At 56.2% G+C, this 62,328-nt stretch overlaps 6 protein-coding genes and 3 long non-coding RNA genes across 17 annotated transcripts; 4 read left to right on the top strand and 5 right to left on the bottom strand.

Annotated features, from left to right (window-relative positions):
- Window positions 1-1,622: 1,622 nt before the first annotated feature.
- Window positions 1,623-7,429, bottom strand: ZNHIT1 (zinc finger HIT-type containing 1). 2 transcript variants are annotated; one of them, XM_045461456.1, is made up of 5 exons: window positions 7,325-7,429; window positions 3,428-3,598; window positions 2,280-2,359; window positions 1,975-2,144; window positions 1,623-1,879 (listed from the first exon to the last, which is right to left on the bottom strand). In XM_045461456.1, exons 1-5 carry the CDS (start codon window positions 7,380-7,382, stop codon window positions 1,858-1,860), a joined length of 501 nt encoding a protein of 166 aa, XP_045317412.1. In that variant the 5' UTR covers window positions 7,383-7,429; the 3' UTR covers window positions 1,623-1,857. The 2 variants fall into 2 exon arrangements, with proteins under 2 accessions (XP_045317412.1, XP_045317413.1); XM_045461457.1 differs by lacking the exon at window positions 7,325-7,429 and adding an exon at window positions 7,032-7,151.
- Window positions 7,430-8,063: 634 nt separating this feature from the next.
- PLOD3 (procollagen-lysine,2-oxoglutarate 5-dioxygenase 3) lies at window positions 8,064-14,955 on the top strand. Of its 3 annotated transcripts, XM_045461449.1 has the most exons (19): window positions 8,064-8,180; window positions 8,608-8,699; window positions 8,868-9,004; window positions 9,108-9,271; window positions 9,415-9,527; window positions 9,675-9,738; window positions 10,145-10,242; window positions 10,475-10,576; window positions 10,741-10,866; window positions 11,032-11,153; window positions 11,382-11,486; window positions 11,583-11,708; window positions 11,928-12,069; window positions 12,156-12,269; window positions 12,485-12,553; window positions 13,031-13,135; window positions 13,661-13,807; window positions 14,081-14,206; window positions 14,506-14,955. In XM_045461449.1, the coding sequence occupies exons 1-19, from the start codon at window positions 8,066-8,068 to the stop codon at window positions 14,659-14,661; spliced, it is 2,223 nt and encodes a 740-aa protein (XP_045317405.1). In that variant the 5' UTR covers window positions 8,064-8,065; the 3' UTR covers window positions 14,662-14,955. The 3 variants fall into 3 exon arrangements, with proteins under 3 accessions (XP_045317405.1, XP_045317404.1, XP_045317403.1); XM_045461448.1 differs by having other exon boundaries at window positions 9,415-9,738; XM_045461447.1 differs by having other exon boundaries at window positions 9,415-9,738; window positions 10,741-11,153.
- On the bottom strand, window positions 8,442-9,172 carry LOC123589402. Its single transcript, XR_006708307.1, has 2 exons — window positions 9,061-9,172; window positions 8,442-8,663 (listed from the first exon to the last, which is right to left on the bottom strand). It is a non-coding gene; the product is annotated as an uncharacterized LOC123589402 (long non-coding RNA).
- On the bottom strand, window positions 9,229-11,683 carry LOC123589400. Its single transcript, XR_006708302.1, has 4 exons — window positions 11,567-11,683; window positions 11,376-11,469; window positions 9,796-9,854; window positions 9,229-9,342 (listed from the first exon to the last, which is right to left on the bottom strand). It is a non-coding gene; the product is annotated as an uncharacterized LOC123589400 (long non-coding RNA).
- Window positions 14,956-18,564: 3,609 nt separating the features above from the next.
- Window positions 18,565-22,251, top strand: MOGAT3 (monoacylglycerol O-acyltransferase 3). Its single transcript, XM_045461450.1, has 7 exons — window positions 18,565-18,893; window positions 19,097-19,204; window positions 19,290-19,360; window positions 19,645-19,849; window positions 20,234-20,408; window positions 21,717-21,919; window positions 22,007-22,251. Exons 1-7 carry the CDS (start codon window positions 18,821-18,823, stop codon window positions 22,159-22,161), a joined length of 990 nt encoding a protein of 329 aa, XP_045317406.1. The 5' UTR covers window positions 18,565-18,820; the 3' UTR covers window positions 22,162-22,251.
- A 3,826-nt stretch (window positions 22,252-26,077) lies between these two features.
- On the bottom strand, window positions 26,078-34,773 carry LOC123589401. Of its 4 annotated transcripts, none has more exons than XR_006708305.1 (5): window positions 34,661-34,773; window positions 29,877-30,005; window positions 29,652-29,761; window positions 27,139-27,250; window positions 26,078-26,352 (listed from the first exon to the last, which is right to left on the bottom strand). It is a non-coding gene; the product is annotated as an uncharacterized LOC123589401 (long non-coding RNA). The 4 variants fall into 4 exon arrangements; XR_006708306.1 differs by having other exon boundaries at window positions 34,653-34,766; XR_006708304.1 differs by lacking the exon at window positions 34,661-34,773 and adding an exon at window positions 34,467-34,577 and having other exon boundaries at window positions 26,078-26,363.
- Window positions 34,697-42,635, top strand: NAT16 (N-acetyltransferase 16 (putative)). Of its 2 annotated transcripts, XM_045461451.1 has the most exons (4): window positions 34,697-34,810; window positions 35,687-35,726; window positions 38,637-39,921; window positions 40,561-42,635. In XM_045461451.1, the coding sequence occupies exons 3-4, from the start codon at window positions 39,511-39,513 to the stop codon at window positions 41,104-41,106; spliced, it is 957 nt and encodes a 318-aa protein (XP_045317407.1). In that variant the 5' UTR covers window positions 34,697-34,810; window positions 35,687-35,726; window positions 38,637-39,510; the 3' UTR covers window positions 41,107-42,635. The 2 variants fall into 2 exon arrangements, with proteins under 2 accessions (XP_045317407.1, XP_045317408.1); XM_045461452.1 differs by lacking the exon at window positions 35,687-35,726 and having other exon boundaries at window positions 34,700-34,810.
- Window positions 42,636-47,727: 5,092 nt separating this feature from the next.
- Window positions 47,728-50,839, top strand: VGF (VGF nerve growth factor inducible). Of its 2 annotated transcripts, none has more exons than XM_045462252.1 (2): window positions 47,728-47,947; window positions 48,455-50,839. In XM_045462252.1, the coding sequence occupies exon 2, from the start codon at window positions 48,475-48,477 to the stop codon at window positions 50,332-50,334; it is 1,860 nt and encodes a 619-aa protein (XP_045318208.1). In that variant the 5' UTR covers window positions 47,728-47,947; window positions 48,455-48,474; the 3' UTR covers window positions 50,335-50,839. The 2 variants fall into 2 exon arrangements, with proteins under 2 accessions (XP_045318208.1, XP_045318209.1); XM_045462253.1 differs by lacking the exon at window positions 47,728-47,947 and adding an exon at window positions 48,191-48,326.
- A 1,100-nt stretch (window positions 50,840-51,939) lies between these two features.
- Window positions 51,940-58,159, bottom strand: AP1S1 (adaptor related protein complex 1 subunit sigma 1). The gene is made up of 5 exons (XM_045462282.1): window positions 58,022-58,159; window positions 56,015-56,193; window positions 55,273-55,381; window positions 53,983-54,120; window positions 51,940-52,712 (listed from the first exon to the last, which is right to left on the bottom strand). Exons 1-5 carry the CDS (start codon window positions 58,022-58,024, stop codon window positions 52,665-52,667), a joined length of 477 nt encoding a protein of 158 aa, XP_045318238.1. The 5' UTR covers window positions 58,025-58,159; the 3' UTR covers window positions 51,940-52,664.
- Window positions 58,160-62,328: the final 4,169 nt, after the last annotated feature.

Raw genomic sequence — 62,328 nt, 5'->3', positions numbered from 1 at the left:
GCGGCTTTAGGATAGTTGGATTTCTTGATTTTTCTTTCTTTCTCTGCCTCTCCCTTTCTCCTTTCCCTTCCTTTTCTTTCCTTTCCTCCTTTGTCTTTAGTAGACTTCACACCCAGCGTGGAGCCCCACACGGGGCTCAAACTCATAACTCTGAGATCAAGACCCGAGCTGAGATCAAGAGTTGGACTCCTGGGGCACCTGGGTGGCTCAGTCAGTTGAGCATCTGACTTCGGATTAGGTCATGATCTCACAGCTTATGAGTTCGAGCCCTGCATCGGGCTCTGTGCTGACAGCTCAGAGCCTGGAGCCTGCTTCAGATTCTATGTCTCCCTCTCTCTCTGCCCCTCCCCTGCTCACGCTCTGTCTCTTTCTCCTTCAAAAATAAGTAAACATTAAAAAAAAAAATTTTTTTTTTTTTTTAAAGAGTTGTACTCCTAACCTACTGAGCCACCCAGGCGCCTGGAGGATGGCTGGATTTCTTACATGGTGGCTGAGGGATCTAAAACTCAAGTGTCCTAGTTGACAAGGCAGAAGCTTCCCTGCCTTTTATCACCTATCCTTGAATGTCACATGGTCTCACCTCTGCCACCCTGTACTCGTTGAAGCAGTCAGAATTCTGCCTGGATCCCAGGGAAAGGGGACAAAGACCCTACCTTTCAATCAAAGGGTTGTCAAAAAAATGTACAGCCATCTTTTAAAACCACTTGGGATTGTCCTCAAACCTCATCCTCACCACCATTTAACTTGGGGCGGCCACCGACACCACTGACCCCACCTCAAGTCTCCAGAGAAAGGGCAGGCAGTTTCTCAGGCAGGCCCTGGGACACCTGAGCCAGCTGTAGGAAAGTCCCAAAAGGGGGGAGGAGAGCCTATAAAGATGCCTAACACCGAATTTACTGGATCTCATTAATATCTCATTGAGGTTACTTGTTCAACAAATGCTTCCTAAGCATGTGCTTTGCTAAGTTCCAACAGGATACAGAGCCTTAAGACAACAACTCCAAGGAGCTTATAAGCTCATAGCACACAATCCACTTAGAGGAGGCCTGAGTGTATGAAGCTTTAACAGCAAACAAGAATTACAGCACCCAGGGCCACCAAGAACAGAGGCCTCTATATCGTGAATTCCCCCATGCCTCCAGAAATGTCTGGGTTTTCTCGGATACTAATAATTTTGCACACTGCGGCCCCTGGTAACAGCAGCCTCCTCTGGAGGCAGCACCAAGGGTGAGGGCTGATCTCTCTACCTGGTTAAGTATCAGAGGATGAAGACAGGGTGCTGGCTCCTCCCTCAGTCTCCTCCTGTGCCCCACCCCCAGCCCTCACTCCACTTCCCTGTCACCCAGTCCTAACTGTGCTCAAATGATACTCGGGAGAACTACAGACACAAAAAGCAAAAGCAAATGCACCGAATCCATCATCAAAAAATGACATAAAGCGACAGCCAAGGAAGGCTGAGATGTGGGCGTGGCAGCAGAATGGGACAAAATCTTCCTCGGTCAGGGAACCCAGGGAGACAGACAGTGAGAGGGGTGACTGACGCATAGAAGGAAAACCCACAGAGCAGTGAACAGCACAGAGACCCGTGACCCTCATGCCCAAACCACCACGTGACCAAAGAGGCAGGTTCCTCCTCGGATGACACCTTTTATTACAACAGCACGCTGAGGGCCCAGCCCACTTCCCCCCAAACAGCCCCCGGGACTAGGCCTGTCTTCCCTGGCAGGTAGGACACAGCTTTGCTGGGCAACTGAACGGCTCCTCTCTCGGTCCAGAAGAGCACCTCTCTCCTTGGCCAAGCCTTCTCCGAGGCTGAGGTGGGGTGCAGAGGGCCTTCCCCTCTGGGGACGCCCAGACTCACACAGTCCACTTCAGGCACCTGCAGGCAGTGGAGGCCCAGGAGGAGGAGAGGTCCCGGGAGGCTGGGGGATAGGAAGGAGAGGATGTGGGCGCAGGGGGAGGTTCTGAGCTCACCTGGTCTCCTGGTGGGTGCCCAGACAGCGCACCGTGCAGTACCGGGCGCCACAGCTGACGCAGGTGTACGGGGAGGGGAAGCCGCAGACGGCACAGAAGGGCCGCTGAGGCCGGGAGGGGGGACCCGCACAGGCTGTCAGATAGTTGGGGCCCTCGGCCACGCTCAGGTTCTGTAGAGACAAGGGGAAGGCTCCACACCTCCTCCGCCTACCCACGTGGCAAACACCGACCTGGGACAAGGACCTCTGCAGGCTCCTTCCTTCCCCGTGGGGCCCCCCCCAGTCCCCGGGGCCATGCCCTCTCACCTGCTCCTCTAGCAAGGCCTGAAAGTTCTTTCGGAAGCGAAGTTTAAAATGATCGCCTCGAGTTTTCTTCTTTTTCTTTCCTACAGAGGAAAAACAATTAATTACAGTTGACTCTTGAACAACACAGGGGTTGGGGTGCTGGCCTCCTCCACGTAGTCCAAGACCTGTGTATAACTCTGGACTCCCCAGAAAACAACATCAAATAGCCTACTGGTGACCAGAAGCCTTTCTGACAATATAAACAGTCGGTTAACGTATGTTTTGTATGTTATATGTATTATATACTGTATTCTTAAAACAACACTAGGGAAAACAAAATATTAAGTAAATCATACGGGGGGGCGCTTAGTCAGTTAAACGTCCAACTTTTGCTTTTGGCTCAGGTCATGATCTCACAGTTTCATGGGGTTCCAGCCCTGCATCAGGCTCTGTGCTGGCAGCACGGAACCTGCTTGGGATTCTCTCTCTCCCTTTCTCTGCCCCTCCTCCGCTCATGCTGTCTCCACCTCTCTCAAAAATAAACAAACACTAAAAAAAAAAAAAAAAACAACTTAAGAAAAAAGAAAGAAAATCATGAGAGCAAATATATTTACAGCACCGACTGAACAAATCCCACATACAAGTGGACCCCTGCAGCTCAAACCCCTGTTGCTCAAAGGTCAACTACAGTTACTTGGCACGTGCCAAGAAAGACACCATCTTTCTCTGTGCCATCGTTCCCGACACTCATGTGTCCACTCCCTGCGCACACGCTCACCTGGGTTCTGAGTCGGCCTCTCACTACCGTGTATCCCTCCCCTCACTTCTCTAACCTGCTCCTACATTCATCTCCACGCTCCCCTAAGTCCAAGGCTCCATGTCAGAGCTGGAAGTGCTCCCGGAGCTCAGCTCTCCATGTTCTTTACTCTACATGTGCTAGAGGAAGGTGCCGCAGAGGGGGAGAGCAGCTGGCTCACAGTCACAAGTCACAGAAGCCAGTCCCTGACAAAGCCAGAGGGGCTCCTGTGTCATCTGCTCCCCCACCCCCTGCCCCAACCCGAGGTCCCTCTACAATCTGTCTCCAGGCAGACCCCTTCCCCTTCCTTTGGCCTTGCCTCCCCAGCCCGGTCCTCCCTCCCTCCACCCGCCCCCTTCTATCCCTGCCTCACCGGTGTCTGCATCATCATCAAACTGAGGCAGCCTTTTGCCGAGCTGGGGGAGTCCTGCATGGGGGTCGTCCTGGAAGTTGTCATTCTCCAAGGCCTCGAGCTGCCTGTTGATGCGGCGCTGTCTGGCAGCCCGGTCGAGCACCCGCCGCTGTCCAGGGTCCTGGGAGCGAACTGGGTGGGGCAGAGCCAGGGAGTCATGAGGGCACAGGAAGAGAGAAGCTGGGCTGGCCTTGGTTCCGGGAAGCGTGCGGACGGAACCACAGCTCTCTGATGTCATCTGAGTCACCAAGCCCTTGGCGCCTGTACCTTCTCCCAATATATTAGCCCCTCTGGCTTGCCTCCCTCCTGGCTAACAAGGCTGTCATTTCAGTCACTCATGCCTTTGGCCCTGGCCTTTCCTCCCAATCCCCAGACCCAGCCAACGAGATGCCTCCTGGAGACCTCTCACTGCTGGCAGAAATCATACAACCGTGCAGATGGGGACCACTGTACACGCAGGGCTTGCAGCCTCCACTGGGACCTTCATGCACTCAGCTGTCATGCTTAGCAATCTCATTTCCTACTTCAAAGGACACACGTAGAGATGCTCATCCTCCAGCCCGCTCTCAAATATAACTGCCTGGCACCCGCCTTCCCTCCATTCCAAGAGGATGCACCCCCTACCCCTCCACTGAGTCCCATTGCTAAACCCAACCCTCCATCTCCAGCTCGGGTCCTTCTGTCCCTCCTGCATCTTCAAACCCTCTTCCCCAACAGGGACCTTCCCTTCACTGGAAAAACCTGCCAAACCCTCACGTGTTGACCCAAATTCACAAAGACTCATCTTTGAGAGAATCGCCCATGGGAAGCTTCATTTCCTCACCTCCCATCCACCCTTCAACCCCCAGCAAAATGACTCCCATTCAGTGGGAACTACTCACACTCAGGACCCTGGCGATGCCCTAGGGCCAAATCCAGTGTGTATTTCTAAAATCTTCCTTTTACTACACCCTGAGACTTTACTGACTATTTCCCTCTGGTGGAAAGAATCCCTTCATTTGCATCCCTGATGTGACTTCAGGTTTTCCTGATGGTGAAAAGCACTCAGCAAATGTGTTTAATGAAGGAGACATTTTGTGTAGAATTATCTGATCCCAGTGAACAGCCGGTAGGTAAGAAGAGAGAGGTTTAAAATGGTGAGGTCAATGGGGAGCCTGGGTGGTTCAGTCAGTTAAGCATCCAACTCTTGATCTCAGCTCAGGTCATGATCTCACGGTTTGTGGGTTCAAGCCCCACATTGGGCTCTGTAATGACAGTGCAGAGCCTGCTTGGAATTCTCTCTCTCCCTCTCTCTCTGCCCCCACTCCTCTCTCTCTCTCTGTCTCTCTCTCAAAATAAATAAACTTAAAAATTAAATGGTGAGGTCAGCAGCTGACTTCCTGCAACCAGTTGAACAGCCAGTTGTGGAGCTCAGGAGAAGGTTCAGGATTGAGAGAACCACTTTTTGGAGTCATTTGCTTTTGGGAGAGACAGCCCTATGTTTGGGTTTGCAATCCCAGGAAGAGAGATCAGACTCAGAAAGAGATGGGGACAGCCCTCTCCTTAGAGGCGAGAGGGCAGGCCACATGACAGGCTTCGAGCAGTAATCAGAGATGACCCCTTTGGCACTGCAGCCCAAAATTTTAAATCTTCCCCTCCAAGTCTGCTTCTCTTCCGGAACTCTCTAAGTAAACAGAACCATCTGCACAGGCATCCTAAACAAGAAACCTAGGAGTTATTTTAAACTTCTCTCTTTATCAGGGTCTCACAACTCTACACAAAATTATCTCTTTATTCATTGAACAGATATTTATCGAGTGCCTGTAACCAAAATAAATAGCATCGGCACCAGGGGCTAACACTGGGCACGCACTATGAGCCAGACGCTATGCTAAGCTCTTTGTGTAAGAGCTTTAACTCTTTATCAACCCAACTCGAGAGATATCATTATCATCCCAAGTTTACTAAAGTTCAGAGGTTAAGAAACATGTCCAAAGCTCATGTAGCTGGTATGTGGCTTGGGAAGAACGCAGAGCTTCCCAGCTCTGGATCACTGTATACTGCCTCCCTCCCAAGTACCAGGCGGTGCCCTTGGTTCTGGGAATACATGAGCTTACAGTCTAGTGGGGAATACAAATGATCAAACAAATGAGCACAGCTCAGGATATGTTAGCACAAGGAAGTACATGGTGCTACGGGGGCACATGCCAGAAACACCCAACTGGCTCTGGGGTAGTCAAAAGATTTTCCAGAGGAAAATAAGAAGTCTAGGTTGAGATCTGACTAATGAATAGAAGTTACCTTGGTTGGGGGAGAGAAAAGGGTGTTTCAGGCTTTCATACCAGCATGGGAGAAGGCCTGGATGGCAGACTGTGGTGCCTTCGATAAATTATAAAAAGTTCAGTATGGCTGGTAATATAAAGCACGTAGGGAGGGGGTGCTGTGTGGTTATAAAGTCAGGCCCGCTGTTAACAGTCTTACCTGTAAGTGTCTAAAAAACTTTGGATTTGGGGATTTATACTGAGAATAATGGAGATCCAGCAAAGAGTTTAAGAAATGCTGACACGATTGGATTCATTAAAAAGTCAATCTGGCGGACTGCTCCACCCACATCTCTTGTGGGGACTACTCAGTGGCTCCTTAATTGCCTTCCAGTCTCTAGACCTGCGCTGTACAAGGGGGTAGCCACTACTCACCTGTGGTTGTTTAAATGATGTAGATTAAGTAAGTTTAAAATTTAAAACTCAGTTCCTCCGTGGCACTAGCCACATTTCACATGCTCAACCGCCACATGTGGCTAAAGGCTGCCATCCTATACGGTGCTGAGTAAGACCATTCCCATCATTCCAGAAAGTTCCGCTGTACAGCGCTGCTCCGCACTGAAGCCAGAACTGCCTCTCTAAAAGATAAATCTCTTTCGGTCACTCCCCTGCCTTAAGAGAGCCTGTAATGATTCCCCATTGCCCTCTCCAGAGAATTCAAACTCTCTGGCACTATATGGGATGCCTTTCAGGTGTACCCTTCCCCAACCCTCCAGACTATTCTTGCTATTCCTCCGCAAGCCCCGAACTGTGAACTTGGCTCCCCAAGCGACTTGCTTTCTCTTGCTTTCCTGCCTTTGCACGCGCGGTTCACGCTGCCGGGAATGAGCCTCGGCGCAACTGCACCGAGTGAAACCTTAACCCGACTTTCAAGCCTCCATCCAAGCGTTTTCCCCCGCCCCCTTCCCGGTGCCCTCCATCCCAGAAGCTAGATTAGGTGCCACTCCTCCCCGCGCCCAGGAGCTGTGCTCCCCTCTGCCATCGCACCTATCACTCTGAAGTGCAGTGGCAGGCCTGCGTGTCTGTTCCCCTCCCAGAAAGCCAGTTTGGGGATGATAGGGATCTTTTTCCTCTCTCCAACCCCGGCGCCCGACGTGGAGCAGGCAGGCATCAATTAAACATGAATGGATGGTCTGAGGGGCGACCCCGACGCCAGGGCCCGAGCGCCGGGGAAGGGATTTGAGACTAATAACTGGTTGAGAACATCCTAGGCCAGGTTCGGATTTGGGAGGCGGTAAGGGGCCAACCGCCCGGGGCTCACATACCCGAAGTTTTCTTCTCCACCATTTCCACAACACAGCTGACGGAAGAGCCTCCTGCGCACGCGTGCTAAAGCACCCGCTGTGGAAGGCGTGTCATCACTTCCGGCAGCGCGTGCTTTTGCGCGTGCGCAGAATTATCCCACTAGAATTCCCAAAGCTTCCACCCATTACGTGATGTTCCCTAGGAGACCAGAAAGCTTTCCGCCATATTTTATAGGGGCAAAACCACTTCCGGCCTCAGGGTGGCTGTGTATTTTGTGGGGTCCCCTACGTGGATCATTTTAAAGAGGTGCTACCAGTGGTCTTTTGAGAAATGTTATTTCCCTTTCGTCGTCCTTCTGAAGATGCCACCATCACAAAGGCAGTCCCTGGAGATTCTTCCCGGGGCGGCAGAGATGATGGGCTGGACTACCAAAGAGAGTGCGTAGGCTTGAGTGGGCAATCCGAGAGGCCCTTGGTGACCCTCTGCCGAAACCTCAACCCCCTGCGCCCCTGGCGCCGCAGACTCCTCGGCCTTCTCCCTCCTTGCCGCCCGCTGCTCCGCTCGTCCCCGCTCCGAGCGCCCCCACGCCGTGCTCTCCCGGCCTTCCGCCCAGCCGCTCCCGGCAGAGCTGTGGCAAAGACCCGCCTCCGCATCCCGCCGGACCTGCTGGGGGTCACTTCCCCTCTCCGGGTTTCAGTTTCTTCGTGTGTCAGGCGGCGCTGGGCCGGGCTGGCTCAGACCGAAGTCTTCGGCTCGCGACCGCCGGCCCGAGCCCCCGCCTCCCGGCCGGGCGCCCCCTCTGCTGGCTCCGTGCAGCCCGCGCGCTCAAGCCCGGGGACAATCCTCGCCTTGTCTACGGCGCCGGCTTCTCGAGTTTTCAGTAGCCTCGGGCTACGCCTTTTTTCCAGGGCGGAGCCCGAGCCCTGTACCTCCTCACAGCGGGCCGCAAGGCAGCCCCGGTCCCTCTGCCCACAGCCCCTCCCCGGAGTTGGGATCCAGGCGCACAGCCCAGGCGCCCAGCGGGCCTCTGTGCCTTCTCTGCCGGCTCCTCGCCATGGCCTCCTGGGGCCCGGGACTCCGGCTCCTGCTGGGAATCCTGCTGCTGCTGCTCCCGCCTCCTGCGACCCCTGCTTCCGACCGTCCCCGGGGCAGAGACCCGGTCAACCCAGGTGAGAGCCCCGGGAGCGGCGAGTGGATGCGGGTTTTGCGTGTCTGCCCGCAGGGTCCGGGAGGGGGGGGTGGAGGCCTGGAGGGGGTGGCCGGCCTCTCCCAAGCCCTTGGGCCCTCCGTGGGACGAATCGCGCGGCCCCTCGCCCACCTACCCCACCCCCCCGCACCTCCACCCCGAGCTGGGATTTCCAGCCTCTCCATGTGAACTCATCCCGGATTCCTGGGTGTCTCTCCCACCCAGCTCTCAATTGGGGCCGAAGTTTTGGTTGAGAAGAGTTTAAGAGGGAATCGGAAAAATAAAAATAAAAATAATAGAAGGACAGGGGCAGAGTCGGAGGGAGGGCAAGGGGGCCTGCGGTGAGCGGAACTCGTGGGGCAGTGAGCTGGGTGAGCGGGTCCCGAGCGCCAATTCCCGGCTGGTGACAGAGAAGCTGCTGGTGATCACGGTGGCCACAGCCAAGACGGAAGGATACCGGCGTTTCCTGCGGTCAGCGGAGTTCTTCAACTACACAGTGCGGGTGAGGAGAGGAATGCCCTCGTGGCCCCTAGGAGGGGATTTGCTGCCCCTGGAGCGGGCTGAGGGCTGGATGCCTGGGGCCCCACGGTGAGCCTGGTCAGGAGGGCCCACCGGGCCGGCTGAGCCCTGCCCTGGCACCGCGGGTCTCCCCCCCCCCCCCCCCCCACAGACCCTGGGCCTGGGACAGGAGTGGCGAGGGGGTGATGTGGCCCGAACGGTTGGTGGAGGACAGAAGGTCAGGTGGCTAAAGAAGGAAATGGAGAAATATGCTGACCGGGAGGATATGGTCATCATGTTCGTGGACAGGTAAAGGGGCTGGGGGACAGGGGGGAGGGGCAAGCTGGAGGGGCGGGTAAGGATACCGAGGTTCCTAGTGGCTGTCCTGCTCAGGCCCCTCTTCCTCCCCCAGCTACGACGTGATTCTGGCCGGCAGCCCCTCCGAGCTGCTGAAGAAGTTCGTCCAGAGTGGGAGCCGCCTGCTCTTCTCTGCTGAGGGCTTCTGCTGGCCCGAGTGGGGGCTGGCGGAGCAGTACCCTGAGGTGGGCACGGGGAAGCGCTTCCTCAACTCTGGTGGTGAGTGGCAGAGTGCCCAAGGCTGAGGGGCCAAGAGTGGTGGGGCTTGGGATGTTCCAGGCGCCTTCGGGCTAGAGAGGGGGTGGGGACGGGTGTCTGGGACGCTAAGGGTCTTGGAGTCAGCACCTCCCCACCCCTTGCAGGGTTCATCGGCTTTGCCCCCACCATCCACCGAGTCGTCCGCCAGTGGAAGTACGAGGATGATGATGACGACCAGCTGTTCTACACACGGCTCTACCTGGACCCAGGGCTGAGGGTGGGGATGGCGGGGAGGGCGGCCCCTCGCAGCTCCGCAGGGCTGCAGGCGCCATGCGGGCTATGGGGCTTCAGGGAGGAAGTAGAAAGAGTGGGGAATGATGGCCCGCCCGCTCCTCGGTTAACTGCCCCATCTCATCCCATGCAGGAGAAACTCAGCCTCAATCTGGATCATAAATCCCGGATCTTTCAGAACCTCAATGGGGCTTTGGGTGAGGAGAAAGGCAGCCGGAGGGGGTCGCTGTGCCTAACATCTGTTGGACACGTACTTTGTGCCAAGGCTCTGGGTCGGGGCTCTACTTCTGTAATTTCGTTTAATCCAGCAATCCTACAAAGGGAGGGTCTGTGGTTACCACCTGTCACAGGTGAGGACGCTGCCTTTCCGAGGGACTGGGGACTCGCCCCGGTCACCCAGGTAGTGTGGTGGAGCGCCCCAGGGTGGCAGTAGCCTGGTCAGTACCCTCGGAGAGAGAAGGAAGCCTATCCTCGCCCCCCCCTGGAGCCACAGTCCTTCACCCTCTAGAGAAGCCGGGGTCCCCCGCCCACCATATTTAGAAGCATCTGTTGCTTGGCAGCCTTGAGAGGAAGGGAGTGTAAAGCTGGCCCTTTCTTCCCCAGATGAGATAGTTTTAAAGTTTGATCGGAATCGCGTGCGTATCCGGAATGTGGCCTATGACACGCTTCCCGTCGTGGTCCATGGGAACGGTCCGACTAAGGTTTATACCCACAGACCCTGCCCCTGCCCCAGTCAGACCTGCCCCCTGCCCCTGGGTACCTCCATCCCTTCTGGACAGCCATTCCTCCCCAGCCCCTGAGGCAGAGGTGATGGGAGAGGGTCTAAGTGTCCGTCCCTTCCCCTCCTGCCCTGTCCCCTGCCCGTCCTCCTGACTTTCTGCCCCTCTCCTGCTGGACTCCTTTGCTTCAGCCTCTCACTGCCTCTTCCAACAGCTCCAGCTGAATTACCTGGGAAACTACGTCCCTAATGGCTGGACTCCTCAGGGAGGCTGTGGGTTCTGCGGCCGGGACCGGAGGATACTCCCGGGGGGGCAGGTGAGGAGGGGTGCCAGGGTCGGGCAGGACAAGGCACTGAGGTAGGGGGTGCGGGGAGAGCATGCGGGACAGCAGTGCACGGGGCAAAGCTCCTGGGGACCCCCAGGACACACCAGGGGGAGGCCTGGGCTCTCCTCTGAGCCCCAAGGCGTCGTATCTTGCAGCCTCCCCCCCGGGTGCTTCTGGCCGTGTTCGTGGAACAGCCGACCCCGTTCCTGCCCCGCTTCCTGCAGCGGCTCCTGCTCCTGGACTACCCCCCTGACAGGGTCACCCTGTTCCTGCATAACAACGTGAGACGCCCCCCTGCGCAGCCTCCCAAACGGCCCTGCCCCCACCGGATCGGCCCAGACTCCTTCCTACACCCCTTCCGCTCACCACCTTCTCCCTCCTGTTCCTCAGGCGCCATCTTTTCTGCCCTCTCTCTCCCCTCCTCCCATCTCTCCCCCCATCTCCAGGAGGTGTACCATGAGCCCCACATTGCAGACTCGTGGCCCCAGCTCCAGGGCCACTTCTCAGCTGTGAAGCTCGTGGGGCCGGAGGAGGCCCTGACCCCGGGCGAGGCCAGGGACATGGCCATGTGAGTGAGCACTGGGAGGGGCGGGCGGGGGAGGGGGAAGGGACGTTGCCTCGGTCGTTCCTCTCCGTTCACCACGTGGTCTCTGCTCGGCCTCCCGGGGGCGCCCTCCCAGCCAGGAGACCCTCGGGGTCCTGGGGAGGCAAGCGCCCCGCCCCCGCCCCCACGGCCCCCTCCTCCCCCCGCCTGCTCCCGTCTTAGCTCATCTGTTTGTTGATCTGTCACCTCCAGGGACAGCTGTCGGCAGGACCCCGAGTGCGAATTCTACTTCAGCCTGGATGCTGACGCCGTCATCACCAACCAGCAGACCCTGCGCATCCTCATTGAAGAGAACAGGTCGCTTGCCCGGTTCGGCCGGAGGGAGCCCAGGTAGTCTCCGGGGAGCCCCCGACTTGTTCCCCGGGGACAGGGCTCACCTCTGCCCATCCACAGGAAGGTGATAGCGCCCATGCTGTCCCGCCACGGGAAGCTGTGGTCCAACTTCTGGGGAGCCCTGAGCCCCGACGAGTACTACGCTCGGTCCGAGGACTACGTGGAACTCGTGCAGCGGAAGCGAGTGTGAGTCCCGCCCCTGCCCTCCGGCCTGCGGCCGCCCGCGTGCCCTCCCGAGGCCCCGCTCCCAGGGCTCCGGCGCGGCCTCCAGTCGCAATGCCACAGCTGTGGGGTGGGGGGACCGGCGGCGCTTCACCGGGGACGCGGCTTGGCGAGCGGGCGCCCTGGGGGAAGGGGCTCCCGGGTTGAATCGTGCCCACCTGACCCCGGTGCGGGTGCCTCCAGGGGCGTGTGGAATGTGCCCTATATATCCCAGGCGTACGTGATCCGCGGCGAGACCCTGAGGACAGAGCTGCCCCAGAGGGAGGTGTTCTCGGGCAGCGACACCGACCCAGACATGGCCTTCTGTAAGAGCCTGCGCGACAAGGTGAGTGGGGCCTGGGGGGCCCCATGCTGGGGTGCTGGGAAGCAGCCACCCGTGTCTTCTCACTCTGACCCCCGACCCGGCCCCAGGGCATCTTCCTCCACCTCAGCAATCAGCAGGAATTTGGTCGCCTCCTGGCCACCTCTCGGTATGACACAGACCATCTGCACCCTGACCTCTGGCAAATCTTCGACAACCCCCTGGTGAGTGATGGGCCTCTCGCTCAGAGAACCGGCGCGCCCTTCTCTAAAGGAGGACGCAGGCACACGTCCACGCGCACACACGCACAGTGCTCACCTCTGAGGTCTGCTACTGCCTGAGGACGGGCGGTCGTGGTAGTGGGGCCGGGGCTTCCTTGGGGGGACCGGATGGCGCGAAGAGGGCACGGGTCAAAGCGCGCACCCCTCCCCTGCCGCAGGACTGGCGGGAGCAGTACATTCACGAGAACTACAGCCGGGCCCTGGAAGGGCAGGGACTCGTGGAGCAGGTGAACCCCCCCGCCCCACGGGACCCCTGACTGTCCTGGTGGCCGTTGCGCCCTGAGTCTGCCGCCTGGATTAGCGGTCTCCAAACAGACCCCCCTCCTGGGCGGAATGCTCTGCCCGGGCAGATAAAGGCGCAGGCTGAGCAGACGGGCCTTCACCTTCCCACCCTGCCACCAATCAGAGCGGTCCTCTCTTCTCTCCTGGGACCGTTAGCATAAAGAAGCTCCAAACCCGGGGCTCCAGGACCCCCCCTGCCACCTGTGCCGTGTTCTCTGAGCCGCTGCCACCTTCTCTGGCCCAGCCTTTCCTGGCCCAGCGCTGGCCATGGCCTGTCCCCACGCTCGGGTCCCCAGGTCCCCGGCTTCTCTCGTCCCCCGGCTTCCCTTTCTGCTCCTGGCCTTTTCTCCCCTCTGTTGGCTTCTCCCCGAGAGGTCACCAAGCATCCCCCTGGCCCTGTTGCTCCTCTCCTGTCTTCTCAGCCGTGTCCAGACGTGTACTGGTTCCCGCTGCTGTCAGACCAGATGTGCGACGAGCTGGTGGAGGAAATGGAGCATTACGGCCAGTGGTCAGGAGGCCGGCATGAGGTGAGGGGGGCTGGGTAGTGAGGAGGGAGGGCTCCCGAGGAGGGAGGTGTGGCCGGGAGCCAGGGACGTGGAATCGAGAGAGTGGCACCAAAGAGGGGTCCCCAAGGGGAAAGGACCCACAGAGGGCACAACCGTGTTCATTCATTCATTCAAGAAACACTAACCGGGCAGGCGAGTCCCAGGTGCCGCCACCGACCTAGGCGGTGTGGTGCACTGGGCAGTGCTGGCCGAGCCCCCCTGCACCTCACCCGCTACAGTCGGTGGCAGGAGCTCCTTCTGAAGGCTGCGCCCGGCAGCCCAGATGCTGTGGGAGTCGCGGGGGGGCCCTCGGCCCAGACACGGGGGATCCGCGGGGCTTCGCAGAAGAGACGACGTCTTCACTGAGACACAGAGGGCCTGCGGGAGCGAGTCAGGCTGAGTGGGCGAGGCTTCCAGACCCAGGTCCCACGAGCTTTAAGGTCCGAGAGCAAGAGGAAGGGGGAGGCTGGCACCGCCCCGTCGGGGCTCAGTGCCGGCCGCCCACAGGACTCAAGGCTGGCCGGAGGCTACGAGAACGTGCCCACCGTAGACATCCACATGAAGCAGGTGGGCTATGAGGACCAGTGGCTGCAGCTGCTGAGGACGTACGTGGGGCCCATGACAGAGAGCCTGTTCCCAGGCTACCACACCAAGGTGGGCCACTGCCCCCCGCCCCGCCTCCACCTTCCCACACCCAGGTCCTGGCTGGAAGTCTCCACGCAGCGCCCTTTGGGCCTTGGTAGCGTCTGGAGGCCCACGGAAAGGGATACCGCAGGAGGGCAGCCGGGGGCGGGGGGGTAGTTAGCAGCGACACCCCTGCAGCCCCGCCCCCTCCCCCCGGACAGGGCCTTCACCCCCTCAGAAGCGCCCCCCCCCCCACCTCACAGCCGCGCTTCCAGCCTGTTCTCTCGCGCCCCCCCCCCGCAGACCCGGGCGGTGATGAACTTTGTGGTCCGCTACCGGCCAGATGAGCAGCCGTCTCTGCGGCCCCATCACGACTCCTCCACCTTCACTCTCAACGTCGCCCTCAACCACAAGGGCCTGGATTATGAAGTGAGCCCGCACCGCCGGGCGCCCTCTGCACACGCGTGCGCGCACACACACTCTGCCCCTGGACCTTCCCGTCCCGCCCCTGACACCGTTCAGTCAGCCACCCTGACCCCCCCCCCCCCGCCCCCCCACCATGTCCTCTCCCGGCTCTGCCGGGCTGCCCGCCCTGCCCTCCTGGGCCTCCCTTGTCTGCCTCTCACCCCCCTTGTGGCTGTCTGCCCCCCAGGCCCCGCCCCCCTTCCCCTCCCTCTCCCCCTCCCCCGTGTGCTCAGGCTCCACTTCTGTCCCCCGTCCTCTTCCAGGGAGGTGGCTGCCGCTTCTTGCGCTATGACTGCATAGTCTCGTCCCCACGGAAGGGCTGGGGGCTCCTGCATCCTGGCCGCCTCACCCACTACCACGAGGGGCTGCCCACCACTCGGGGCACTCGCTACATCATGGTGTCCTTTGTCGACCCCTGACACTCAACCACTCTGCCAGACCTGCCCTGCCGCTGTGCCTTCCCGGGGGGCCCCCTCCGTGGAAGGGGGTCTGTCTGGCGCCTCGCTTCCTGAGCGGATGTTCGGTGTGCCTGGGACTGAATGTGTCGCCTCCCCCCGCTCCCCAACACGCGGCCCTCTCAGGAAGCTCCTGGAGCCCCCCCTTGCCCCTCCCCACAGTCCCCGAGGACCCCTGGGGAGAAGGCTTTGAGGGCTCCCCGTGTGATAAATTATTGTTTCTCACCCTCTCAATAAAGGAGGATTTGTAAGCCTTGAGTCCCTGTAAGTCTCTCGCCTCCCTACTGACCCCAGATCCCTCCTGCCACCAGAGTAGAGGGGACGCCTGCAGTTACTCCAAAGACAAACACCAGAGAAGAGGTAAAGGCAGAAGCAGATGACAGAGCAGTGTGGGAACCCGGAAACTTCCGTGGATCCCGTATCTCTCCCCCACCTGCCTCTTTTTTTTTTTAATGTTCTCTTTTCTTTATTTTGAGAGACAGAGTGCAAGTGGGGGGAAGGGCAGAGAGAGAGGGAGACACAGAATCCGAAGCAGTCTCCAGGCTCTGAGCTGTCAGCCCAGAGCCCAATGCCGGGTTCGAACCCACCAACGCGAGATCATGACCTGAGCCAAAGTCAAACGCTTAACCGACTGAACCACCCTGGCGCCCCAAGCCTGCCTTCTTGATGGGTGGGGCTGGTCACCCCTCCATGTGGACTGAGCACCTCTCTGGCCATACTTCTCAGCACATCTCCTCCCTGGTCTCCCTGCAGACGGAAGACGGCTGAGTAGGGACGGGAGAAAATACCTCCTGGTGGGGTCCCTGGAGGGGGAAACCCGCACGAGAGTGAATCAGGGGACAGGGACAGAAACGATGTGTCAGTCTGTGGCACTGGAAGACGCTGGTTCATCCTATCTCATGCACGGAGCATGCCCTATCTGCTGGGCACTTGTCAGCTGTGCTGATGGGAACCAGACCTGTCTTCCGGTTGCTTACAGCCTGGGGGAGACCTCAGTCAGAAAATCACCATGAAGGATGAAAAGTGGGAACGTCTTTTATGCTAAGAGAGCAAGTGATAGAGGCACCAAATGGGACCTGTGTCAGACTCCTCTAAAGAAGTGATATTCCTGGGGCGCCTGGGTGGCTCAGTCGGTTGAGCGTCCGACTTCGGCTCAGGTCATGATCTCACAGTTTGTGAGTTCGAGCCCCGGGTCAGGCTCTGTGCTGACAGCTCAGGGCCTGGAGCCTGCTTCAGATTCTGTGTCTCTGTCTCTCTGTCTCTCTCTCTCTCAAAAATAAATAAACACTAAAAAAATTTTTTTTTCTTAATTTAAGAAGTGTCATTCCCTGACCTGGAGAAGCTAGCAGTCCACAGCTCTGGCCAGTGTTGGGGGGAGGACCATGGCAATGTGAGGCACCCTTGGAGGGTGTGCTCTTCGGGGCTCACCAATCATTGGCCTTCACCAAAAAACCCTTCCCTCTGGGATGTTTCCCCCACGGAGGCCCGAGCTACTCCTTAGGGGCCGGCCAGGGCGACTAAAGAGTTTTCTAACTGTTCTCACTCGTGTGGGGAGCTCTGCCATTGGTGATACACACCCGCTTTCCCAGACCTCTGTCAGCCTGGCTATTCACAAAGGCCCAAGGCCCAAACACCTTCTTCACCCCCAGGCTCCTGGCCACACCCCTGAGCATTTCTGTTTGGTCCTATTGGTCACGGGCCCGTGGGTTCACAGAGTGGTTAACTCTTCATCCTGGGGCTCACAAGGGTACAGTGTGCAGCAAAGAGGGTGGAAACGGGGGCCAAACCAGGACCAAGGGCCAGGGCTGGTGGGCTGGACCATGAGGAGAGTACTTAAGAGCCCATGGCAGCCCCTGTGGGATCACCCCTCCACAGCGTGCCAGCCTCCTGCAGGGTCTCCAAGCAGTGGCCGTCCTTCAGTGGATCTTCTTTTGGGGCTCAGTGAGTGAGTCCCAGCATCTGGCACCCGCTTTCCCCTTTCCAGGAGGGAGGCAGGGCAGGGATCTCTGAGCCGGGACAGAAGGGCCTGAAACCATGCAACAGGCAAGAGAGGGCAGAAGGGGGTCCTGAGAATCACCCCTGCCGCTCCATTCTACAGCCCAGGTGTGCCTGGCCGCGGTCATCCCCGCGATCCTAGGCAGAGCCTGGATCCTAGCCCTCCTCTACCTGGTCTGGCTCTCTGGAGACAGGGACTCGCCACAGGCAGGAGGCCACTGCTCTGCCTGGGTGGGCAACTGGGCCATCTGGAGACATTTCCAAGATGGCTTTCCTGTCTTGGTGAGGGGCACCCAAGAACAGTGTGCCGCGTGGGGGCAAGGCTTTGGAACCGACTCTTCTCTGGTCACCCCTGAAAGTCTGATCTCACTGCCAGGGTGGGGTATGTTCCCTGCAGAAGCCAGCAACTTCTGCACAGAGACCACGGGCTTCTTGGGCCTCTTTCCAGGCCTCTGGCCGCACCTGCTCAGGCTGTCGGGTTGGTTCCACCTCCCTCACTTCTGGGACTACACCATGTGTAGTGGTGAGGAGGGGGGAGGTCAGCCTCAGTCCTAGCTGGCAACTCCTACTTCACCCTCCTGCTCTGGGCCCCAGCTCTACCTGCCTGGTGTCCTCCTACCCCTTTTCTCAAGGACCCAGGCATCAGGCCCCCTGCCTCTGCCCTCACCCCAGGTTTGCTGTCCTCTGAGAAGGCCAGCGCCGCCTATTTGCTGTCCCGGCCTGAAGGCGGCCAGGTGGCAGTCCTGGCCGCGAGAGGGCCCCTGGAAGCGCTGGACCCGAAAGCCAGTGCGTTAACCTTGCGGATCCGGAATCAGAAGGAGTTTGTCAAGTTGGCACTGAGGAAGCGGCCAGTGGCCGGGCGGGACACCCGCGGGCTGCCCTGTCCGGGAGGAGTGCAGAGGGCCGGCCCCGGTCAGGGATGGGGGTGGGGGGTGGGAGGGTGAGGGACTCAGAGTCAGGCATGCCCCCTCGCTCTCCTGGGGCCTGTCTTCTGTCTCGGGGAGAACGAGCTCTTCCAAGCAGTTCCCGAGCCCTCCGGGCTCTTGGCGCAGAGAGCGCAGGAGGCGCCGAGACCGCTGCTGAGGGTCGCCCTGCGGCCGTTCCACGGGAGCCTGCGTCTCCTCCCGCCCTTTCGCACGCCCCCCGGCACCGGCGGGGAGCCCCGGCCTCGGCTCACTCCTCCCCCCGCCCGCGCACCGGCTCCCCCCGGAGCTCGGGCCCCGCGCGCTCCCAGCTCCGGGAGGTGAAGGTCCCCGGCTGCGGGCCGCACCTCTGCCGCGCCGGCTCCACATCCCCCCCCCCTCCCCCACAGGCTGGCCTTAGGCGACTGCTCGGGGCCTGAACTCCGTCCCTCACCGTCGGGCTGGTGGGCGGGAAGGGGACGGGATGAGGGTGCCAGCGACCGCCCCTCTCACCTCCCGTTCTGCCCGCAGTGCCCCCCCCACCGCCCCACCCCCCAATCCTGCCGTCCGTTGCTCGCGGCCCAGCGGGGCGCAGGTGGACGCGCTGCCCGCGCTCTAGGTGGAGAGGCTCACGCAGCTGTTCCAGGAGCACAAGGCGCGCTGCGCCTTCCCCGCCCACCCGCACCTCGCCTTCCCCAGGGCACGCAGGTCCCCGCGGCGACTTGGGGAGGGGAGGGAAATTAAACGTGGGAACAGAGCTGCAACGTGTGCGTGTTCCTGCGCGGCCGTGCCTCCGGATGACCTTAACACCCCCGGAGACCGGCTCTCCGGGACGCGCGCTTGGAGAGCGCACGGCCTCGGCGGGCCGGCGGCGGGGGCCCAGTCGGCGGGCTCCCCAGCTTCTCCTGAGACTCCTTTCCACAACCGACGCCCCACCTCCCTCGGACACTTCCTGTCGCCTCCCACCTCCGCCCCGAGGACTTCCTTGCAAGTTCAAAGATCATGCTGGAGACTGGCGCTTCGGATCCAAGGTCTCCCCATCCACTCCACAAACGCGCACAACACACCCGCGGTTCCGAGGGGGCCCCGAGGGCTTGGCCTTCTCGGGAGAAAGCCGTCCCGTCGGTGCCCAAACCTTCCTGGTTTGTGCTCGGGCCCCTGGAGCCCCGCTGGCAGAGGGGAGCTACTGGCAGAGGAGTCTCCGACGCCCCCCGCTGCGCCTCGCCATGAAAACCGTGCGGAAGCAGTGGCTGGAAGCAATAAGCGCCTACCAGTTCGTGCTGTCTTTCCTCTTCATGGGTGAGAGGCCTGCTGACCTGGGGTCCCCAAGGAGAGCAGGGAGTGGGGGCAGGAAAGCTAGAGCCCCCCTTGCAAAGGGAGGAGGAGGGAGCCAGAGGTGGCTGGCTGCACCAGGGCAATCTGAGCGGGGAGGAGAGCAGGCGCTGGGTGCGATGACCCAGCTTCGAAAGCGAAGTGACTTTCCTTTCTCATCTTTCACCCAGGTCCTTTCTTCTCCCTTCTCCTCCTCTTCCTCCTCTTCACTCCACTCTGGTCTTTCTCTGTCCTCTACTTCGTGTGGTTCTTCCTGGACTGGGACACTCCCAACCGAGGTGAGCATGGCCGGACTTGCACTGGGGGAGGAAGAGAGGTGGCTGAGCGCCCCGGGCGTTCTTCCACCCACCTCTCTGCCCCAAGGTGGAAGGCGCTTTGCGTTCGTGAAAACGTGGAGTATGTGGAAAGAGCTAAGGGATTATTTTCCGGTCAAGGTGAGAGGTCACCATCCACAGAGACTCTCTGCCTCCTCCCTCTCCCCCCACCCTCACCCCCCACACCCGCTCACCCCTGCCTATGCACCCCTGGGCTTTCTAAACTCAGACAAGGGGGCACGCGGAAGGGGGCCCGAGTGGTGTTCCAGAGTAGCCCCCGCCCCTGCTGTGGGCCCAGGGAGGACCTTGAACTCTGAAGCCTGTTTGGGGTGGAGGGAGACTCTTTTCATCTGCTGTCTTGCCGTCCACGCCTCTTCCTCCTCCTCCTGCCCGACGCCCCCAAGCTGGTGAAGACAGCAGAGCTGCCCCCGGACCGGAACTATGTGATCGGTGGTCACCCACACGGGATCATGTGCGTGGGAGCCTTCGCTAATTTCAACACGGAGATGAACGACTTCTCCAAGCACTTCCCCGGGATTCGGCCCACGTTGGCGGGACTGAGGTTCATCTTCTACTTCCCGATCTACCGAGACTATACCGCGTCCTGCGGTGAGGCGCCCCTCCCCCACCCGGGCCAGACTGCCTCCCACCCGGCCAGCTGGGCGGGTGGGAGGCCGTCTGGCGAGGGTGGGGGAGGGGCGCCTCACCGTAGGACGCGGTATGGCCTCTGACCGATTGGGAAGTGGAAGATGAAGCCAGGCCTGACACCCAGCGGTAATGTTGGCCGGGCTCACAGTAGGTGGCAAGGAGTAGCTTTCGGGCAAGTGTCCTGCCTCCTTGCGGGGAGAGGCACTATAGGTCACACTGACACGGGCACGGGACAGCAGACTTGGAAGGAATGGGGGTGTGGGGCTCACGCGCCAAAACGGTGAGCGAGGGGCCAGGCAGCCCGGGAGCCGGTGGTGATTGCTCCCCACCTCTGCATGCATGCAGGAATGTGTTCTGTGAATCGGAGGAGCCTGGACTTTATTCTCTCTCAGCCCCAGCCAGGGCAGGCTGTGGTCATCTTAATTGGAGGCGCCCAGGAGGCCCTGTATGCAATCCCAGGGACGCACCACCTCGTTCTGCGGAATCGCAAAGGCTTCGTGCGCCTGGCACTGAGACACGGGTGAGTGGGGCGCAAGTGCCCAGCCCGGGGGTGCTGGTGAATTTTGCATTGCATCTGGGGGCCCACGCTCTCTGTCCCTACATATCCAGGTCCCTGTAGCTGGGCCTCTGTGTCCCCAGAGCCCACACTGTGCCCTGCGCCTATCGGCCTCTCATGTCAGCACTTTTTTTTTTTAATGTTTATTTATTTTTGAGAGAGAGACACACACACGGAGACAGTGTGAGTGAGGAAGGGGCAGAGAGAGACAGAGACACAGAATCCGAAGCAGGCTCCAGGCTCTGAGCTGTCTGCATAGAGCCCGACGCGGGGTTTGAACTCACAAGCCTCCAGATTGTGACCTGAGCTGAAGCCGGACGCTCAACAGACTGAGCACCCACCCCCCTCTGCCCCGGCCAGCACCCCCTCTCATGTCAACACTTGAGGGTTTTCTCTGTGTCAACACCATGCCCACTTTCCGCCAGTCTTCCCTCTCTGAAAGAGGCAGGATCATAGCTCGAGGAGCAGGACCTTGTGCTCAGAAGCCCCGGGTTCAAATCCCTTTCTGACACCACCTCAAAGGCGAGACCTTGGACATGTTTCTTTACTTGCGAAATAGGACTAATCCCTAATTTTACAACGATATTGTGGTTGCAAAGATTAGATGAGCAAACGTGTACAGTCGACTCTTGAACAACACAGGTTTGAGCTGCATGGGTCCCCTCTGCATGGATATGTTTAAAACATTTTTTTAAGTTTATTTACTTATTTTGAGAGAGTGAGAGCAGGGGAGGTGCAGCAATGGAGGGGGACAGAAGATCCGAAGCAGGCTCTGTGCTGACAGCTGAGAACCCAGTGCGGGGCTTGAACTCACAAACAGTGAGATCATGACCTGAGCCAAAGTTGGACGCTCAGCCGGCTGAGCCCCCCAGGCGCCCCTTAATAGCACTTTCTTTCCTCTAGCTCACTTTAGGGTAAAAATCCAGTAGAAAGAACAGCTACAAGTATGTGTTAATCGACTGTTCGTGTCACTGGTCATGCCGTTAGGACTTGAGTTTTGGGGGAGCTGTATGAGGAGTTTTGTCTGTACCAGGGTGGGGGTCAGGGCCCCCTAAGCGCCATGTGGTTCGAGGCTCAGCTGGGGAGGAAGGCCCGGTACGCAATCATTTCTCAAGAATTGTGAGTCCTTTCTTCCAGATCTTTCTCGGTCATTTGCTCGAAACGGCCTCGGGAAGGGGAGCCAGGCGTGGGAGGGATTTGCAGCCCTGTCTGGGGGCTCCCCGAGAGCCGCTGGCCCGAACACGCCTCCTCTCTCTTGCTGTCCCTGCTCAGCGCCTCCCTGGTGCCCGTGTATTCCTTTGGAGAGAATGACATCTTCCATCTGAAGGCTTTTGCCCCCGGCTCCTGGCAATACCTGTGCCAGATTGCCTTCAAGAAGCTCACGGGCTACTCGCCTTGCATCTTCTGGGGTCGCGGACTCTTCTCGGCCAACTCCTGGGGCCTGCTGCCCTTTGCCAGGCCCATCACCACCGTGGGTGAGTGCCCGTCTCGTGGGGAGGAGAGCGGCCGTCAGCGGTACGGGCAACCCCGCACCATCACCCCTGTCTGCCCTCTCCCTGCAGTGGGCCGCCCCATTCCGGTGCCCCAGATCCTCTGCCCCACCGAGGAGGAGGTCAGCCACTACCACACGCTCTACATGCGGGCTCTGGAGACACTGTTTGAGGAGCACAAGGAAAGCTGTGGCGTCCCTGCCTCAACTCACCTCACCTTTATCTAGCCTCTTCCCCGCCTCCCAGCCCCCAGCCCTCTGGGACCTCCACCTATGGCCAGCTGTACCACTCCAATAAAAGCTCTTTCTCTCCCACCACTGCTCTGGAGAATCGGCTGCCTGCAGGGCTCACGCTGTGCCTCCGTGGGTAACCCGCCCCCACTCTCACGTGCCACGGAGCTGCTTTAGTATCTTTTTTTTTTTTTTTTTTTAACATTTATCCACTTTTGAGAGACAGAGAAAACATGTGAGCGGGGGAGGGGCAGAGAGAGAGAGGGAGACACAGAATCCGAAGCAGGCTTCAAGCTTTGAGCTGTCAGCACAGAGCCCAACACGGGGCTCGAACCCACGAACCGCGAGATCATGACCTGAGCCAAAGTCAGACGCTTAACAGGCTGAGCCACCCAGACGCCCCTGGAGCTGCTGCCTTAGACTGGGTGTCAGAATCCTGAATTCTCCTCCCAGCAAGACTTAATCCTGCTGCAGGATCGTGCATAGGTTTCTTTCCTTTGCTGAGCCCTTTTATCTCTGTGAATGAAGGCATCTGCTTCGCGGAGAGCCGCAGGGTCTCAGGATTGAGTTGAGGAGGGTGGCTCTTGCGGGGGGGGGGGGTGCTAGGCATTGCAGGGTGGGCTGCAGAAGACAGGATGCCTGGCGCAAGAGCGTGAGCAAATGCTGAGCTTGGTCAAGGGCATCTGGCCTCATGGGGAGGGAAATGATCTCCAGTTGTACGAGAAAGGTACGCTGCTCGCTTCCATGTCCTCTCTCTGTCCTTTGGGTCTCTTCGTAGCTGGGAGCTGAGGGGAAACGAGGACCTACCTGACCGGCATTGGGCCCTACTGCAAGCCCAGCATTAGGTCAACAGGAACCCAGTTACCCAACAAGCACAGAACTCCGGTGAAGATCAAAGAATTAATATTGAAGGGCTGGGGCGCCTAGGGGGCTCCATCGGCTGAGTGTCCAACTCTTGAGATCAGGTTCATGATCTCACAGTTTCGTGAGTTTGAGCCCCAAGCCCCTGCTTGGGATTTTCCCTCACTCTCTATTAGCCCATCCCCTGCTTGTGCTATCTCTGTCTCTGTCTCTCTCGAAATAAATAAACTTAAAAAAAAAAAAATTAAGGGGGTGCCTGGGTGGCGCAGTCGGTTAAGCGTCCGACTTCAGCCAGGTCACGATCTCGCGGTCCGGGAGTTCGAGCCCCGCGTCAGGCTCTGGGCTGATGGCTCAGAGCCTGGAGCCTGTTTCTGATTCTGTGTCTCCCTCTCTCTCTGCCCCTCCCCCGTTCATGCTCTGTCTCTCTCTGTCCCAAAAATAAATAAACGAAAAAAAAATTTTTTTTAAATAGAAAGTAGAAAAAAAAAAATTAAGGGCTTAGAACAGAGATTGGCAAAATATTGTCATCCCCATGATGGGCATGGCATCGGTCCAACCAGAGGGTAAGACCGAACAGTCTAGGGGGACCTCGTGTGGTCATAGCGTCCTCTGACTATGTCAGTCCCATTTACGGACTGGCTGTGCGTCTGTGTCCAGGACGTAAGAATACCTTGCTGAAATGTAATTGGGACGTAACCATACCTATCTCCCACTGTCCTATATTGTCCTATACAATATATTCAGTGGGAGAAGTTTTTCTTGTTCCTGCATGAAAATCTGGGCACTCCTGTGACTTATCTGGGTCATTCTCAGGTAATAACTTCTTCATCCACCTTAAGTTGTACTATAGAGGGGCACCTGGGTGGCTCAGTCAGTTGAACGTCTGACATCCGAAGCGGGACTTGAGCTCACCTGATGTAGGGCTCGAACTCACAAACCATGAGATCATGACCATGTCAGATGCTTGACAACCAGTCGCCCAGGCGCCCCAGGTTTGAACACCCTTAGCCCAGATGCGACTATAGTACAGGCTGACCTCAATGCAACCACTGTCTTTCCTTCTTTCCTGGAGGGAACCTCCAGTCAGCTACAGTCTGGCCATTAGACTTCTCTGTGGGCACATCCAACAAACACAGGGGCGTACCGAGCTCTTTGAGCCTTGCAACCTATGTCACCGATCTTGTGGAAGTAAGCCTTGCCCTCGAGCTCTGAAAGCCCCCCTCCCCCCGCCCACTTCTCTCCTTTGTGTCCAATCCTTGTCATGGGTCAGGGACTCCAGGGTCACTTCTCAACTATTTGCTTGGGCAATGCATTCTTGCTCGTTGCATGTGATCTGCTCTGGCCCCTTTTGGAATGCAGGACCTTTGTGCCTCATCCCAAACTTTAAGGGTAGCATCACATGTGTTTTTCTCTGGGTTCTTCCCCCGAGGGACAAAAGCACCAACTTCTAGTGAGAACTGGCCACCAAGAGCTGGGAGTATGGGGATTAGATTGCCACGGGCCTTCCTCCAAGAAGCCCCCTGCCATTCTCCCCTGTGAGCGGTAGGGGCCTATCTCTAGGGAGGGGAGGTTGGGCTGGGTGGCAGGTGAGGAAGGGGACCTTTGAGGACTCAGGGAGAGAGGGAGGAGGGGACTTCATTCCCCATCATTTGTTGCCCCTGTCTGAAATCCAAGACCAATAAAGTCAGGGGGTGGGAGGGATTGGCTTGAGGCTGGAGAGAAACAGAAGCCTAGACATCCAGTTACAACTGGGTTGGCCCTGGAGACACCTCCACCAGCATCCTTCCTCTCCTGGAAGCCAGCCCAGACTGGGTGGAGACCATAGGCTTCAGGAGGCCTTGGCACACCTCCTACCCTCTCCTGAGCCTCCCCAAGTAACCTCTGCAGCCATGCTCTGATCTTAGCCGCGCTGACGGTTAAGTGTCCTCTGGTCCCCATTTTTATTCTGTCATCCTGCTTTCCAACCATTGTTTTTCATGCATCTGTCTTGGCTTCACCTCCTTCCTCTCTCCCCACCTTCCAGAACCGCACTCAAAATTCCTGGCCTCTTGTGTCTTCCTGCTAAGTGGTTTTTAGCGTCTCCTTCTCCTCCATGACCCCATCCCTCCATGGACTCCCTCTGGGACCACTCCTGAGCGATCAGGGGTCTTGTCTCTTGTCTCCCATCCAACACCCTCTCTTGCTGTCAAGACGCTCCTCCTAAAATGCTGTTTTCATCATCTAATTCTCCCTTTTGGATCCCCACTGTCTTTGGATCTTCGTTGTTAAAAGGTGTAAAAATCCTCAGCAGAGCATTCAAGGTCCCCCTCAGGTAGAGCCCAGTCCAGCTTCCCAACCGGGCCTGACTCGCCTCTCCTTCCTGCCTGGAGACTAGATGGAACCCCTACCGTCAAGTCACAGCCCAACCCCTCCCCCAAGCCCCCACCCCGGTGTTCAGCACTTACCATGTGCGGATAGTGGCAGGCTCTGATCCTGTCATCTACACCACAGTGTCCACACTGAGCTCTAAATGAGGTACACATGCAAAGGGCTTAGCGTGGCACCTGGCAGGGTGTTCAACAAACATCAGCTGGTGTCACTATTATCTCGACACAAGATCTTTTCCTGACCACAGCCACATCACAAGAATTACATTGCGTGAAATTACATTGCATTGCATTACGTGATCACGTTACGGGCACCATCACATTAGGTGTTCTGCTACCCCAACATCGGGCTTGCTCATAATCTTTTATCTCATGTTCCTAAATGCTAACGTTAAGGGCAGGAAGTACGTCTTGCTCGTGTTTGCGTTTCGACCACGTTATGGCGATCGCCACGCCTAGTGCATGACGAGTGCCGAACAGATGAAGGGACCTGGTCCAAGAGACCTGCTGTGGAGGGAACCAGCCGCCCAGTTTGCAGGTTGTGCCCAGCACCGGGAAGCCCAGCAGAGGGCCGGGAGGGCTTGGGGGTCCCTTCACAGAGCCAGAGAGGGGGGCAGCGTACCCATCATGGGAAGGAAGGGAGCTATACTGGTTTTCTAGGGAGCTGTAACAAAGTGCCACTCATCTGGTGATTTAAAACAACAAGTTTATTGTCTCACTGTTCAGAGGCCAAAATCAAGGTGTCAGCAGGGTCTGCTCCCTCTGAAACCAGTAGAGGAGAAACCCTCCTTCCCGTCTTCCAGCCCCTGGTGGTGTCATCAACCTCGGCTGCTGCGACATCACCCAGTCTCTGTCTCTGTTGTCACACGGCCTTCCCCTCTGTGTCGTGTCCAAAGTTCCCTCTCCTTATAGAACACCGGTCATACTTGATTAGGGTGACTTCAGCTTGATAGGATTATGTCTGCAAAGAACCTATTTTCAAATAAGGTCTCTTTCATGGGTAGGAGGGGTTAGGACTTCCATATATCTCTTTGAGGCAGGGGGCCACAATTCAACCCACAACAGGTGTTTTTTAAAAATTCACACAGGGGTGCCTGGGTGGCTCAGGCGGTTGAGCACCCGACTCTCAATCTCAACTCGCGTCTTGATCTCAGGGTCGTGAGTTCAAGGCCTGCACTGGGCTCTGCGTTGGGCGTGGAGCATACTTAAAAAAAAAAAAAAAAAATCACACAAAAGTCCTCTCTGCTTGTGCCTGGGACTGCACCCATCCAGAGGTGGTCTCTTGGAGAAATTATGTTCGGTGCAAGTGGTCAGCATTTGCCATGAGATCTTTCCTTGGGGACGTGTGCCGGGCAGGTGCACAGAAAGAATATGGATCACTAGCCTGTCCTGAGGGTCTGTTCTGTTCTCAACCGTTACTGAACTTCCCTGTGCCATTCCTCCTCCGGTGTAGCTGGATAATAAGCCCCAACACTGTAATTTCTCCTCCTGATCTGGAAGAGTCTAACTTATAAATACATGAACCCAAGAAACTTCACGAGTTCGGCTCTCTGCCTGCTCTCGGCTTTTTCCTTCCCTGCTATCCTCCATGTGGCCACCAGAGGGCTGTCTCTACTCGCAAGGCAAATGTGTCACTCCTGCTTAAAACCCTTCCCCTCTCCTTCCCTCTCCTCCCTTCTCCCTCCCTCCCCTGCCCACTGCCTCCCCCCGCCCTCCACACGCCCCCTGCTGGCCAGCCCCTACCTACCGGATGGATGCGTGCAACCCAGAACTGCTTGTTCTTGTGAAGCCGGCTGTTGCTTGCCTCGGGCTTTGCTCTCGCTTTCCCCTCCTGCTGGCGGGACCTTGTCCTTCATCCTCTGGGGGGGAATGTTTACTGCTCAGTTCAGGTCCCACTTCCAGGACACCTCCCTTAACCTACCAGCCTGCCAGGCAGGCTCAGCCCATCCCACCTCTGCATCCCGGTAACTCTCTCTGTAAGGATCGCTCATGACCCTTCTGTGTCACTGTAAAGCACCAGTTTATCCGAACAGTTGGATACCTTGAGACATCAGGAAGGGACAGTAACTCTATCACATTAAACGTGTTTAAAAGTCCATGAGTTCATAGTGGTTCTAAAAAGAAGAGTTGATCACCACTGAAAATTGCTAAGGCATCAACTTGTTATTTTGAAAATTAACAAATAAAAGGAAACATTTTAAGCATTCATCCTGGCTGTGCTTCACAAACTATGCCTCAGGGTAATCAGAGCACAGAAGAACAAGTTTTCTTTTATAGGTGTTTTCCACAACTAGTTAAAACAAACACAGAAACACCTAGAATGACAGAATAAGAGTATCAACATTTTGCAGGCCCTAATAACGGATTGGATTGAAGTCTTGAGCGACAGCATCTGGTAAGATTCCAACAAGATAAACTACATTTGAGCCTTTGATGGAAGAATACAGTCCTTCCTAAAAAAGTGCATGTATGATTTAAGCTTTTCTTAGTAACTACTTTAAAAAGAGAAAGAGGAGTGCCTGGCTGACTCAGTTGGTAGAGCGTGTGATTCTTTTTTTTTTTTTAAGTTTATTTATTTTTGAGAGAGAGAGAGAGAGAATGAGTGGGGAAGGGGCAGAGAAAGAGAGGGAGACACAGAATCCGAAGCAGGCTCCAGCCTCCAAACTGTCAGCACACAGAGCCTGACAAGGGGCTCGGACCCACCAACCAAGAGATCATGACCTAAGCAGAAGTTGGTTGCTTAACCCACTGAGCCACCCAGGTGCCCCACACCTGTGATTCTTGATCTCAGGATCATGAGTTCAAGCCCCATGTTGGGTGTGGAGCCTACTTAAATAAATACATTAAAATAAAATAATACAATAAAATGATAAAGAGAAAATTGGTGGAATTAATTTTTTTTTTAATTTTTTTTTCAACGTTTATTTATTTTTGGGACAGAGAGAGACAGAGCATGAACGGGGGAGGGGCAGAGAGAGAGGGAGACACAGAATCGGAAACAGGCTCCAGGCTCTGAGCCATCAGCCCAGAGCCCGACGTGGGGCTCGAACTCACAGACCGCGAGATCGTGACCTGGCTGAAGTCGGACGCTTAACCGACTGCGCCACCCAGGCGCCCCATGGTGGAATTAATTTTAATAATATTTTTTATTTAGCCCAATATGTCCAACATATTCTTTCAATGTGTAATAAAAAAAACAGTAATGAGATATTTTACATACTTTCCTTTGGGGCTAAGTCCTTGAAATCTGGTTTGTATTGTACACTTAGAACATATTTCCATTTAGGGGCATCTTGGTGGCTAAGTCGGTTGAGCGTCTGACTTGATTTCGACTCAGGTTGAAATCCTGGGGTCGTGAGATCAAACTCCATGTCAGGCTCCACACTAAGTGTGGAGCCTGCTTGAGATTCTCTCTCCCTCCCCCCCTTCTGCCCCTTCTCTGCTCTCTCTCACTCTCTGTCTCTCTCTAAAATAAAAGTAAAAATTTTTAAAAAAGAACATATTTCAGTTTAGACGCTAAACATCCACTGGAAATGTTTGATCCATATTTAAAGTTTGTAAAATTCACAAGTGAAAAAGTTACTCTGAACATACTTAAAAGTTTTCCAGGGTTGCCTGGAGGCTCAGTCAGAAGAGTGAGCTACTCTTGATCTTGGGGTTGTAAGTTCAAGCCCCACGTTGGGTGCAGACATGACTTAAAAATACATTTTTTTTCAAGTTTTCCAATAACTAGATCAGTTATCTATTTTAAATTTTAATTCAAATGAAATGAAATAAAAAGCTCTGTTCCTCAGTTGTGCCTGCCACATTTCGGATGCCCAATAGCCACGAGTGACTAATGGCTACCGTACTGGACAGGGCATGTTGATTTAATTCCCAGCCTACAGGAAAAGCAGAGGAGAGAAAAATATGGTAAACAACACCATGGAGGTGTAATCAGCATAATCCAGATGGTGAGGACATTTATAGGGAACAACCAATCTTGTTTCTTCAACAAATAGTTGCAAAAAGGGAGAGGTGGAAGGGAAATATGTCGATTAAAATAAGTCTAAAATATGTATCAACTTGATCAGTTCCCTGTTCCTGCAGAGGAAATAACCCCTAAACCTACCAGCTTAAAAGAACATTTATTATAGCATAGTTGCGCTTAGCTGGGAGATTCTGGTCTAGAATTCTCAGGTTGCATTAAAGCTGCTGACCAGGACTGTAGAATCTCAAGGCTCAACTGGGGGTGAAGGATCTGCTTCCAAGTTCACTCACATGGTTGGTGACAGGACTCAGTTCCCGGTGGTTCGATTGAGGCCTCAGGTCTTTGTTGAATGGGCTTCTCCACAGGGCGGACTCTCTCAAGACAAGGAAGCTGGCTTCCCCTAGAGTGAGTGAGGAAAGGGAGAGAGAGGGAGGGAGGAAGTGTTTTAGGTGTGTGTTTAGTCGGCTCAGGCATCATCATAACAAGACACCACACACAGGGTGTAAGCAACAGACATTCATTTCTCATGGTTCTGAGGCTAGAAGTCCGTGATGATCCGGGTGCTGGCAGATTCGTTTTCTGGCGAGAGCTTTCTTCCTGAACTGTACACAGCCAACTTCTCTCTGCCTCCTCCGCCTTTCTTTCTGCAAATGCATAATGGGTAGAGAGAAATCTCTGGTGTCTCTTCCTCTTATAATTCTGTGGGATTTGGGCCCCACCCTTATGACCTCATTTAGCCTTAATTACCTCCTTACAGGCTCTGTCTCCAGATACGGTCACATTAGGGGTTAGGGCTTCAACATACGAATTGGGGGGAAGGCACAATTCCATCCGTATCACTGTGATAATGCCATTAAAATGATTTCTTGCAATACCAGTGAAACAATACGATGTTGGAAATTGGTTTCAAAATATTGGGATGCTTGCCGTGTAGAGTGATATCAGCTATGAGTTGATAATTGTTGAAGCTAATGATAGGCTAGTGGGGCTTCATTATACTGTCCTATTTTTTTTTTCCTAATGTTTATTTATTTATTTTGAGGGAGAGTGTGCATGTGAGTAGAGAAGAGGCAAAGAGGGAGGGAGAGAGAAAACCCCAAGCAGGCTCCACACTCAGTGAGGAGCCCAATATGGCACTCCATACCTCGACCATGAGATCGTGACTTGAGCCGAAATCAGGAGTTGGACGCTTAACCTATTGAGCCACCCAGGTGACCCTGTTCTGTTTTTGTTTGTATTAGGTATTGTCCGGAATAAAAGTGGATGGCTAACTCGACTGAACTCTTTGAGAGCAGAAGTGGGTCAACCAGGCCCATAGAAGATGACATTAATGTTTGCCGAATGAATGAATGACAGATGTTACTGGTGTTGCATGATGTGGACTGGAGAGAGGAACCTGGTGATGAGTGGGGAGAGACGAGGTGGAACTTCAGGGACTTCTAAGCAGAGCCATCACGCTGACCTTTTAGAAATGTAGCATGAGGCTGGGTTGTGCATTGGCTTGGGGTTAAGATACCGGGAATCTGGTCTTACCTCTACCCAGTGGGTGACCTTTGATAAGTGATCAAAGGTGGTCTTGCCTTACCCCACTCTAGAAACAGGTTGAAGTCATTCATTCATTCATTCACTCATTCATTCATTCGTAACATACTTATTAAGGACTTACTATGTGCCCAAGACCTGAACAAAGTGCCAAAGGTATAAAGTGAACTGTAACATCAGCCTTGTTCTAAAAAGAGTTCACCATCAAGCTCAATGGTCTCCCAGCTTTCTATCACCTGGTTCACGAAGTTCCTAACATCTGACAGCCCCAAAGGAAGAATAAATAAAACGGGCTTCTGGTTATGTGTGAATTCCAGTGTATAAGCTACAGTGCCCCACATGTGAGAACTGCTGTTCCAGTTAGCTAGATAGTAACACCTACCTTTAATTGAATTTCTATGCAATGTCAGGCACTTTTCATTCATTATCTTATTCAACCTTTACTGGAAGTTAGGTGCTATGCCCTCTTTACAGATGAGGAAACCGTGAGTCACCAGGAGTATGTGGCATCTGTGATACTTTGCCTTCTGAGATGATCTGGATGATTCTTTTCAGTGTTATAATCCTAAGTAAGACTTTTATGGATTCTCTGGCTCTGTGACTTGGGGCCAATTACTTAACCCTCTGATCTTTGGTCTCCTTCCTTATCTGCAGATGAGCTGGTCACGAAAGTTGTACGACAAAAAGCATACGAGGTGCCCAGTTCAGTTCCTGTTAAGCATATTTTATTTCTCTGCTATCAGCCAATTGATGTCATCCCACAGATAGCTGGAGACAACCTGGGAAGTCAAGACCTGACTTGTGGATTAGGGAACTGCCCAGATAGAGGGGTCACTGGATCAGGGAGAGGGCAGGGGTCTCAGCCTCGATCTCACAGCTTGGAGAGTCAGAGGGTGAAGAGGGGTCAGAGAGGAGAACAGTCAAAACCCACAAACTCTGGAGGAGGAAGTCCGGGACACAAGAATCCTGGGGTGCAGAGGTGTTCAGAAGGTAGGGAGGAAGACCCAAGGTGGTCTGTTGGGGACGAGGGGTGGGAGAGAAAGGCAAGGATGGGGAGGCCCCTGCGGCAGAGGATGGGCCCAAAAGAAATGACAGAGAGCGACAGCACTGCCCGGCTGACAATAGGGCCCACCTGCCCTGAGAGGAGGCAAACAAAACATCAGGCTCTCCCAAATAAAAGGCCCAAATAAGCAAGCCCAGCGTGAGGGCCAAAGCCAATAGGGACCGCAAGGTATAGGTGTTTACAAAATTCAGAGCAACTAAGGGAAATCTCCAGCATTAACAGCACTGACATTTGCTTGCTTTACAGCTTGCAAAGCACCTCCGAGAGGTGAGTGGGCAGTGGGGTCTGAGTTTGCAGTCAGAAAACCCCCCAGCGTCCCTGGCCCACATCATGCAATGTGGAACCACATCTCGGAACCCCCACTATACAGCCTCACCCATCCTACAGTGCTGTGAGAATTAAGTCAAAGTGCTCTGTAAACATTCTGGGTGGTTCTGTGGCTCACCATCAGGAGGGGGTACAGGGTGGCCCTGGAACCCAGACCTCTACCAGCAGAGCACTCTTCCGTCCCCACCGGTCTTAACCTCGGCCTCTTTTAAAGCACAGTGGCACAGGGTGATGTCCCACTTGCCAACATCCTCAGAGCACTTAAGGATGCTGACAGCCTCCTGTTCTCCCTCGCTGGGAGGGGCAGCCAGGAGATTAGTCATCTTCCAACCACTACCACCCGCTAGCCCCTCTGGGGAGCTGAGACTTCAGACGTCTGAGCTTGGTGATTTGGGACCCTAACGGTGTTTGATCGGCCCAATGGGCGCTGACTTCTTCCTTCAGAGTGGTTTGGACTTGAAGGATTTGCGGGGCGGGGCGAGGGGGGACTTTCTATTCTGATTGGTTGACGGAACTGGAAGTGGAGGACGTTGGACCAATCCCAGAGTTTCTGGTAGCAGGAGGCGGGGCCTCTGGTGAAAAGGGGGTGGGGATTAGAGCCTGGTTGCATCTACCGCCTGCCACTAGTGATTTTTTTCCTCCAATTCCTGTTTTTTACGTGCTATCCCACAATTGAGCAAGTTCCACCTGAACTGCGGCTTTGAGATGTGCAGTGTGTTAGCAGTTTTAAAAATCAGAAATAGAAAAAAAAAAAAAAAAAAAAGAAATAGGGAGAAGTCCTATTAAGAAAAGAAGAAGGAGGAGGAGGAGGGTGGGGGGAGGTTGAGTAACTTGTCAAGTTACTTATTGTGTGGCCATGTGTGTGGGAGCCGAGGAACACGACATGAACCTTCATCTGATCACAGCCCATTGGAAAGTGTAAAAAAAGTGGAATGAGGGGCGCCTGGGTGGCTCAGTCGGCTGAGCGCCCGGCTTCGGCTCAGGTCATGATCTCACGGTTTGTGAGTTCTAGCCCCGCGTCGGGCTCTGTGCTGACAGCTCGGAGCCTGGAGCCTGTTTCGGATTCTGTGTCTCTCTCTCTGCTCCTCCCCTGCTCATGCGCTGTCTCTGTCTCTCAAAATAAATAAATAAACACTTAAAAAATTAAAAAAAAAAAAAGTGGAATGAGATAGGTGAGAAATTAACTCTGGGGGCAGGAGGAGCACGAGAGCTGGGCAGACCCTGGAGGGAGGGCGAGGGAGAGGGGCTCTCACCCCTAACAGACCTTAATAATCCCTGCAGCATTTTACAGTCACTGAAGGGCTTTCCCCATCCATCACTTACCTGGTTCCTTACAGGGTAGAATTGCAGGTGTTTTTTACCTCATTTTGGGGGGGAGGGTGGGAAGGAGCCCCTCGGGAGTTAAGTGCCCGGGCCACCAGCTCATTGGGGACAGTGCTCCTGGACACATTTGCCTGTTCTTCCCACCCTTCCCCCACACACCCGGTTTAGCACGAGGTGCAGAACGTGTGCGGAGATCCCCAGGACGTGCGCGCGCGCGCGCAGAGGTCTGTGTTCGTGTGCTGGGGGTGAGGGAGTGGGTTCGTGGGTGTATCTGGAGTTTTTCTTTCTGCGTGCTGCCCTGTGGGGGCCTGGTTGCCTGCCGGCCAGCCGCTGAGCGTGAGCTGAGGCCTCTGATGCACCTGCGGGACGAGGCTACCCTGCGCCCCCGGGGAGGGGTGAACACTCTGACCGGTCTTGGCCTCGCTCTGCTCCCTTCCGCCTCTCTGCTTCTGTCTCCTGGTGTCCCCTCACATCCCCATCTTCACGACTTTCCAATTTCTTTGATCAGTTTCTCTGACCTGGTCCCCAGGGCTCTGCGTGCCCTTTCCAGTCGCTCTGACTTATCTGGCGGCGGGAGGACTGCGAGATTGGGGGAGGGGGGTGCTTCAGGACAGAGCATAGAGGTACTAGGGACGTGGGGGCAATAACTAAGCCAGCAGTACCCCCTTCCCCCCCCCCCCCCCCACCAAAACCCAAGGCACCTCCACCTAAGGTCCGGCTCCCTAGCCAGGACAAGGGGCGGAGTCTCGTCCGCCAGACTTGAGGCTATCCTGCTGCGCCCGCCACCCAGGTCCACACGACCCCCCCCCCCGGCCCCCGCCCCGCCAGGGCACCTGCTCTCCGCCCGCACCTCCCCAAGGCCGCCCCGAGTCCACTCCAGATCCGGGCCGGGTTTCCTCCACGTCGCTGGGGTCTCCGCCCCTCGGAGCCGCCGCCCGGCCCGGCGGAGCGTCGCCGCGGGAGGTGCCCGCAGCCCGAACCCCGAATGTCCCCGCTCGCACCCGCGTGCCGAACTGAGCCGCAGCGCAGACCCTACATTCTCACTCCGAGTTGGGACTGCTCCGGTCCCCGCGCGTCACCCGAGCTCGACCCTCGGGGCTCCGAAGGGACCCCTCTACCGGCACCGTTCGCTGTCCGCGTGGCCGGCCCCGCTCCGTGTCTGGGCTTCCCCGCCCCGGTTCCGGCTCCGGCGAGGTAGGGGGCCGCGGGCCTCGGGGCTGGCGTGCTCCTCCACCGCGGAATGGGGGCAGCAGAAGGCCACCGTCCCCCCCCCCACCCCCCACCCCCGCCCGGGGAAGTCAGCCGCTGCGCCCCCTACAGCCCAACCTCTCCCTGTCCGGTGACCTAGATAACTGGGACCTGGACTTCGCCTAGGTGTTCAGAGACACTTTCCTGTCCGTCATCCCTCCCCCACCCCGTCGCCATTGCTCTCCTAACTGTCCCCAGAGCCTGGTGCCCAGAGGGACCCCTGTCAAGTAGACAGCTTCCTTCGGAATCTCGCGCGCCTGCCGCCCCACCCCCACTCTTGGAACGGGGCAGAGGGAAAACTGGGGAAGACCCCTGAGTACAGTCCCCAGTCCATGACTGTGGCCCTGGAGCACCCTCCCCCCACCCCCACGCACACACTGCTCGTTGGTCGATCTTCCTCACCCCCTGCCTTTGCCCCATGTTATCTTGTCTCCCTGCCTCTGTCCCCAGGTCTCTGTTCTCTTCCAGACCCCTTTCTGGCTTTCTCTTCCCCTTGACCCTTTCCCCCATCGCACACCGTGGGGAGAAGGGGGTGTGTCGCTGTTTTCTATTTATGGTCTCTCTGGGGAGGGGGTGCAGCGCTAGGACTTTTTTTGGCATCTGCTGGGCCCTGAGTCACGAGGTGTCATGTCTGTGTCTGATATCCATGCCTGCTGCCACTCCCCTCTCCCATCCTCTTCTGCCTCGCATCCCCCTGTCCGCCTTTGTCTCCTTCCTGCCTCCCTTCCTGTCCTTCCCGCTCTGTTCTTTGGGCGCTTTGTGTAACTGCCGTCTCTTTGTCTCCGCCTCTCCGCTCTCTGCTCCCTCTGCTCCCTCTTCCAGCTCCGAGAAGCTGTCGACCTCAAGGGCATCAATATTTCAGGTGTGTGGGGTGCGGTGGAGGTGGGGTAGGGGGGCTCCCAGCATGCCCAGCGAGGACTAGAATCATCCCCTCCCAGAGGGATCATTTATATTTATAAGATTGAAAGAATAGATCCAAGGATGCGGAGGATATGGAGGGGATGTGCCGCCCCTCTTCCTGGAGCTTGGTCCAGGAGATGCGGAACTACATCTCCCACAGTGCCCTGGACGCAAAGGGCTGCCCCTTCCTCTGCCTAGTCACCTATGGGAGCGATAGTTCAAGGAGCCCGGTTGGAGGGCGCTATTCTGAGGGATGGGAAGGGATCAGAGTGTGGAGCCAGGGTTGTGGGGCCAGCCAGCAGCTTTGGCTTGGCCTGGAACCCCTGACCTGCTTTTTTCCCAGTCCCCACCTCCCCCAGGGCTTAAAGAAATTGGAACTGTTTTGTCCCCCGCCTTCCCACCAAAGGGAGCAGGTGTGGAAGAGTGACTGGGGGAAAAATGGAAGAGATGAATTTGCAGGCGCTTCCTTCTTCCCTGTGACCCCCTTACAAACCACTTTATCCAAGGCATAGACACACCCTTTGGAAATACTCTCCCCCATCTTGAAAGCACAGGAGGGGTAACCAAAACCTCATGTCTCAAATTATTCGTTGGATGTGTCCCAGTCTACAAGTTGCTCACTTTCTGTCCCTTTTTGGGGCAGTGGGGAATCGCTGGAGTCAGCACAGAACTACCAGCTTGTTATTTTCCAGGGACTCAGGAACAGCTGGTGAGGTTGCCTGGAGACATAGATGGGAGCCACAAGCTAACTTGCTTTTATCTCTTCTGAGCCTCGTCATTCCTGCCTGTCACAAAGAATCTGATGCTTGAGCAGGTCCCCGGCTTGTTGTTGGCATAGGAACTGCTGACATGGGCAGAGGGTAGTGGGGATTCCTCCCATGGTCCCATCTCTGGTTCTTAGCCCTCAGCCCTTGGGACCTTTGACTCCTGCCAAGGACCCAGTAATTCCTTGCTCTTCAGGCTGGGTTTGGAGATCCAAATATACACCAAAAAGAGGTCTCCCCACCACTAGCCTGGGGGCTAGGAAAACTTAACTGTTAGCCTGGCTCTGCCCAAGCTGAGTCACTTTAGGCAAGACCTTAGCCTCCTTGGGGGTCTGTTTCCTCATTGTGAAAGAAGTGGGTTGAACCTGATGGTCCCCAACTCTAGCAGGGGCTCTAGCATCCTCTGAGCCTGTGCTGCCCCCACCTCTGATGACATTGGCCTGATGTTGTCTTACTTCATCCAGGCTTACCTGGGAGAGCCTTAGACATCAGCATCAGACTGAAAAGAAAGAGGGAGATGGGGCTCTTGTTTTAAAGCTTTGTCTGTACAGCAGGCACGCTGTGTTCATGTAAGCTATGTTTATGGCATGGAGGCTAAGATCATCCCTAAACTCCTTGGTATAATTGTTTGTCCCCTATCCCAAGCCTAGGTCATGTTCCTGTTAACAATAAATAAATAGCCAACCAACACCATATTATCTCTCACAAAGTAGCTGGTATGTGTGTCCCCTGGGATGTTGGTTAATGAGGCTTAATGTAGGTTATATGAAGGGACAGTTATAATTGGCTGAAAGAGAGGAGGAGGATTTAATTGGAGGATTTGGGTGGGCACTTGTGTGACTCAGTCGGTTGAACTTCCAACTCTTGATTTTGGCTCAGGTCAGGATCCCAGGGTCCTGGGATCAAGCCCTGCGTTGGGCTCAGTGCTGAGCATGGAGCCTGAATTCTGTTTCTCTTTCTCTCTCCCTCCCTTTGCCCCTCCCCCAGTCAAATAAAAATTAATAACGATTAGTTGATTTGGTTGGTCTGAAGGAGAGAGGTCTGGAAATGAGGAGTCTTCAGGACTTGGGGAGGGGCCTTTCTCTTTGGCCCTGTCTCTGGCAGGGAAAACAGAAGAGCTGGAGGCCAAAGGGTACCAGATCCATAGGAGTTGACCCAAAAATGAGAAGGGGAAGGGGACAGAAAGTATTGAGCAAGAGACAGAGCAAGAATTATAGGAAGAAACTAAAAGCAGAACAGAGGGAGAGAGAGAACACAGAGACTCTCTGTAGGGAAGGTAAATGGGGGGAGGGGGCATCGGTGACCCCTGTGCACATCCTGTTTGCAGGAGCTCCAACAGAGCCCTTTTCCAAATAATCATCTAGCCCTAGAGTGGAACCAGGTCTTCCTATGGAGAAGGAGAGGACAAACTTCAGCAGAAGGAAGGGAAAGGCAGGTTTGATTAGCCTAGGAGAAATGACTTGAAATTTTTTAATGGAGCTGTCCACCTATCCACTCCCCTGGCTTATGTTTGAATGTATGTGTTGGAGGGGAGTGGAGGGCACTGGAGTGGACATAGGGGGAAGATCTGGCGTCTTCATCCTCCTCCCTTTGCCCTGGGGATTGAGAGTGGCAGTGGTAGGAAGGGGAGGAGGTTGAACCCTCTGCTTTTCTCAGGGAACCCTCTTGTAGGAGGAGTGGGGATGATGGGGCTTTCCCATGTTCTTGCAGAGGCCTGAGAGAGATGGTGGGACCCTAGAGGGATGCCTTTCCATTTTTTTTTACCCCTCCAAGGACCTTCTGCCCCTTGCCTGAGTCCCTGGGGGTGACTGGGGTTGAAGGAGATTTGGGGCCAGTCCATGAGGAGCTCATGGCATTCCTGAGTTTGTCACTGTTGAGGAGCACCCTGGTAGGGTGGGGCAGGGTAGGATTGGGATTTGGTCAGAGTTGGAGGCCCTGAATTCCCAGGGTTAGTGTGGAGAGAGAAAGAAAAAGGGTATTTGTGTAGCAAAGTACTGTGGGGAGAGTGTGTGTGTGTGTGTGTGTGTGTGTGAGCGCATGCGCGTGTCAGGTGCTATATGTGGAAACAGGGGCTCTGACCATGATACTGGGTTGTCTATTTTCTGCAGGGTGATGAAACAATCCAGTTGTGATTCAGCCAGCTCAGAGCTCCCTAAGCCTGAAAAAGAGGCCCAGCCAGATGTCGAGCCACACTCAAACACCCCGCTACAGGAGAAGGAGGCCAAGTTCAGATCCGGATGGGGGCTTGAGGCTGAGACTGAGCCCCTGGGGGCTGAATCAGGGCCTGAGGCCAAGGCCAAGTCCTTGGGGGCCAACCCCAGGTCTGGATGGGGGCCTGAGGCCACGGCCCAGCCATTGGACTTCGTGGTGGCAACAGAACAGGACGGCACCGTGTGCTGGCCAAGCGAAACAGGAGTGAGGAGAGCCGGGGCCCAGGTGAAAAGGGGGTGAAGCTACGTTTGGGTGAGTGGACCTTAAGAAAGAGAGGAGGCGAGCCTCTCCCCCAGCCCCCGTCCGGATGCTGAGGAGCCAGTTGGCCTTGGAACCAAAGAGTAGGATGTGCGGATCCAGGGGCCCAGCCAATGAGGGTGGGATGGAGACAACAGGGGTAGCAGAGGAACCCGAGGGAGGGGCTGGTGATAGCTTCGGTGTTTGAGCATTCATTTGGAGTTCCTGGGAGCAGGAGCACAAAAAGAAGAGAGCAGGCAAGAGAGGGTAGACCGGGGGTGAGAGCAAGAGTGGGGTCAGGACCCCCGGTAGACCGAACTCGCGTAGGAAAAAGCACCTGGACGCGGTTAGGAGGACCAGCCCCTAGACGGGGTCCGGGGCGGAGCTAAGAAGAAGCGGGGCGTGGCAAGGCCCGGGGCGGGAGGGCGTAGCCAGCTCCTAGGGTGGATCCAAGGGAAGGGGGCGTGGCCAGTGCTCAAGCAAGGGGTGCACGCGGAGCTGGAGCATCTCAAGAGGTGGACGAGAGCCCGGCGAATGAGCTCCCTCTCTGCCGGCTCTGGAATTCGAGACCCAAGTGCTGAGGAGATCTGGGGCAGGCCCGGGCCTGGCCTGGCGCCAGGGGTGGTGACGACGGAGTGCTCAGCGTGTGGGAAGAGGCGAGCCCTGCGAGCCGAGAGTCCCGGCAGGGGCGGAGGGCCCCCTAACGGCCTGGGTCCGCAGATCGCGCTGGAGTCGGCGCACGTGATCGACTCCGGGGAGACAGCGCTGGTGGAGGGGCTGTGCGTGGCTCCCCGGGAGCGCGGCAAGGGCGTGGCCGGGCTGCTGCGGCGCTTCTGCCCGCAGCTGGTCAAGACACAGATCCCGGGGGTCAAGGTGGCACGGCTCACCCGGGACGACCAAGTGGGCCCCCGGGAGCTCAAGAAACACGGCCTAATCACCAAGCAGGTGAGAAGGACAAGGGAGCTCGGGTAGCCGGGCGTCCTCCCCGCGAGCCCAGCACCGGCTTTCCTTCTCTGCTGGCTCTACCGAGTGGGGGCGCCCGTGAGCCCCGCCCCCGGACTCCCAGTCCTTACCTAGGCCCTTTTGCCCAGGGGAAGTCAAAAAGTTCCCGACTCCCAGCCGTCAAACCCTCAGTCCTTACTCCAGATGGCTGAGGAGCCTAAGCGTCCGGAGTTCCGTGACCGGGACTCCTCTCTGTTGATCCGGCCTCCCTCCAGGGATCCAAACATCCTAATGTGAATCTTTGTCCTTTCCGTCCGGCTCCCCTATCCTACCGACTGATCTGTTTTCCTCCCTTCCACTCCCCTCCGAGACCCAGGGGCCCACACCCCCAGTCCCCTGGCTCCCGCACACTAACCCCGCCCCTCCTTGGGGCTCCAGGAACCTATCCTGAGGACTTGCCCCTGGGTCCTCCATGCTACCCTTGGGGGTGGGGCAGGCTTTCACATACCCTACTCCACTTGGCCCGGCACAGTCGGTCCTTCCGAGGGGCCCTGCTGGGAGCCCGTGGGTGTGAAGATGCTGAGGCGCTGGGCTCTCCAGCCCTTCCGCTGCCCACTCCGCGCTCACTCTTGCCCCCCACAGGAGCATCCTTTGGGTCTGAGTCAATGCCTCCGTGCTACTGGCGCGGCTGGGCGTGTGCAGCTGGCGGCGCTGCGGGCCTCCGTCACCTCGCCGAGACCGTGTCGGAGACTGGCGGCGACGTGGCCCGCCTCCTACTGTTGCCTTCCGTGCAGCGCTACGTTCACCCAGGACTGGCAGCCCTACCGGCCACGTGAGAGCAACCTGCCCCTGCTGGCGGCCAAGGGCCTGGAGTGGCACGTAGACAGCGCAGCTCGCCCGCGCTTACCCACGCTGTGCACGCGCCCCTTCCCCATTCCGCACGGCGGTGACGGCACGTGGCGCTACCTCAACGTCGACGCCGTGCGCAGCGTTGGTGCGCAGGCGCAGAGCCGGCTTCTGCGGCACCTGCAGGGCCAGGCCCCGCGCCTCGCCGGTCTCAACGCCATGCGCCAGCTTTTCCTGGCGTCCCAGTTATGGTCGCAGCTGGCTGACCTCTGCCAGGCCGGCTTGGGGCTCGAGCTGGTCAAGGGTTACACAGAACAGTACCCGCTGGAGGCCGACATCTAGGGCCTCTCCTCTCGCAGGCGAGAGGAGCATTTAGATCCGTCCATTTTCGCTGCTCTCCAGAAAGCCCCGCCCCCCAGTGTTTGCAAGCTCCGCCCCCTCCCCCTACTCTCCGTGGTCTGCTGGGAAGCCTGCTTACACTTACCGGAGCGCCCCGCCCCAACCTTTTAGCCTTGCCTCTCTGCCATCTCGCCTCTAGCGCGCCCACTCTATGGCCCACAACTGGATCCGATCGTCGGGTTTGGGGGAGGCCCTTGCTCTGCTATGGTCCGCCGGTTCCCCTCACGGGCCAAAGAATGGGTTCCTTCACAGGCTTCAGAGCCTTTTCTTGTCCGTCGCCCTGGGCTGGCGGGGAACTCCGTCCTTCCTGGCTTCTCCCTTCTGCCTCCTCGTGGGCGGAAGCGGGTAGAGGGATGTGCAAGGTCCAGCTGCCCAACACGTATTACTTTTCTTCCTCCCGCCCTTTCTCAAGCTCTCAGAGCTTGCTCCGCGCTCCCCTCCTGCCTCCCTCTCAGTCTCTTGCGCCTCTACATCAGTGTCCCCTCTCTCCTTCTCTCTGAGCTCCCATCCTCCTATTCCCCGGACCCCCCCCCCCCCAGACACTTAGCTCCTCATTGCCCATTTGTCTGCTCCTCCCTTCCTCTTCCCCATGAACTCTTCATCACCCGCCCTGTGTGCAATACGGAGAGAGAGCCTGTAAATGAAACAATCATAATGCCCTGTTGACCCTCTGGTGACACATCTTTACAAGCCTGCCCCCCCGATGGGGTTCGTCCAACTTTGCACGATGTTGCTATTTCCCAGGCCCCCTTCCTATATCCCCAACCAGTGCCTGAACCAGGACATGAAACAGGGGGCTTGAGCTGGGAAGGGCAGTTTCCTCAGCCCAGTATGGGGCTGTCTTCTGGCTCTAACCAGGCTTCCTTCTAGTGCAACTGGAACCCCTGCCTCCAGATATTTCTGGACATCCCTCCCTTCCTCTGGTTCCTTTATGGGGTTTGTTTTTTTTTTTTTTTTTTTTTTTGGAGTTCGGCAGTTTTCTATTTCAATGCAAGTAGTAACAGCTGCAGTTGCACAGCGCTGTCTTCTACACTGGATCCTCACATCTACCACCGAGGGAGGAAACAGGCTCAGAAAGATCAAAGTGACTTCCAAGTCATTCAGAGTAGCTGGGAGCCTGGCAGGGACTGGAGTTCAGGTCTGTCCCAAGCCAGAGCATGCCTCAGAACCTCACTCGTTGTGGCGGTGACTGTTTGAACTTCTTGTTGGACGATGGACAGTTGCTAGGGATTTGTTGACAGTAAGCACAGGGGTCGCTGGGGATGGAATCAGAGACGTGGGCAGAGGAGGGCGCCAGGAGGTGGAAGAAGGTGGGCACGGAGGACAGCCGCTGCTCCATCACTTCCCCCAGTTCCGGTTTTTGCTGTTGTGCTACACTGCCTTGCTTGTCTGCCTTCAGCGCCTGGCCATGCTGCCACCCTCCCTGTCACTTCAGCCGTGGCTGTATTACAATAAAAAGGACCCTTAGCCCACCCTCTGTGTCTGTTTCACTTCTCAGCGGGGGAGGGTTGAGGCGCATTATCCTTCCCCCTTCCCCAGCAGCCTGTATTAGAGAGGATCTCTAAGCCCTGTGGCAATGGGGCTAATGACTTCCTGGAGCTGGAGAGGGCTGCTGGCCGTTGCGCGCCCCCACCCCCACCCCAGCCAAGCGGCAGAAAGAAGCGGTTGCTCAGAAGCGAGGCGGGCAGCTGCGCGGCGCCCTGACAAGCCTGGGTCTCGCTTTCCCCTGGGCCTGGGAGTCCGCTGCTATCCAAATTCTATGGGCTTTTCTCCCAAGTTCCCCTTGGCATCCAGGACCGGCCTCCCTCAGCCCCACCATCCAGGCGTCTAACTCCCAGCTCTCTTGGCCAGCGCGCTGGCTTTCCGGATTCCTGGGTGGGCAACGCGCGGAAGGGGGAGGAGGTGGAGGGAGCTTGGGCGCCGCCCCCCCGGGAGCCGAGCTCCAGAGCGCCGGAGACTGCGACTCCGAAAAGTAACGCGAGGGGGCGCCAGGACGTGTGGACGCAGGCGAGGCAGCGCAAGGTGGTTTCCGTCCGTGTGAGTGTGTCCATGGGAGTCTTTGTGTGTCTGCGTTTCTGTACATGTGTGTACAAGTCAGAGGGTGTCCGGGTGGGATGTATTCGGGACAACGTGCCTGGTGTACCCCAGAATCAGGTACTCCAAGTGGCTTTTTGATGAGGAGGATGCTTGATATGTTACTATGTATGTGTGGATGGGGAGGTAGGCAACTGTGTATCGTGGTGTGTGCAAGGCATAGCCTGCGAGTCCCTGAAGCCGCATCTTGGATTTGTGAAGTCACATTCCCTCAGGGTTTTTGCCCCCTCCCACCATCCCATGTAAAAGAAACGAGGGCTCTCAACGCAAATCTCCATTACCCTGGTCACATCTTAGCATGTGTCTGAGTGACACTGCCGAGGCTAGGTGTGATACTGTGTTTGTGTAAGTGGGTGTGTCTCAGAATATCAGTGTAACTCTGAATAATAGTATGTCTGTATGTGACCGGTGGGTGTTGGAGGAGGCTGGTTCAGGATTGTGAAAGTAATGTGCTTTCTCTGATTAGTTTGTGGATATCATCTTCATGGTGTGTGTGTTTTCCCCTTCTCAGTCTCTCCAGAAGCTGTCTCTCTTTGTGTCTCCCCTCATCTCTGTCTCTTTCTCTCTCTCTCTCTCATTCTCTTGGTGACTCATCTCTGCGGCTTTGCCCTCCCCCGGCTTGCTGGGTCTCCCATCCCCCACTCAGGAGTGGGTGGGGGTATGAGGGAATGGGACCCCGGAACTGAAAATCAGGGTGAGCACCCCCTTCCTATCACTCATCATCCCCAGTCCCACCAGTGGCCCTCAGCCCCCTCTCAGTCCCCTCCCCAGGACTCCCCACCCTATACCCTACTGAACTGGGGTGGGCAGGGGATAGGGCAATGATGTTTTCTAATGGGGCCATTTTCAGGGGGACTTCCTGTGCCTTCTTTCAATTCTAAGTGGAGACCCCTTCCCCTCTCATAAAGTGCCCCCTCCCTGCCTGTCCCCCCATCGCTGACGCAATGAAAGGCTGCAGAGGTGAGTCACCAGTTGGGGGGAAGGGAAAGATGGGGGGACGGTGAGCTGCAGGGTCCCCAAGCCCCTGGCCTGTTTTTCTCTTCCAAACCTTCTCAGGGAAAAGACACAGTGCTCTGTCCCCCCTCTCCTGGCTTTCCAAATCTTCAGCTTGGATCACTACTCCACCGGACCCCAGCTTCTCCTGCTACCCTCTTGGAGAGTATGAGAGATTCAGAAACAAAGACAGAGATGGATTTATACAAATAACTCAGAGCAAGCACCAGGCATACCCTCCAGGTTCCCATCTCAGCAATGCCTTTTCCAGCTCTGTCTCTCCATTTTCTTTCTTTCCTGCCACCTCCCTCCTCTGCCGATTCCAGGATTCTGTCCCCAGTCCAGCTTTTTTCCAGAAGCCCCTAGAGGCAGCAGGATATGAAGGGCGCATCACATCTCTGAGAGGTGGGGTGTGTGTGAATGCGCAGACCCAGGTAGGGAACTGAGACGAAGAGAGGCGGAAACAGACCCAGAGATTCAGAGTCCCTGCAGGCATGATCCAGGTTGTGGAATGACCAAGCCTATCACCCTGGGTGCCTGGCTTCCACCTTGCTGTCCCCTACTCCACCCCATGCTGACTGAAATGCTTGGGATGCCAGTATCTGAGAAGCTCTCCTGAGCTTCTGGGCTGAGTGAAGGAAGGAAGGAGTGAAGAGTTGGGGAAGAATGGAGGAATGATCTGAAAATGGGGGGCAAGGATCCAAACTTGGGGGCTGCAGATGAGTGGCTTTACTTTACAGAAATCTAGAGATGGTGGATGTGGGGGAGGGGCGAGCAAGATCAAAGACAGAAACATCCACATAACTTCTAACATATATCAGAAGGTATGGAAGGACCCAGGGAAATGCACAAAGACACATGCGTAGACACACACACACACACACACCACACACACTATTGACACATCAAGCCAGGCTCACTTTTCAGACACAGCAGATGCCCAGACTGGATGCACTCAAAGTCTCCCAACCACGCAAGTATATAGACACTCAGAAGGATCAGAACCCCTGCACACTCATACTTCTACAAAGACATCTGGACACAGGCAAAACACACAGCCACACAGATTGGAAGAGATTTCATATTTAAATTGGAACACTACCATGCCCATCCACTCTATCTGATTAAATACACAACTGGTCTTCCAATTCCCTTTCTCCCCACCCGTTTATGTTTCATCAATCTCTACACACACACAAACACACATGCACATATATGTACATGCACACACAGGTGCATGGGGACGTACACAAGCCCCCAGGAACACAAACTGTTTCTCTAGGTGCCTGTCTCCCCTCATCTCACACTTAGTTGTTAGCCCCATCAGCTCTCAGTCTGCCCCCCACCCCTTGGCTCCTTCCCTCCCCCCTTCTCTCTTGGATGGTTTCCCCTCCCCCCTCCAGATGTCAGAGCCATTTCACTGATTCATCCTCCTCGGGAAGGTAACGTGACCCCCTCCCCATTCCACTGCTCTCAGTAACCAGGCTGGGAAGATAAAGGGGAGAAGAGGAGGAGAAAGGAATGAGGGGAGCTCACAGGGTTAGGGAGTGGTCCTAGACAGTTGTGTGTGTTGGGGGATGGGGGTTAATCACAGCCTTGGGGTCTGCTGCCCCCTCCTCTCTCTGCTTTCTTTGGCATCTCTACAGTCACCTTGGTTCTCAGGGCTTTTTTTTTTTCCCCCTCTCCTTTAGCCTGTTCCTTCTACCTGTTCCAGATTCCTTCCTCCCTCCCTCCCTCTCTTGCTCCCATCTCCTCTCTCTTGCCTCTCTCTCTGCTCCTCCCCACCTCTTTCCCTGCAGAGCTGATGGGCTTTCTTCTGGGAAAGTCGAGCCACTGATGGAACCGAGAAGCCACTGCTGGCTATAGAGGGAAAGCACGTGAGTGTGTGTGTGTGTGTGTGTGTGTGTGTGTGTGTGAGAGAGAGAGAGAGAGAGAGAGGGAGAAGGAGGGTCAGTGCTAGGAAGAGATGAGGAGGGGGTTGAGGACTGGCTCAGAAAGAGTCTCTGAGCCCTGACAGACTGCCCTGATCTCGGTTTCCAGAGTCTTAGGGCGCGGGTGTCCTGCGTGTGCCCACAGGCACCCCTGTGTCCGCAGTTCTTGTGTGTCTGGCATGTGTCATTGTCACTCCCCCCTTTCCCTGCCCACGCCCCCGCACAGCTTTCTGCCTGCACCGCAGCCCCCTTCAACCTCCCTCCTCCCCTTCATTCCTGCAGTGGCTGCTCCCCTTGCCTTCCTCTCTTCTCCCCTACCCCCTCCCCATTTCCGTCCTCCCCCCCCACCCCCGCCCACGGCTGGTCTCCCTTCACTGGACCCGGCTCGCTGATGGATTCTCTTTGCGCAATCTGTGCGTCATCGCTCCCCCCCCCCCCACAACCTCTAGTTGTCCAAGCCCCCAACCCCAACCCTTCTGGCAGGAGATACGGACGAGGGGTCTGGTGGTAGAGAGGGGCTGTCTCTGACGTTGCACACCCACCCCCACCCCACCGCGTTCAAACCTTCCCTTTAAGCGGTGGAGAGAGCTGGAGTTGAGTCACCCCCCCAACCTGCGCAACCCCCTCCCCACCTGGTCTGCTCTCGCCCTCCAAACGTCCTTTGGGGGGGAAGCAGAGGGAGGGAAAGAAGCAGGAGGAGGGTGGGGAGAAGTGGGCTGACAAGGGGCAAGCGGGGGCGCCAACATACGCTACAGAGTGAGATGGACAGAAGGACAGACACACCTTTTTCTCCAAACACGCACCGACTGTGAACAGACAAGACAGAGGCACACACATCCTCAATCTTTCCCCTTTCTTCTGACTCGGACCCTTTCCAACGGGATTACCAAAACCGCAAGATCCACCCATCTGCCCCGGCCCAGGACTGGCACCCCGCACCGTAGATCCGCGAACAGCGCCCGCAGGCGCGCAGATCCGTCCCTCCTCTCTCGGGTTCACGCCGTCCTTGGGTGTGTTCCCTATGGACCGTGCGTGCGGTTCGGGGGATGGGGAGTCCAGCCCCTTCCTCGGCTTTGGAATCTTTATCCTCCCCCTCCCCAGTATGGATCTCCTACTGATACCCAGTCAGACTCCGGGAGTGCCCCCATCCTATTCGGCTCAGCGACGCGGGCTGCCGCAGCTGCAAGTTGCTCTGTAACCCACCCTCCCGCTTTGCAGCGTCTCCGCATCCACCCTTCCATTCATTCTCCCATTCATTCATTCATCCTTTTCTCCTCGTCCCTCCTTCATTCATTCATAGCCCCCTGCCCCGCCCGCCTCGGCGATTTCATTCATTCATTCATTCATTCATTTCCCTGGTGCTAGGCTAACGCACGCCCCTCTAGCCGAGGCTCCCAGTGCGCAGGCGCAGGCCGGGAGAAGACCACATCCTCCAATCACTGGGCAGCCCCCCGCTTCGAGGCACCCGCCCGCTTCCCCATGAATGAACATTGACGTCAATGGGGCGGGGCCAGCCCACGTGACCCTGCGCTCTCCCCTTTATAAGGCGGCAGCGGCGCGGGCGCTGTCCAGCGTGCTGAAGCCGGAGCGAGCGAGTCGCCCAGAGCCGCGCGGACCCAGCTGAGCCCAACCCACTGGACGCCAGAACTCGACCGTCGCTCCTATCCCAGCCACTGCTCGGAACCGAGGCGGACGCGTCCCGATCTTTCCCTGTCCCCACCCCGCCCCGACCCTCCTCTCCACCTCCCGCATCGTGACACCAGCTGGTAAATACTCCGCTGTCCATCCCTCAAACCCTCAGCAGCCGTGGGCGTGAGGGAGGGTTTCTCTCTCCTCCCGGATGGGGGTGTTAAAAACACAGCGGGGAGACCCCGGTAAGGGTCCCTGATAAGTGGGGGAGTCGCCGCTTTTCTCTTGCTGCTGAAGTCGCCCACGCACCATCCGGGGAGTCCTGTGGGGAGGGAGCAGAGATTTTTTTCCACCTTATCTTAGCTGCTTAGTACGTGGGCGCTGGCAGTGAGATGGCTTAGGCAAGGGGGCGAAGAGGCATTGGGGGAGCGAGGGTTGCGGGCGTTTTCCCATTTACACGACTCCAGAGATCGGCACAACATCTTCCTCCTTTGCTTCTAAACGTCCCTCCTCTGGGTAAGGTTAGGGGGATGAGGGAAGCCCTGGCTTTCCTGATTAAAGGTGGGGGAAGGGGATATAGAATCAGAGAGCGGAAAATTCTTACAGAAACCCTCTCTTTCTTTGGTCCCTTCTATTTTTCACAGTCTCCGGCAGTCCTTTGGTCATGAAATCGCTCAGGTTGCAGGCTTCCACCCTCGTCTGCTTCCTTCTACTGATCAAGGGGTTGGGAGCAGCGCCCCCGGGGCACCCTGAGGCGCAGCCACCTCCCCTCAGCTCTGAACATAAAGAGCCGGTAGCTGGGGACGCAGCACCCGGGCCGAACGATGTTAGCGCCCCAGAGGTCCGAGCCGCTCGAAATTCTGAGCCGCAGGACGAGGGAGAGCTTTTCCAGGGCGTGGATCCCCGGGCGCTGGCCGCGGTGCTGCTTCAGGCACTTGACCGCCCGGCCTCGCCCCCGGCTCCCGGCGGCTCCCAGCAGGGGCCAAAGGAAGAAGCAGCAGAAGCTCTGCTGACCGAGACCGTGCGCAGCCAGACCCACAGCCTGCCGGCGCCGGAGACCCAGGCACCTGCGGCCCCGCCTCGCCCTCAGACTCAAGAGAATGGTCCCGAGGCTGGAGGAGACCCCTCCGAGGAGCTCGAGGCGCTAGCTTCTCTGCTCCAGGAACTGCGAGATTTCAGTCCGAGCAGCGCCAAGCGCCAGCAAGAGACAGCGGCAGCAGAAACGGAAACTCGCACGCACACTCTGACCCGAGTCAACCTGGAGAGCCCCGGGCCGGAGCGCGTGTGGCGCGCTTCCTGGGGAGAGTTCCAGGCGCGCGTTCCGGAGCGCGCGCCCCTGCCACCCCCCGCTCCCCCGCAATTCCAGGCGCGTATGCCCGAGAGCGGGTCCCTTCCTGAAGCCCACCAGTTCGGGGAAGGGGTATCCTCCCCCAAAACACATCTAGGTGAGGCATTGGCACCCCTATCCAAGGCGTACCAAAGCCTGGGCGCCCCTTTCCCCAAGGCGCGCCGTCCGGAGAGCTCACTCCTGGGCGGCTCTGAGGCTGGGGAGCGCCTTCTACAGCAAGGGCTGGCGCAGGTAGAAGCCGGGCGGCGACAGGCAGAGGCCACACGGCAGGCCGCGGCGCAGGAAGAGCGGCTGGCAGACCTCGCCTCGGACCTGCTGCTCCAATATTTGCTGCAGGGCGGGGCCCGGCAGCGCGGCCTTGGGGGTCGGGGGCTGCAGGAGAAGGAGGAGGAGCGAGAGAGCGTGAGGGAGGATGCGGAGGCGGAGCAGGAGAGACGCGGCGGGGCGGAGAGGGTGGGGGAAGAGGATGAGGAGGCGGCGGAGGCGGAGGCAGAGGCGGAGGAGGCGGAGAGGGCGCGGCAGAACGCGCTGCTGTTCGCAGAGGAGGAGGAGGACGGAGAAGCCGGAGCCGAGGACAAGCGCTCCCAGGAGGAGATGCCCGGCCACCGTCGGAAGGAGGCTGAGGGGGCAGAGGAGGGCGGGGAGGAGGAGGACGACGACGAAGAGATGGACCCTCAGACGATCGACAGCCTTATTGAGCTGTCCACCAAACTCCATCTGCCAGCAGACGACGTGGTCAGCATCATCGAAGAGGTGGAGGAGAAGCGGAAGCGGAAGAAGAACGCCCCTCCCGAGCCCGTGCCGCACCCCCGGGCCGCCCCCGCCCCCACCCACGTCCGTTCCCCGCAGCCCCCGCCTCCCGCCCCCGCCCCCGCCCGAGAGGAGCTGCCCGACTGGAACGAGGTGCTCCCGCCTTGGGATCGCGAGGAGGACGAGTTGTTTCCCCCGGGGCCCTACCACCCTTTTCCCAACTACATCCGGCCGCGGACACTGCAGCCACCCGCTGCCTCGCGCCGCCGCCACTACCACCACGCCCTGCCGCCTTCGCATCACTATCCCGGCCGGGAGGCCCAGGCGCGGCGCGCGCAGGAGGAGGCGGAGGCGGAGGAGCGCCGGATGCAGGAGCAGGAGGAGCTGGAGAATTACATCGAGCACGTGCTGCTCCGGCGCCCGTGACCTGCCCCGGTCCCGCCCCCGCGCGCCGGAGACGCGCGCGCTGCCACCCCCCTCCGTGTTGCTCCTCTCCCCTTCTAGGTGTTTGCATGCACCCCAGCCCCATCCCTGGCCGCCGCCTGGCCCCGCCCCTACCCCCGGGTCGCCCCGCCCCAGGGCTGCGCCGGGACCTGTCAGACAGCTTCCCGGATTCGAAGCCCGAACTCCCCAAATTCATTCAAGGGGGCTCCCGGGGCCATCCCAGGCGGGCGGGTGGTTTGTGCGAATTCCCTCTCCTACCACGGCCTCTGGTCCCCACTAGTCCCTCTCGGGACGTCCCCGTCCAAAACCGGAAAAAGCTATTCCAGTTAATTGTGTGAAGAAGTGTCTGTCTCCTGCCCTTTGGGCCTCCCAGGAGCCTCTCCACCCTCTCCAGTTCGGTGTGAATTTACCTATTCTTTCCCTTCTCTGTTGTAAATACCCCTCACGGAGGAAATAGTTTTGCTAAGAAATAAAAGTGACTATTTTATTAGGACTTTGTTCTCCCTTATTCACCCGTCCCCTTGGGCCTCCGTGGTCCTCCCCAAGGGGCGGTGAGGGAAGCGCCAGCCACAACACCCTGTTCAAAAGTGAGGGTAGTGGGACCACTTTCAGCCCTATTCAAGAGTAGAATATGGCCCACATCTACTAAGAAAGCCTAAATTCCATTTCCAGCTTAGGGGTGGTGGGGGGGGGGGGTAAAGTCATTGGTCCCCAGGGTGGGGCAGCTCCAGGCCACTTTGAAGGCTCTTCTGTCCATGATCCTCTGGCCTCTTAGGCAGTACTGGTGGCTCCCCACAGTCCCTGTTCCACCTACTCGCCTCCCTTAACTGCCCCCTAAATTCCCTGGTCCTACATACTTCGCAACAAACAGGGAGGAAGGGCCTCCAGCTATAGAAACACCTTGCTTTTAGACATTTCTCAACCCTTTGCAAAGCACACAGGGTTGGATATACTGTTGAACTCCTGACTCCTCTCTCCAAATAGAACTAAACCAGCTGAGGGGCGCCTGGGTGGCTCAGTTAAGTGTCCAACTCTGGACTTTGGCTCAGGTCACGATTTCATGGACGGTGAGATGGAGCCCCGAATCGAGCTCTGCGCCGACAGCACTTAGCCTGTTTGGGATTCTCTCTGACCCCTCTCTCTGCCCCTTGCTCCAGCATTCTCTCTCTCAAAAGAAATAAAAACAAAAACAAAAAACAGCCGAATGAAATGTTCCACAAAGAAACCTCAGAGGTGTGAAACTATGTCCCCAGGAATGGCTCCTACCTGGCCAAAGGCAGCTCCAGAGCCGGAGACACCGTGTTCAGAAAGGCACTGAGCTCACAAACCCATTTGGAATAGGGGTACCAGATAAAGTACAGGACACCCGGTTAAAATTTCATTTTGAATAAACAGCGGATGTGTTTGCATAGGACACATAAACTAAAAATATTATCACTCAAATTGAACTGGGTGTCCTCTATTTTTTTCTTCCTCTCTCTCTCTAACTCTGGCAAACCTAGTTCCAGGGAGGTGAAGAGGCAGTGTTCCCGTCCCCTCCTGACTGATCCCAGAAGCTTTTCCTTCCTTCACAGAGCCTAAGCAAAGTCCAGAAATGCTTTTCCTTTTATTTCAGAGGAAAGGAAATAAAGTCAGCCACTTCCCACACCCCACCTCTTAGCTCCTGCCTCACCCAGAACACGGAGTGAGGGAGGGACAGTCTCCCATAAAGCCTGCCCTTCCCCCAAAGCTCACTTCCCTCAAAGTGGCAAGGTTAGAAAAAAATTAACCACGCTGTCCCTCCCCTGGCATTGGACAGAGTCCCCACTGCAGCCAAGGAGGAGGGAGGAGGAGGGCAGATGAGGGGAAAGGACTTCCCTCTCAAATACACAGGACCCCCCTCTCCGCCCCTGCCCCAGGCAGAGAAGATGCCCTGGCTGACTATGGGGCAGGGTGGAGGTAGGTTTTGGGGCAGGGAGTAGAGAAGAACCCTGAAAACCTTTTCCCTTTAACCTGACATATTTATATATTTACAGTTATAAGGGAGGGGAGTGAGTTTGGGGTAACATTAGTTCTTCAAAGGCAGGGAATGAAAGCCAAATAGCACCCCCATTTTGGTCACATTTGCCTACCTCCTAAAACCTTCATTGGGGAAAGGGGAAACAGGAGATAGAGGTGGAGGGAGGGAATGTTTGAGGGTCCTGAGCCCACAGCTCACTCTGAAAGAAGGTGAGGCAGCAGAGGAGGGACAGCTGGGTCCCGTCGAGAAAAGGGGGCACTCATGCCCTGACTCTCCACCAGCTCCCCACATCTCCACGCGGCCCAGGCGGGGGCTATGCCAGACCCATCTCCTCCAGCACACTGCGAGGCGACTCATCCTCCTGAGGCAGAGACAGACAGAGGGTGACGCAGAGACATCAGGAGAGGCGGACAGGGAATGAGGCAGAGGAGGGTGGGCAAGACAACAACATCACGAGTTGGGGAAGCAGAGAGACACAGGGAGGGGAGAGAGAAGCCAACATGAGCTCAAGGCTGGAACAGCTGGGGACCCTTCCGGGGAGCTCCCCAGTCTCCAGGGACCACCCCCCAGAGGCCAACTGTGGCGAGGAAGGAGGTCCAGGTTGAGTCCACCACCACCCAGAAAATCCCAAACCAGGAGCTTGGTGAGCAGGGGCGCAGTCTCAATATCTGAGGGGGAAGGGTGTGAAGCTGGGACGGGGGCGGGCAGGGGAGGGAACCTGCTTTCTGAAGGCTGGGGGTGCCAGCTGGCTGGGTTCTTTTATTCAGAGTGGGGGCAGGGAGTAATCAGTTGGCATCAGGTCCCTGAGGGAAGGTGAACCAGACTGCAGAGAAATGAGTCATTAGGGTCTGAGCAGAGCACTAGTAACAGGGGTGGGTGTGTGCCAGGGCACGTGTGTGTGTGTGTGTGTGTGTGTGTGTGTGTGTGTGTGTAAAGGGGAAGTCAGACCAGTGAGGTGGCAAGTTCAATTCTGCTCCTTCTCTTACTGCAGAGATGAGCCCCCATCTTTCCCCCTCCTCAGAGCCAGCTCGGGCCAGCTTGCTTGTCATTGCAGATTCCGGTGACTCATCTCCCTGCACCAAGTCTCAGCGGTGGCACAGCAGAGAGGGGGCAGGCAGTAATAGGGTGAGGGCGGGGGCGTCAGAGAGCAGGAGAACCCCCAGCCAGGCACCCTCTACCCCAACCCCCGAGTCCCCGCCACCCTTCACTTCTGAGGAGCAGAGGCTTTTGTGTGTGTGTGTGTGTGTGCGCGTTAAGAAAAAATGGGGAAGGAGAAGACACCAGGGGAGTGAAGAATCACATGCCCCTTCTCCAATTCCCTGAGCAACCCTAAATGCCTAGAGAAGGATGGGACACGGGAGATTCAGCTAGGATGGGACACCTTGGGTCTTGGGAGAAAGAGGGGGAGCGAGCCCAGCGGGCTGCCTGCCACCCATACCTCCCACCCCGAGCAGTCAGCGCTTGAGGGCAAGCTGGCCAACTGGGTGCTGTGGGGGCCAGACGCCACAGGGAGGGGGGCCCCCTTGGTGGTGGGAAGGGGGCAGCCGTGGCTGGCAGGCAAGGTGTCCAGGGCAGGGAGGGCACCCTCCACCACGGTACTCATCTTCCTCCTCACTGTCCCAGGCGCGTACCTCCTGCAGCAGGTCTGCCTGCTCGATGGCCTTCAGCACACTCTTCTTGGAGGTGTCCTGGACGTCTCCCCCCATCAGAAACTCGTCCAAGATGAAGTAGGCCTTCTCAAAGTTGAAGATGATGTCCAGCTCGCACACCTGGGAGGAGGGGGAGGGAGAAGGCAGGGTTGAGTGTCAAGGTGCGTTCCCACCCCACCTGCACCCCAGCCGCCCACTTCTTTTCTTTTTTAAATGTTTCTTTGATGGGGGGAGAGGCAGAGAGAGAGGGAGAGAATCTCAAGCAGGCTCCACACTCGGTGTGGAGCCCCACGTGGGGCTTGATCTCACAACCAAGAGATCATGACCTGAGCTGAAATCAACAGTCAGGCGCTTAACCCACTGAGCCACACAGGCATCCTGCCCACTTCTTTTCTCATCGTGGCTCCACGGTCTTCTCTTTGGGACCACTTCTCCCACCCCGGGCTCTTGCCACGCAGGTCGATGACCTCCCCAACCCAGAGGCCTTAGCGTTCAGTTTGACTTTTCCTTCTTGACTGTAGTTCCTGCTGCCTTCCCCTCCAAATCTGTGACATTGTTCCCACCAGAGGCTGGCTAATCTCCCTTCCTAGACACTATGGAGCAGAGGAGGAGACTCTGAATCACAGGTAGAAAGACTTGAGTTCTAAGCAAGGCTCTGCCCCTAGGCAGCTAGATGCACATGTCACTTCATTTCTCTGAGCCTCAATTTTCTCATCTGAAAATGCAGATAACAACACCTACTCGCAGGATAGAATAAGGAGCAGACACGAGAGCCTGAAAGCCCTTTGTAAACCATTAAGTGGAATACAAATTATGGAGTCATTACTATTCTCCATCTAAGATCTAAGCTGTCAATGTCCAGGCTATACCCCAGATCAGTTAATTCAGAACTGCTGGGGGTGGGACCAGGCATCACTAATCATCATCAACAACAACAACAACAACAACAACAAACCTCTCCAGGAAATTCCAATGCAAAGTCAAGGTCAGGAGCCACTGATAAAATCTGAACTTGGTTTCTGTCCTTATGGGAGAGGTCCGAGCTGAGCTCCACTTGATTAAGTGGCAGATTCTGATCTGCCCCCCCCCTGGGCCCAGGGGCCGATTAAGGGATATGGCTAATAGGCTTAAGGCTTAAAATGGGAAATTAATTACTGTTCTCACTGCTCCAAATTCACCTCGCCCAAATCTTCTAGGCAGAGCCTGGAAGGGTCCCAGGGTTTGGTAAAAGAGGGGACTGCTGGGTACGAAAAGGTGGGTGGGGACACTTACGCTGCCGAAGTATTTGTCCAGGAGCTCCACATATCGGTGGATCAGCTCCAGCGTGATGAGCTCATTGTCTTGGCCCTCGATGGCGCAGCAGAAGTAGAGGCTGGCATATCTGTGGACAGGGGCACATGTGGGGTAGCTGGGGGGGCTGCTGGGCCTGCTTCCGGATCCAGGCTTTCTGCACTCAAACCCCCCATTTGCCCTCATTTCCAGCTCAGGGTCTATGTCCCTACTGGACACAGGCAGGGTGACCCCAGGGTATGCAAATAGTAACTCACTCTGCCTCGAGGTGGCTCTCACAAGCACAGGCAAAGACAGGCACGCACACTCTTTCCCTCTCACCCTCTGACCTGTTCAGTTTGACTCAGCAAAATCCTGAGTGAACTAATCCACCTGCTCAAAGAAGGAACTGGACAGGGTGTGTGTGTGTGTTGGGAAAGGTGGTGCAGGACCTAGGACTGTTGAATGAGGCTGCGAGGGACGTGTGCAATGGACAAGAATAGGGCCTTTGCGACAGAGGTGAAGTAGGTGTCAGGTTGAGCAATACAAGCGGGGAACAAGAAGGTCTTCAAGGGAAGTTCGGAGAGTAAAGGAAGAAGCTGGAATTCATCACTGCCCTCCGGATGCCCTTAGTTTCCAATCCTCCCTGACCCGAAGGGATGCCTTATTTCTCGGCCATCTGAACCCACTGCCAGGCCCCAATCAAGCAGGGTCCAGACCGGTCTGAAAGCCGGTGGTGAGTCACCTCTTATAGACGACTTTGAGATCCCTCCACTCCAGGAAGCTGCACATCTTGGGCTTGCGAGCCAGAACCACCTGCATAAGCTCCCGAACCATTTTCTTTCGCTCCTTGTCCGATGTGGCCAGGTACCATTTTTGCAGCCGCAGCTTCCCCTGCCGGCTGAACAGCAGCATGAATCGCATCTAGGGAGAGGGGGCAGAGCTGAGGGTCAGAGATTTGGTTCTCTGAGTTTGTTTACTCCAGAAACACAGCCACAGATGCATCCATCACATCCACACACATCTAACTCTTCTCTATTCATGGCCCCGGTTGCTTCGAAAATCGGCCCTTGCCGTCAACTCTGGGTATTCCCGCCAGCAGGTGCCCTTCCTTCTGGAACATGTCAGAGCTTCTGAGTCTGTCATTTGGGCTCAAACCCTGGCTCTACTAGTTGAGTCATTTGCCTTGGGCAATTATTTCATGTCTCTGACCCTCAGTTTCCTGGTCTGTAAGATGGATGTAATAAAAGTACCTTCCTGTTTGGAGGGATTAAACGAGTTGATATATGCAACTGTGCCTGTCACGTGGTAAGCACTGTAACACATTAAGAGTCAGTATTATTATCCCTTCACCTTCTGTTTCATACTTTTGTCTTCCACAGGTCATTAAAATGCCTAATAGAGTGACAAACAGCCCATAGCTGAAGTCAAAGAGAGGTCTGCTTTCTTCCATGATCCTTCTGTCCACCACCACGCTGAAATGGGGCATTTTGTCTCTAGAAAAGCTACCTCAATTCTCCACCCCATCCTGGACATACATTCTTGCTGATGTCCCCAGTGCACTGCCTTCAATTGCCAGTCATATGCCCAGAGGCATTGGGACCCCCAAATTCCACCCTCCTCTCTCCTCAGCCATCCAGGCATCTGGCCACTGACAGTCCTCTCTCTCTCTCTCTTTTTTTTTTTTTTCCTTTTAGGGTGACTCCTGTTAGGCACCGACACCTCTCCAGACACCAGGTGACAATTTCCCTTTCAGTTCCTCAGTTAGGACACTGCCATTCAGGGTGGTTCCTGAAGCTTTGTGTAACACAGTGCAGGCTGAGTTGAGCGGGGAGGAGGGCAGAGCCCTCACTACCCTGTGCACCCTCAGTTTCCCAGCTCCAGGGGGTCCAGTCTATATATCCTGGAGTTATCGCCTTGTCCCTCCAGTGCTCCTCTCCCTGGGCATTACCAGGGCTGGAATCCGTGGGTGTTTGAAACAATACTAGTTTAGGGTTTTGGGCGGTGGGGAAGGGAAAACACTGCTAGCGTGGTGGGAGGGCAGCAGAGGGGCGCAAGGGAGCCCTGCGCGTCTGAGATTGGGGGGCGGGGAAGCGGGAAGCCAGCAGGAAGACGGAAGGCCTGGGCTCCGGAAAGAGAATGGGATGGGGGGCGGAGAGCCAAGAACACGGGAGCCGGGGATCCGAAGCCTGGGTCCGGGAGAGCAAGACCTCGAGCCCACTTGGCTTTCCCACCTCACCCCAGCCTGTAGGCGAGCTGGGAGATAAAGCGAGGCAGGACGTCCACTCCTCGGACCCGGAAACTGTCCCCTCCCACACACGGCTCTCCCCGCGGGCCGCCGCTCCTCTGGGCTGCTCGGGAACAGAGAGGGTCTTGGTGACCCGCCAACCCCGCCGCCTCCCTCCGCCGGCAGGCCCCCGCGCCCCTCTTCCTCCTGCGACTTCCCTGCGGCAGTGGTCGGGAGGTCCCCTTGGACCGCCACCCGCGACGTCCCCACGACTCGGGACGGTCCCGCCGCCCCTAGTCACCCCCCTCTTACCCCACAAATGCGCCCCTCCCCGCCCCTTCTCCCTAAAGCCATTTCCAGCTGCTCTTCCTTCCGAGGCCGGCTCGCCCACCCGCTCAGGTAAGTGGGGCCTGTGAGGACCGGAGGAAGAGAGGGCGGCCCGCACAGAGGGCGGCCCCCAAGGACCCCCGCAGGTGCAACCCACGCCCCTCGGTTCCCCCTCCCCTCCCTCTCCGCACAGCCTACCATCCTGCAGCCTCCGGCTCGGCGCGTCCCTCTTCGGCCACCGTACGCGCCAGCTCCACTCCCTTTCTTATCCTTTCTCCTCCTTCCCTCCCTCTAGCCTGAAGCCCCGCCCCGTCCCGCCCCGGCTCGGAGGCCCTTCGAGTGGCGTACTGCGCAGGCGCCAGCGCCGCGGGGCGCGCGGGCGGGGCTGGAGGCGGAGAAGCGGAAGCCATGGCAACCAGGTCCTCGACTTCGGCTTTGAGTAGCTCTATCGTCATGGTAACAAGGCTTTCTGGTAGGCTGGTTGGGGGATGGGGGGGTGGACAATGCGGTCCTCGCGCTTCTGCACCTTGAGGGGGAAAAAGGCGGGAAAAGGGGTGAGAGGCGGAAGGGACGACCATTGGAGTTTGTGAGGAAGCGGGGAGGACTAATGGAGGGCCTGGGGCGATGGAGACGGAGCAGGGTGGGAACTGGATTTGGGGTAGGGGCGATGACTTGGGGAAGGCTAGACAAAGCGCGGTGGTGGGGCTGACATAAGGTAAGGATGGAGCCCAAAATAGACATGTACTGAGAACCTGCCAGATGCGGCACTCTCCTCAACTAAGAAATGCACAGGTAATGAGGGAGACGGGAAATAAGAGAGAAAAGGAGGGGCTGATATTTAAGCGATGTGAAGAAAAGGGAGAGGGGCATGAACGAAGGCCAGAGGAATGTAGAGCATCTTACAAGGTGAGCATGGGTCGAAACTGAAAAGGGACACATGTAGCCTAGACACAAGTTTAAAAATGAGGAGGCTGTGGATTGGGATACGGGCTCTTTGGCTGTCCATGGGCGTGTATCTTTCCTTGCGGTCAAGTAAAGCGGTTCGCACCTAAGAGAAAATCTTAAAGTTTGTCGTGTGGAAAATGACGTTTTTTAATTTTCGGGTACCACTTGAAACAATTGTTGGGAAGGCCTCGCCTGTCTCCATTTTATGTTCTTTTTTTCTTCCTCTTGGATATGGAAGTAATATGCTATTGTGGCAAGACAGGGGGCCTAATGCATCTGGCATATAGTGTGGTCTCTGACCCTTACCGGATGTGCGGCCTCAGGTGAGTCATTTCAGCCGAGTTTCCTCATTTGAAAACTGAGGATGGCCGTACCTGCCTTGCAAGATGGTTTTGAGGATGTGCAGAGTATCCGGCATACTGTCAACGCCTGTTAACGGTGGCGCTGGTCATTTTCTCCCATTCTCAACTTTTTTTGGTCTACTCCTTTGTCTTCTTCCTCTTTTTCATTCCCCTTTCTCCTCTGCCTTCAGCTTGCCAATGGCATACATGTTGGCGGAAGTATCTCGATAGTTGTTTTTTTTTTTTTTTTTTTTTAGGTTAAGTATAAGATCAATAAAGCAAGCTGTTGGAGTTAGGAAGCGTAAATCATTAGGGAGTGAAAAAAAGGAAAGGAAATGTGTAAGAAGGGCAGAAGGCAAAAGGAATGAAAGAAATGTGCTCCTGGTGGGAAGAGGAGAAGGTTGTAGATAAGGAAGTAATGAGCCGTGAGGCAAAGACGTAAAGCAGAGAGCTGAGCAACAGCCTGTGGAAATTTGGAAGCTCTAGAGATGTGAACTCCTACACTCCTTGGAAAGCTGATACTTTCTAGAATTCCTTGTCTCAATGTGGCATTGCCTCGCTGCAGAAAAGAGAAGATTTGTGAGAGAATTGTTAGAAATATGGGTTTTGCTCATGTAGAGTCCTAGACTTCAAGTGGTTTACATCATTTGGAAGACAGTGGGCTGGATTTCTTCACTGTTAGCAAACGGTGAAGGTAGCGAATCTGTGAGTTAGTGGATCCAGTGTGGCTTGTGTCTGCAGAGGAGTTCGGATTCGAGGCCGTGGGCAGTTGGGAGTCACTATGGTTGCCTGAGCTGATGAATAACTTGGCGAGAACACTTTTAAGAAGGTTAATCTTACAGTAATCTGGGGGACAATATGAAAGGATAAATGGAAGGCTGGAAGATCATCTTTGGGAATCCAGGCACAGAGATGAAATGGAGAGTTACAAATTGGAGAGGTGCCTGAAAGGGGCCAATCAACTCACGTTGATGACTAATTTGTATTGTCACCCTACGAACCATGCTGACACCTCCCTGAGCCTTCCCTCACCTGGTTGTAGCGGTGGTTCCTGCGGTGGTTGGCAGGGGGGTGGCCTGAAGCCTTTTCATCTCTATGAGTTTATGCTCTGTGTTTCTCCCTCTTGTGATAACCTGTGCACCCACTTTTTGCACATTCTTTAAGTAGTCCATAGTTCCCAGATGATGTCATTTGTAGTCATCATTGTTTTTTTCAACAACAACAACTTGTTCTTCTTCTTTCTTCTTTCTTCTTTCTTCTTCTTCTTTTTAACTGAGCAATCTGGACCTTACTATATGCTGTTCCTAACAGTTTGGACAATTAGAATATCTTCTGTGGTGGATGTTTGCCCTTCTTTTCACTTCCCAGGCTCCAACCCCATGTCGTAGGGTTTGGGAATCCCACCTTATGAGTCTAGGGTGAGACAGAACAACCTCCCAGTGAAACATTAGAAGTTTCCTGGGGTGTCTGGGTGGTTCAGTCAGTCAAGTGTCCAACTTCAGCTCAGGTCATGATCTCGTGGTTTGTGAGTTCGAGCCCCAAGTTGGGTTCTATGCTGACAGCTCAGAGCCTGGAGCCTGTTTCAGATTCTGTATCTCCCTGCCTCTCTCTGCCCCTCCCCTGCTTGCACTCTGTCTCTCAAAATAAATAAATAAACATTTTTAAAAAGAGAAAAGTTTCCTGACTTTCACTTTCGCAGCCTTCTTCATGCCCACAGCATTGGCATGTCTGCTGGACTCGACCAATCTGTGCATCTGTCCGGACTTTGGTCCAGGAAGGAATGAGGTGATGGAGGGGATATAAGACTCTGGTAGAAGGGCAGAGGGTCAAAACCTAGGGTGCCAGTACAGTGGCACCAATGGCAGTGTCCGGGGCCCAGTGAAGGTTATAGGGCAGAGTCACCAGTGTGATTTGGGGCGCTACCTCTAGTGTGAGACCTTCCTCTGGTTCTCTGGCCCTCCTGGAAATTCCCTGAGCTCCCCAGTTTCCTCTGGTGCTTCCCTTAGCTAGAGTTGGTTTCTGTCCCTGGTAACTAAGAACCTTGCCTGGTACTCTCGGTAAGCATGCCGTGTTGTCCCTTGGCTGCACGTGTGAGTTGGCCTTGTCTCCAGCTGGATTGTCTCCTTCAGAGATGGTATCTTTTTTTTATGTTTATTTATTTACTTAGAGCATGAGCAGAGGAGGGGCAGAGAGAGCGAGAGAGGGAGGGAGAGAGAGAGAGAGAGAGGGAGAGACAGAGAATCCTAAGCAGGTTCCATGCTGTCAGCACAGAGCCCGATCCAGGGTTCAGACCCACAACTGTGAGATCATGACCTGAGGCAGAATTGAGAGTCAGATGCTTAACTGACTGAGCCACCCAGGCGCTCCCTTCAGGGATGGCATCTTATTCATCTTCTGTTTCTTCACAGCATCAAACATAGTGCTTGTTGACTGGCTTCAATTATGATTGGTATTCATGGTTATCAAATCTAGATATTTAAATCTTCTAATCCAAACTATTCTAAACTCTAATTTTGTGTATGGTGGGTAGCATATTCAACACGTATTATTTCTGCTAGAGGATGAACTGTCTTTTGGTGTTTCTACTGTGCCTGGCACAATGCCTGACATACGGCAGCAGATACCCAACATTAGTAGAATAAGCGTATCCTGGATCCCCCCTTTGGAAATCCCAGTGTCGTCTCAAAATTCACTTGATAAAACCTTCGCCTTCCCCTGAAACCATCCCATCTTTTGGTTTCCCACCATGGTCAATGTCACTGCCTTTTCCTAGACTTGCAGACTATGAGCCTGGGACGTGAAGGATAACAAGAAAGCATGGCTGATTCAAGGGACATAGTCCAGACTTGCCTGACTAGATCAGGAGAGCGGGAGACTTGGCTGGCTGGGTTATCAGAGGAGGGAGGCAGCAGTCTCAAGGTGACTTGGGACTTCCTCCTCAGGTGTGTCCCTTGAACGTGCCTTGCTATTATTTTTCCTTTGTCGTTTTGTTCACAGTGTTTTCTCAAACGCCCTACAGTTCTGCCCCACAGACCCAAATCCGTCTTCTCCATCTTGTAAGTTTCCAGCAAACGCCCCACTCCAAGTAAGCCTCACGGTGTAGACTCTAGTGATCATTTCGACAGCGTTCCCTTCAGCCCTTTTTGAATGACTCACGTAGCATTTCAGCTTTTTAGTGTCTATTCTCCTTAGGTACTGGATAGTTAGAAAGACCACTTA

Source organism: Leopardus geoffroyi, chromosome E3 (genome assembly GCF_018350155.1).
Source record: "Leopardus geoffroyi isolate Oge1 chromosome E3, O.geoffroyi_Oge1_pat1.0, whole genome shotgun sequence".
Taxonomy (NCBI): domain Eukaryota; kingdom Metazoa; phylum Chordata; class Mammalia; order Carnivora; family Felidae; genus Leopardus; species Leopardus geoffroyi.
Note: the sequence above shows the minus strand (reverse complement) of the source record. Positions and strands in the feature narration are given on the sequence as shown.

Coding starts and splice junctions, on each gene's coding strand:
- ZNHIT1 (XM_045461456.1), bottom strand. CDS start 7,382: ATGGTGGCATCTTCAGAAGGACGACGAAAGGGAAATAACATTTCTCAA. Junction 3,599..7,324: donor CATTTCTCAAAAGACCACTG/GTAGCACCTCTT, acceptor TGCCCCACCCAG/TTCGCTCCCAGGACCCTGGA. Junction 2,145..2,279: donor AGGCCTTGCTAGAGGAGCAG/GTGAGAGGGCAT, acceptor TTGTCTCTACAG/AACCTGAGCGTGGCCGAGGG.
- PLOD3 (XM_045461447.1), top strand. CDS start 8,066: ATGGCCTCCTGGGGCCCGGGACTCCGGCTCCTGCTGGGAATCCTGCTG. Junction 11,487..11,582: donor ATCCTCATTGAAGAGAACAG/GTCGCTTGCCCG, acceptor GCCCATCCACAG/GAAGGTGATAGCGCCCATGC. Junction 12,070..12,155: donor GTAAGAGCCTGCGCGACAAG/GTGAGTGGGGCC, acceptor ACCCGGCCCCAG/GGCATCTTCCTCCACCTCAG.
- MOGAT3 (XM_045461450.1), top strand. CDS start 18,821: ATGAAAACCGTGCGGAAGCAGTGGCTGGAAGCAATAAGCGCCTACCAG. Junction 19,205..19,289: donor CTGGGACACTCCCAACCGAG/GTGAGCATGGCC, acceptor CTCTGCCCCAAG/GTGGAAGGCGCTTTGCGTTC. Junction 19,850..20,233: donor AGACTATACCGCGTCCTGCG/GTGAGGCGCCCC, acceptor GCATGCATGCAG/GAATGTGTTCTGTGAATCGG.
- NAT16 (XM_045461451.1), top strand. CDS start 39,511: ATGAGCTCCCTCTCTGCCGGCTCTGGAATTCGAGACCCAAGTGCTGAG. Junction 39,922..40,560: donor ACGGCCTAATCACCAAGCAG/GTGAGAAGGACA, acceptor TGCCCCCCACAG/GAGCATCCTTTGGGTCTGAG.
- VGF (XM_045462252.1), top strand. CDS start 48,475: ATGAAATCGCTCAGGTTGCAGGCTTCCACCCTCGTCTGCTTCCTTCTA.
- AP1S1 (XM_045462282.1), bottom strand. Junction 55,382..56,014: donor CTCAAAGTCGTCTATAAGAG/GTGACTCACCAC, acceptor CCCTGTCCACAG/ATATGCCAGCCTCTACTTCT. Junction 52,713..53,982: donor AGGCAGACCTGCTGCAGGAG/GTACGCGCCTGG, acceptor TCTCTGCCTCAG/GAGGATGAGTCGCCTCGCAG.